The sequence below is a fragment of the Vulpes vulpes genome, chromosome 7 (assembly GCF_048418805.1).
Source record: "Vulpes vulpes isolate BD-2025 chromosome 7, VulVul3, whole genome shotgun sequence".
NCBI classification, from domain to species: domain Eukaryota; kingdom Metazoa; phylum Chordata; class Mammalia; order Carnivora; family Canidae; genus Vulpes; species Vulpes vulpes.
The window spans coordinates 112,320,709-112,392,797 of record NC_132786.1 but is presented as its reverse complement, the minus strand read 5'-3'; the positions used below and the strand labels follow the sequence as shown (position 1 = coordinate 112,392,797).

The 72,089-nt window shown below is 39.2% G+C and overlaps 1 protein-coding gene and 1 pseudogene across 1 annotated transcript; one reads left to right on the top strand and one right to left on the bottom strand.

Moving 5' to 3' along the window:
• Window positions 1-34,645: 34,645 nt before the first annotated feature.
• On the top strand, window positions 34,646-68,612 carry HERPUD2 (HERPUD family member 2). Its single transcript, XM_025985813.2, has 8 exons — window positions 34,646-34,792; window positions 44,967-45,044; window positions 48,361-48,474; window positions 50,590-50,744; window positions 63,250-63,372; window positions 65,922-66,245; window positions 66,938-67,055; window positions 67,748-68,612. The coding sequence occupies exons 1-8, from the start codon at window positions 34,646-34,648 to the stop codon at window positions 67,907-67,909; spliced, it is 1,221 nt and encodes a 406-aa protein (XP_025841598.1). The 3' UTR covers window positions 67,910-68,612.
• LOC112909766 (large ribosomal subunit protein uL30-like) lies at window positions 58,801-60,070 on the bottom strand (annotated as a pseudogene).
• Window positions 68,613-72,089: the final 3,477 nt, after the last annotated feature.

Here is a 72,089-nt window from a genome sequence, read left to right as displayed (position 1 = left end):
TTAAGATTTATTTATTCATGAGAGACACTGAGAGAGGCAGAGACATAAGGCTGAAGGAGAAGCAGGTTCCCTGCGGGGAGCCCGATGTGGGACTCGATTCCAGGACCCAGGGATCATGACCCGAGCTGAAGGCAGACACTCAACCACTGAGCCACCCAGGTGCCCCTGTTGGGGATTTTTTTGGAAACATTTTTTAAGGTATAAAATATACTCTACAGAAACTTACAATTTTAAAATATTCAGTGTTTGAGGGCATTATACTAAGTGAAATAAGTCAGCTAGAGAAAGATTCTGTACAAGCTCACTTACACGTGGGGTCTAAAAAAACTCTTAGAACAGATTGGTGGTTGCCAGGGATGGGACCTGAGAGGGGTGGGGGGAAAAATGGAGCAAAGTGTCATAATTGACATATAGCATTGTGTAAGTTTAAAGTATACTTTTTCGAGGCCCTTTCCAGTTCATTATCTTTCTTTTTTTTTCTTTTTAAAGATTTTATTTATTTATTCATGATACACATAGAGAGAAAGAGAGGCAAAGACACAGGCAGAGGGAGAAGCAGGCTCCATACTGGGAGCCTGACGCGGGACTCGATCCCGGGACTCCAGAATCACACCCTGGGCCAAAGGCAGGCGCTGAGCCGCTGAGCCACCCAGGGATCCCCTCATTATCTTTCTTAAGTTTTAAAACAGCTCTGATTAAGTGACTAAACCAAAGTATCACCTTTCCTGGGGAAGAGGAAGAAGAATTGGGAAAACAGGAGAGAAAGAGGGAATGACAAGAATAAATAGAGGAAGCAAAAGGGAGAAAAGAAATGTAGAAGGAAGAAAAAGGAGGAAAAAGAAAGAAAACAAAGGGAGAAATAAAGAGGGTTGCGAAAAATTTGGTTCTGTAGGTTTTGAGGGGCTGTCAAGGTCATTTGTAAAGTTCCCTCAGAGGGGGAGGAACAACAGTCTTCCCCATCCTTTCAACGTTTAGATGAGCTTACCATTCAGCTCACACAGCTTCCATTGCCCGGAACTTGGGCAGAACAGCCTTTGATAGGCCCCCCAGGTCTGCAGACATAGCAGGAGGTCTAACTCCAGCGCTAAGATTTAGACCTGTAAGTATTAGATCCCCACCCCCACTCCTTACTCAAGTGCATGGTTGGAGAAGGTCTTCCTGAACTGGGCAATTCCATCTTGCCCACCATTTCCTGCTCTAGGACTGGGCTTCTGCAGTGTATGTCCTGATAGAGGACCACAGACGACTGGAGAGCATGACTGGAACAGCTATCTTCAGCTCTCTTCCTTTCTTCTTGAGGCTATGCCCACAAAGAATATACCCTTCTAGGCCTTTTATAGTTTGAAAGTACAGAAGGAAAATTCTGATTGATTAAATCAATATTTACATGTATTATGGGAGAGGCATTGGGCATACAGATAGGTACTGGGGAAGATGTCTGAGGCTCTGCCTCCTTGAGGTTGACATTGCAGTGGGGGAGTCAGTAAAATGGTGTCATTTGCCCCTATTTTGTACCCCTCCAACCTCACCAAATATGGTCATATCTTCAAATACGCACTCTGACTCCTTGTTCCCTCCCGGACTCTCCTGGCACTAGCTGAAGAGGCTTTCCTTGTCCCCGATTGGTCTTCATATCCCTCAAACCCTAACCCCAGTTCCAAGGAGTTTTATCTTACACAACAATTAAGCAAGGAGTCAATGACAAATACTGCATTGGGTGCCATGCTTGTAGGTCAGAAATATGGGGTAAATAAAAAGGAAATCTCTGAAGGCCAGGAAATCAATAATCTGAAAGGCAGCTGTTGCATGTCCTTACTTTTAAAATAGTTTTATTTAAAAAAATAACCTTTATACGTTATTTTACTTTAACTCAACTCTCACTCAAGCAAAACAAAACAAAGCAAAAAAAGATTGCTCACTTTTAAACCAGGACAGGCTCGTTAGCAACAAGGACAGCCCTGCCAACTCCTGGGAGGACATTCATTCTCTGGGTTTCTGCTATGGCAGCCTCTTTACCTTGCTCTCCTTCTAGTTCCGAGTTCCCCAGGTTTACATGGGAAGCAGGACTCATCATTCTCCTTGGTATGGGATCAGGAATTGGCTGTAAAATTCCAGTATTTCTGGGTGCTGGAAGGTGTCTGCTCCATCTTCATCACTTGAACCTGCCTCAAAATTTTCTAGGAGATTCAATAGCTGTACTATTGAAAAGTGCCTGGGATCTGCTAGGGTGGGTTGCCTATCCATTGCCCATCGACCCCTGGCTCTTACTGAGGGAGTGCTGATTTTTTTCAGATGTAATCATCTCCCACACAGGGACTCTATCTAAGGATAATGGTAAAACGACCCCAGTGATTCATGTAGGGAAGTGCTTGTGACTTGATCCTGGTCAATAAAAATAAGTGGGTGAAGCAAGTGGTAGAAAGATCCACAAATGTTTCCTTACTCTTACTTACAATGAAACTTAAGATAATTCTATAGTATGGTGTGATAGCAGCCAGTTGCTAATGAGGCTTGGGTAAGGACAGAATTAGCATGTTGTAGGTGGTAGGGTAGAAAGATGGAAAGAACGTGGGTCCTTGATTGATGATTGGAGCTATTGAATCCAAGTGATCATGGCACCACCCTACTCGAGACTTTTCATTACATAGCCTACCAGATTTTCCTTATTGCTTAAGTCAGTTGGGTCAGCATTATCTGTTACCTATACCTGAAGTCTTCCTGATTCACTTGCTTAGGTCCATTAATATGAACACCAAAGAATCTCAGCTGGTGGTCATAGGTTAGTTTCTGTTTGACCATTCTTTGATTTCAGAAGAAGGAAAGGACAGGATAAGGAATGCATGCCATGGACTTATTTATTTATTTAAGATAAAATTTTTTTGAGATAATGGTAGAGCCACATGCAGTTGGAAAAACTAATACAGAGAGGCCTGGTGTACCCTTCAGCCAGTTTTCCCCAGTTGCAACATCTTACAAAGCTATAATACAGTATCACGACCAGAAAATTGACATTGATACAATCCACTGATCTTACTCAGATTTCACCAGTTTTGCATGTACTTGCTCATGGGTGAGCCTATTTTGTTCTATGCAATTTTACCCCGTGTGTAGGCTTGTGTACTCGCCATCATAGTCAAGCTGTAGAACAGCTGGGGTTTACTTTTTAAAGCAACCTCTAAACTCTTTAACACTTTTGGCGTTTCTCACAATGCTTTTCAAACAGTGTTTGTTGGAGGCCTTGAAGTCCTACCCCCTCTACCTCACTTTAGTTGGAGCAGGTCCACGAACATGTATTTTATATTCTGAGCTTCATTATAAGCCTTCATCTGGCGAATAAGTTCTTAGCTCAAAAACAAACAACAAAAAATGACACTGGTAATCTATAGTAAATATACCTTTGATACTCAAATAATCTTACTTAGAGCATTACACTTTTTCAAGGCCCTTTCCAGTTATCCTCTTTAAGTATTAAAACAGCTCTGATTAAAAAAATAATAAAATAAATAAATAAATAAATAAATAAATAAAACAGCTCTGATTAAGTGACTGAACCAATGAACAGGGGATCCCTGGGTGGCTCAGTGGTTTGGCGCCTGCCTTTGGCCCAGGGCACGATCCTGGAGTCCCAGGATCGAGTTCCGCATCGGGCTCCAGGCATGGGGCCTGCTTCTCCCTCTGCCTGTGTCTCTGCCTCTCTCTCTCTATCATAAATAAATAAATATTAAAAAAAACAATGAATACATGAAACAAACATGGATGTGATCAATGTTTGTGGGAGTCTTAATGCAGGCAGGCTCCACAGGAGCTGAGCTGCTAGAGAAGGAACCCTGGGCTTCCATGGCCCCAACTCTTCACTCCTCTACTGAGAAGCTAGCGCTGACCCCCTGCAGTATATCCCAACTCCCTCCTTTGGCCAGATCCCACCAGAACTGAAAATTAAATCCTTTGTGTCAAAGGACAGGATTCATTCTGGAACAGGTGATTTCAGCACTGTGCTGCGTAGTTTTACAGAAGGTGAGAAGCATTGTTCTGTAAGAGGGATGCTTCCGTGCTCATCACCTGTCATGGAACAAGGTTCTGATGAATTTCGCGAAATCTCACAGGCTTTACTGGGGAAATTTATAAAGCAAGAATGAACAAGAAAACAGAAGAGATGGGCCACAATTCTCTGCTGGACGCACCCTGGGTGGACCTTCCAGGAAGGGAACTTGTTCCCTTGCTTCTCACTTTATAGGGCAAGAGTGAGAATGACCTAGACGATGAGGGGATAATCTAACTTCTTGGGTATCACCAAGTCTGAGGTTAGATACTCAGTTGTCTGGGAAAACCAGTTGCCCAGCACCTGAGGACCTTGGTTCTATGGAAGGGAGAAACTGGTTCTGTTGGAAGGTTGGATGCAATCAATCCCTTCTGTGGGAAGTGAGGAGCCCAGGTCCCAACAGGCTTGTCCAAGCAACCCAGAATGAGGACAGCTTTTGACAATCCTGCTTGTGGCACCGAAAGTCTTATCCATCTTTATTTCCCCAGCACTTAACTCAGAGCCTGGCAAATGATGGCTACATGAGCAAGGCCTGATGGGTTAATGAATAAATACACTTTTGTGCCAGTTGAAAACAACTAATTTTGTTCTTGCTGATGAAATGAGAGCAGGGCAAATAAGAAAGAAACATTTCTTGAATCTGTGAAAGTCCAAAAGCATGCTCTGCCTCTGCTTTGGTTAAAACCTCTTTGAAGAATCCCTAACTTTATGAGAAGGCCGCCTGGCTGCAGCAAGGTCTACTTCTACTGAATTTCTATCATTTCCTTGCAGTTCTGGCAAATAAGACCGTGGGATCTGGATCTGAGTGTCTGGGATCTGAGGCGCTCAGTAAAGGAAGTCTCCACAGGCGGCAGCAGCTCTGGAATTTCCCACAGCCACTCCTCCAACAAGCTTTGTAAATCTTCAGTACTTTGATTGAATCAGATGCACAGCACAATGGGAAGTAAGCCACTGTTTGTGAAATATTTTTGAAAACAATTTGAGCATTTACATCTCTAAGACAGTTTTCTGTAGGACAATGTATTCTAATCTCTTTCCCACTGAAAACCTCTTTTAATGTGCTTTCCCCCACAGAACCCCTGCCTTCAATAGAAGCAAACAAACACATTTGTTAAATAACAATGAATTTATCTTTCCAAAAGGAAATCAAGGAATCAAGTTTTTTTTTTGTTTTTTGTTTTTTTTTGTTTTGTTTTTCTTCCTAACTAAAAGTCATCCTTGAGGCTTTGAGTAAACAATTACTTTCAAGCTTCCTGAAAAACTGAAAGTAGCTGCAGGAATTTTACCCAGGCCCCTCGGACTGCGGTTTTTACGTTCTGAAACTGCTAAGCTTCTAGGTTCCACACTAGCCTTCCAGGATGGCACCAGGCGGAGAGCACAGAATTAACACAAGCCTGTGGCTTGTAGGCCTTTGGCTATCAGCTTGTCCTCGAGACTGGGAATGAGGTCTCCACCATGGCAGTTATTCCTGCCCCAAGTTCTGTCTAGGTGTCCTGCTGGCGGCGGGGGGGAGGGGGGGGGGCGGGGAGGGTGTGAGATTTTTGTCTGCCAAGCAGGCAGAGGCCAGACTTTCGCCCAGGCTTTCTGTGAATGTGATACATCTAGAATGTTCAACCAGTAAACTGGAATAGCCAAATCCTTTTGCCTAAGGAGCTGTCCCTTTGAGATGTAGCATAAGTCACTTGTCTTCCTAGATGAACCTCTTCTGTGGTCTAAAGTTGTTACTTTAGGATGGGGGAAAAATTCTCAAGAGCGAGCATAATAAAGCAGTGAGCAACACAATTTGCTCAAAGGAAAAAAAATAGTTTTTATTACCTTCATAAATTGTCATAGTACTTTTTTTGGGTGGAGGGGGGAGATTGGAATAAATAGGGGCTTGGAAATCTGACCTTGGCTGGTGTTAGGATAGAGAGAATCTGGTGCTTCTTAATTTCCCATTTAGGTTCTCAGTGTTCCAGGAAGCAGTTTGCTCAAGTTTCTCTTCTCCATTTAGCTCCCCTGAATGCCCAGCTTCGGTGCCTGGGCATTGCTGCCAAGGATCCTGCTGGTGCATTCAGCTGCCATTCAAGGAAACAGCCCTCCACACCGCCTCGCACTTGCAAGTCTGTCTTACAGCATAAAACAGGTGGAAGGACATTCTGCCTTTAGAGTTCTCCTGGCATGTCTCGCTACTTCTATTGCCCAATGCCAAGAATGACAAAAATCTTTTGTGTATGTTTGGGGGTGGGAAAGACCAGATAGTACCGTGAATAGCAGTTAACTTGCTGTTTGGGCAAGATTCCCAGGGCAGCTGTTGTAACTCAGGCGGCAGTAACTCTAACACTTGGCTCCATTGCTAGGATGGATTGATAGAAACTTTGGACAAATCGTTTAAAAAATTATGCCCCCTCTGCCAAAAAATAAAAAAATAAAAAATTATGCTCCTGTGATATGCCGAATACATCACCGATCAACTCAGAAGCTGGGTATTTGTTAGTATCATAATAAGGACATACAAGGACCATGTTGATCAAGCAGGATTGTGTTTATACTTCCATTTCTATTCTAAATATTTTCTGCCTTCAGTAAAGTCATTGGCATCTGTTGGTAAAAATTTGAACTGACCCAAGATTTGCAATCTGTAGCTACAGCTGAGACAGGATTACCTTTTCTTATATGCTGACGATCTTAATTATACTAACAAGTTAGCTAACTTCACAACGCAATTATAAGTTTTAGTTTGTGAATTTGCCAATCCTTTGTTCTTAGCCAAAGACTTTAACCTACATTTAATTTTTAGTCTTGATGCATACATGTACACGTGCATAAACATTCTTTTATTTTTTGTGTGGAGAAAAAGATGATGCTAGTATTCAAACGGTAGGGAGTTACACTAAATTATACTTTATTGTAAGATAAAAATGTGACTAATTGAAATAAATAATTTCTGAAAAATGAATTCTCAACATAAATCTATATGAATCTCAACATTGTCAAATTAAATCTCTTCAAGATTCCCTTGACCTCATTAATGAGCATCAGTTTTAAAAATAGTTGCATGGTGGCGTGCATGGGTGGCTCAGCCTGACTCTTGATTTTTGGCTTGGGTCAGGATCTCAGGGTCGTGAGATCGAGCTGGACCTCTGGCTCTGTGCAGGGCATGGAGCCTGCTTAAAATTTTCTCTCTGCCTCTCCCTCTGCCCCTCCCCCACCACTTGCAAATGTGTGTGCTCTCTCTCTAAAGATTAAAAAAAAAAAGATAGTTGCATGGTTTTGCCTCCATTATTTCCTTTTTGTTGAACACATCCAGACCAATAATAAGGGATACAACTGCCCCCATTTCAGAATGGGTTTAGCAAGGGCATTATCGATACAGTTAATGATCCTGTATCTCCAGCAAAGCACAGAATTCAAATTGACCTTGGCCTAAACTGACTTAGATTTTAATTTGGTTATTTGATCACAGCTGGAAAATTGGACACATCAGAACAGCCATCCGGCCTGCCCTGTGTCTGCTCATTCCTGGCCACTCTATTAGGTCTCTTCTACTTTCTCAGACTTGCCTCAACCTCCCTGATCAGAGCCTCAGTTGTGGTACTGGCCCAGCTGGTTTGTCCTGCCCCGCAGCTGCCATTCACCTGTGCCAGGCTCTCTCTCATTCCTGGGGCCTGATCAGTCCAGCAGCCTCTGCCAGTTTTGCTGTCTGCTTCCTAAACCTGTGCCTCAGCAACTCCTGGGCTGGGCTCCTCTGCCATCACATTTTCTCTGACGCTCTTGATTTCAGCTGGTGTTGGCAGCTCTCGGCTCAGCTGCTGGCACTTACATGCACCCATGTACTGTTAAAGCCAACGCGCACAAAGTAGACTTCTGGCTGTACCACGCCGACTTTGGTCCTTCCCCCAACTGCTGGACATGGCACTGGCACCGGATCTAATCTTGGCTACAGTAATGGTAACGCCTCCCACTTCATGTTGCCTTCTGTGAGTGGGCCAGCCCAGCATGTCCCCAGGCCTGGCCCAGATTCACCTGGATGCTCTTGCTACCACCTGCTTATCCACCCTCCACGATGGCAATGCTTCTTGGACGGGCTGATAGTGTTGCCTCTGTCCACCTGCCTTGGGTTTAAGACAAAATATGCCTACAGATCAAGGCAGATGCGACTAAATGTAGGTGGGAAAAGTGAAACTTACTGTGCGGAAGGAGTTATGGGGAAGGAGGTGGGATGCGAGAATCTAAGTGGAGTTATTAGTAGGAGTAAGAACGAATAGCAGTGAGATGAAACACTGTGGGAGTGAGGGGGGATGAGAAGGAGACTGTGAGTCTGAAGAGACCTATACTTGACCATGAAACCCTACTGATTCAGAGCCCTGGCAATTGACTAGTAGCATGCCCTACACACTTAATGGACACACTTCAGTAAACCAATCCTCTTTAATTAATAAATGTCCTAGAAGATTTAATGAGAGTAAAATTAAGAAATGAAAGTCCCTTATTCCTTAAATGTAATTTGTGAATTCTATGGCAGTAAGGCTGTTATTATGTAGAGCAGGAAAGGAAATATATATATATATTTAAGATTTTGTTTATTTATTCATGAGAGACACACAGAGAGAGGCAGAGACACAGGCAGAGGGAGAAGCAGGCTCCATGCAGGGAGCCCAATGTGGGACTCGATCAATCCTGGGACCCCAGGACCATGCCTGGGCCAAAGGCAGATGCTAAACTGCTGAGCCACCCAGGAATCCCCCAGGAAAGGAAATCTTAACAAGAGTTTTTAACATAAATTTATCATATTCCCAAGAGATGATATAATTGCTGTGTGAGGGCAAAAATCTTGGGGAAAAATGGACTGAAACATTACATGATGAGGATGGTTTTCCACAAAAGTAGGTGGTTTCTTTCTGAAACAAGGCCAAATAGGGCAATTCCCCGTAGCAATAAGTTTGGGTGCTCCTAAGCTAAAAGGGAGTGTGAAACAGGCTGTTCAAAGGTGAATCATTATAATCCATTATTCATAAATATGAATATTTTTTATTATTTTTGTTTTTAAAAAAGATTTTGAGAGTGAGCATGTGCTAGAAAGCATGAGCAGGGGGAGGGGCAGAGGGAGAAGCCGACTCCCCATTGATCAGGGGGCCCAACAAGGGCCTCTAATCCCAGGATTCTGGTATCATGACCTGTGCTGAAGGAGACGCTTAACCGACTGAGCCACCCAGGCACCATGAAAATCTATATTTTTTAAACAGAGTATTGGTGAACAAGTTATTAGATACTTGGCAATCATCAAGATTTATTTTCAGACTTTTAGCTCCTATGTTGTTTTTATTCCTGATCACACTTTTTAAATTGACTTCAAGGTATAAGGTGGTTTAAAAGGACTTTCTTTCTTTTTTAAAAAATATTTTATTTATTTATTCATGAGAAAGACACACAGAGAGAAAGAGAGAGAGAGAAAGAGAGAGAGAGAGGCAAAAACACAGGCAGAGGGAGAAGCAGGCTCCATGCAGGGAGCCCAATGTGGGACTCAATCCTGGGGCTCCAGGATCAGGCCCTGGGCTGAAGGCAGGCGCTAAACTGCTGAGCCACCCGGGCTGCCCCCCTCTTTTTTTTTTTTTTTTAAAGATTTATTTATTTATTCATGAGAAACACAGACTGAGAGGGAGAGGCGGAGACACACGCAGAGGGGGAAGCAGGCTCCTCGCAGGGAGCCCGACAGGGGACTGAATCCTGGATCCTGGGATCATGCCCTGAGCTGAAGGCAGGTGCCCAACCTCTGAGCCACCCACGTGTCCCTAAAAGGATTTTCTAATGTCACTTTTGAAATTGTGGACAGGAGTTGGTAAGAGTGGGAGGATGAGGTAGAGGAATGGTATTTTTGTGTTACTATAAAGTTTTCAGTGTTATAAGAGACTATATTTTTTATTACACTCAGCTATTTTCCAGACTGATATTTATGTCTGCTATTAGAAATGCAAAAATCCTCTTAAATGACTTATTTTTTTTCTGATAAAGGATTGAAGGAGGATTCTGCAGGTTTCGGTTTTAATAAAAGACCTTACTCTTGTATTTGAACGGTCCAGGAAGAGTAACTGAAACCGCCAAATAATCTGTAGTCCTTGCCTACACATATATAAGGAGTCCCTACCATGTGCTCTTGAACCTGCATGATCAGATCATGGAAGTGGATCTTAGTCCCCCAAGAGCAGGGGCATAATTGCGGCGGGAGCCTAGTAACAAGGACTCGGAAGTACTAAATAGATTACAGATTAAACAACATGTGTCATGAAGTCCAAATTGTAACTATACACCTACATACTAATTTAAATAGTTAAATATACTCTGTCCTAAAAAATGGGTATTCATACATTATGCAGTTTCCTTATCAAAGTACTATAATAAAATTTTATTTCAGACAGAAGATGAAATTCTAAAGTATAGGACTTAAAATTTAAGCCTTTATGATTTTTATTTAATTATTTCACAGATCACTGATATTAGCACCAACAGGATCTGGTCCAATTGATTCATTTTATAGGCCAGAAAAATGGGGCCCCAGGGGAGTTAGACAAAGCGCTGAAGACAGTAGTGTCAGGACAAGACTATAAGACCACTAACTCCTAGGAGCAGGACTCGGACTCCACTTTATCTTGCAGCCCAGCAGCTCAGTGATGCATTTATTGGTGTTCAAAACACATAGAAACACTTTTTGGGGTATTAATTACTTGAACAGCTCAGGTCATCTTTAGAAACTATTTGAAAAAGTCTGAAAACAGACCGTTTTTCTTCATCTACTTCTTTACGGTAAACAGATAAGATTAAAATCATGACGGTTTCAAAATTGTTTGCAATTCTTCATTCTCTCCACTAAATGGTAAACTTCTGTAAGGCCAAACTATTTAATGAATAAGCAAAGTCAGAGAGAACTGAGCTGCAGGTCTAAATTAAAACAAATGAAGATTTATGGTGAATGTAGTAAAAATGGATATATCATTTATCTATTTTTAATTCTAGCATAATTAACATACATTGAGTGTTATATTAGTTTCAAGTATACAATATAGTGATTTGACGCTTCTCCACATTACTCAGTGCTCATCACGGTAAGTCTTCCTTAATCCTCTTCATCTATTTTACCCATCTCCCCACCAAACTCCCCTATGGTAACCATCAGTTTATTTTTTTTGTAGTTAAGAGTTTGTTCTTTTGGTTTGTGTCTTTTTTAAAAATTTGCTTGTTTTGTTTCTTAAATTCCACATATGAATGAAATCATATGGCATCTGTCTTTCTCTATTTCACTTAGCATTATCCACATCTCAATCCATCCAGGCTGCTGCAAATGGCAAGATTTCATTTTTTATGGCTGAGTAATATTTTTAAAATGGATAAATCTTAAAAATACAATGTGAAGTAAAAAAAGCAAATTGCAGAAGGCTATATACAATATGGTAATATTTTTACGAAAAGGTTAAAATGTTCATTTGTATTTATTTAGGGACACATACATATGTTGTCAAACTATAAAAACATGCATGGGATGATAAACACAAAATTCATGGTAGTGCTTACTTGAAGGGAAAGACGATGGGCAGTGGGGCTGGGAGAGACAGTAACCTGGGATTTCTTCTGTATCTAAAATATTTTAGTTGTTTTTTTAAATTTTATTCATTTATTAATGAGATACATAGAGAGAGAGAGAGAGGCAGAGACACAGGCAGAGGGAGAAGCAGGCTCCATGCAAGGAGCCCAACACAGGACTCAATCCTGGGTCTCCAGGATCATGCCCTGGACTGGAGGTGGCGCTAAACCGCTGAGCCACCAGGGCTGCCCATATTTTAGTTGTTTTAAAAAATTCTTAGGAAAATGCTCAGGCAAATAAGAAAGATGTTAAAATTTGTCTTGGCTGTATAATGGGCATTTGGAAATTCATTCTATGATTCTTTATAATTTTCTGTATCCTGGAAACATCTCAGTATTAAAATAAAAAGAAAGAAGTAAAAATGGACTCAAGTTGCAGCAAGAGGAAACTAAGTATTTGCACAAATGCGTGAGACATCTAGGGATATTAACATACATTTCAATCTAAAAGTTTGTTGATACAAGTCTATTTACAGATAAAGAATGTTATAGATTTAGCCCCATTCAAGAGTTGTAATTCAGATATAAACTGGTGTCCCATGAGATCTAGCCACTGTAGAGTTTTATTCACAAAATATAGAAGTCTAATCCCAGAAGACTTGGGAAATACTGAAGCATCTGGGGTAGATGTGGTTGCTGCCATTTGGCTCCCACACTATGGAAATATGCTTGTTTTTGACTGAGGAGGTAGTACCGGGATTTGACCCACCCTTAGGATAAATGGCATGAATGGGCTTCTAGGGTTTTTTGTGCATTTACCTTCTTTGGGTAGGATGATAGCTGTGATTCACTCTCTTTCCCTGATCAGCAATCAGATTCCTTACTCTTTTCCCCTTCTGCAGAGAACTCTGAATTATGTGAGATTAAATCATTCCCACACTTGGGGTCCAAGATCCTGCATTACTTCTTCTTCCTTGTCTATTTGCATATGTTTAAAATCGTGTATTCTCTAAGTCATGACTGTATTTTTTTCCTGCTAAGGTGAGCTTACTGTTTAATTTCTCCTTTCTCCCTTGGAGTTTTGTCATCTACACCAAGTTCTGTTTTTAGTTACTCTATTTATAGCGTGCAGAATAAAAAATATGTTCTCTTTCTAATTTCACTGCTGTTGGAATTCAAATGCTTTTATTTTAAATCTGATTCCATCATTCATTAGTTTCCCCAAGCAGATTAGTAAATCTGTTATACAGCTAATTTATTAAATGACTGATTATTAACTCAAGTATTCATGTAATTATGTTCATATTTAGGGGCATCTGAAACTGAACCATTTATGTTAGATTTCTAGAATTCCTTTCCTCTGAAGGAATGATTCAGGGCTAAAGTAGAATTTTTAAAACAATGACTGTCATTCAAAAGTTATATGCTCAACCTAGCAAATGAAAAGGGACAGCAAAAAAAAGAGAAAGATGGGGATAGGAGATTGAAAAGGAACCAAGAACACAGAAGAAAGTGATAGGTTTGGGGTTGAAAAACATAGACTTAAAGAAAGCAGGAAGGAGAAGGAGCTTATCATAAATGCATGGAATGCAAATGTAATGGCATCTAGAAATAAAAATCGAGGTCAGGTTTCTAAATTCTGATTAGATCCAAGATGTAGATCTGTGATTCCAGGGAGATTCCAAAGAATCTTTAAGGATTCCTTATTCAGAGGCTAATGTTGCATCTCTGTGGTTTATTTCTGTCTCTATTCGTGAGTCTTTACCAGAACACAGTGACATCTCTTAGCAGGAGAAGCTACCTTGTTCCAAAAGAGGTTGTTTTCTCCCTTTCCAAAAGAAGACCGAGTTCCTGTCTAGTGGTAACTTTTCTTGTTTTTACTGGAATTATTTTATTATAGGACTCTGAAAATAATAGCTATGAAAGCTAAGCTGTCACAAATGAAGAATTTTTGGTCCTGATTTAAAACATTGGAGTAGGAAATGATGAAACATGAAAAAGTAAAATAAAGCTTCCCCCCCCTCCCTTCCTCGGCAAATCAAATGCCCATTTATCAAAGAACACAAGAAAATACTGCATACACGAGCAAAACTGTTTCTAAATAAAATGTCGAGAGTGTAAATGCTGCATCAGTTCCTAATTAAGCATTCTGTAAATAAAACCTTACTCTTCATCTTCGGTTTTATTGGAAACTTCCACCATTGGAGATAGTGAATGCAGTGAAACAGTAGAGCCACCCAGTGGCTAATGTGGTTAACCGCAGCAATAGTGCATTTCAAGGTTCATTCTGTTTCCTGTTCTACGAATGAATATATTTTCCTCATGAAAATATAACACTAAGTGACTCGAAGAAGAAATTTAATAACGTGATAGTAAATATGAAATCCATAACTTGAATATCACCCTCAAACTAGGTCTTCATATAAAAGACTGAAGAATTTGTAAGGAAGCAACTTTTTAAAATAAAAGTTACCTAGTTTCTTAAAAGAAGTAGTTTTTTAAACCACTGAAGTAGGTTCCTTTTTTAGTACCTCTTTTGATTTTCGAGAATATTCAAAATTAAAAGTTAAAACATGAAATTAACTTAAAGCCTGAGAATGTCTGACTCCACCCAAATTGTCAATAAACGAAATACATTAATATTTTAAAATATAAGGGCTTATTGAAAAGAACTGTTTGTCCTTATAAAATGTATAATTTTATTTAAAAATAGGAAAGGCCAAAATTGAGAATAATGCCAACAAGTCTTGCTGCTGAATCTAAAAGATAAGTGAGCTTTCAAAAGTTATGTTAAAAAATAACTTTTTTTTTCTTATCAAAATAGTAAAACAAGTTTATTTAGAAAAATTAGAAAACATGAATAGGCATAAAGAAGTAATATCTTCACCACAATTTCACTATTAATATTTTGGTTAATGCACTTCCAGAAATTGGTCTTCATATATGGATTATATAATTTTTAAAATTTATTCAAGAGGGACACTCAGAGAGAGGCAGAGACTTAGGCAAAGAGAGAAGCAGGCTCTCCTCAGGGAGCCTGATGTGGGACTCAATCCGAGGGCAGATGCTCAACCACTAAGCCACCCAGGTGTCCCTGGATTATATAATTTTTAAGTAAAAGAGATTTTACTGTTTTTGCAGTTTGTTTTTCACCTTATGCCACGGACCACTTCTATCTCAGTACATATTTACCTGTATGAAATTTTTAAAAAGCTGTCTAGGAAAAAAAAAAGCTGTATAGTATTCCAGCTATGGTTGTGCTATGCTTTAACCAAACCCTTAGTATGATCTAGAATCATTCTTACATCCTTTTTAAACTAAGAAAGAATTATTTAAAGTGAATAACCAAGTAGGTATATTTTACAACAGTTTTTATTTTTATTTATTTTTAAAAATATTTTATTTACTTATTCATGAGAGACACACAGAGAGAGAGGCAGAGACACAGGCAGAAGGAGAAGCAGGCTCCATGCAGGGAGCCCGACGCAGGACTCAATTCCAGGACTCCAGGATCATGCCCTGGGCTGAAGGTGGTGCTAAACCACTGAGCCACCGGGGTTGCCCTGCAACAGTTTTTAAATTGTGAAATAGAAGATAACAGAGAAAAAAATACATTCGACTTAAACATTTTAACAGTTATAAAGTAAACAACTGTGTATCTACCACCCAAGTAAAGAAATAGAACATTACTGGCCCTACCCCTTCCTGATTACAGCCCTCTTTTAAAATTTTGATATCCATTATTAAATTGCACCCCCAGAAATATGGAATTCATTTATGCTCCTGCTAGCAGGACATCAGGTGTCCACCTGAGAGAACAGTCATGAAGTAACTGCAATTTGTTGGTCTATGAATAGACCAATAGTAAAAACTCAGATGGGAATGACATCACATGTCACATTGGCCATGATATTTTCCTGTTTAAAGTGTCTTAACTTAAACATAATAGCAAATTCTACATTCTCAGGAAGAAATACATAAAGTAAAGCATATCTCCATGTCTGTTTTTAGATTTCTCTCATCCTTTACTGTCCTAGTACATTCCTAATTCCTTAAACTTAGTGGCTTAAACACTGAATACCTGGCAGCTCCTAGGGATCCCTCCAGTAGATGGTGATAATTTTCAGTGCTTTGTTATGTTCAGCAGAAATCAAACTGACTTGTGTTTTAAAATACAGGTTGTCTAATAGGGAGATTATGTGATCTTAAATGAGTTTTAGGTTTCCGTAACAATTAGCTGTGAACTCTTACTGTAGCTAATGTTTATAAAAATTTTATAGTCAAAATTATTTATTTTTATTTTTGTAGGGTGTGTCAAAACATGTAGTATTTGCTTTTTGAAATATGTTTGCCTAGAGTTGTAAAATTCTGTGACTCAGAAATTGTAAAGTCCTTTTTGCATTGTAAAAATTAATACTACCAGCATGTCAAAAGAAAAATGGTTTGCATTTGTAATATAAAGTAAAATTGTATTTACTGTATATTATGGAATTTTAAATTTGCACTTAAATAGAAGACTTTAAAGGTTAAAAAAACACTGTATGTTTGATACCTATACAGTATTTGGAAATGTAACTCAGTTTTGAATTTCAGCTCTCTTCTACTGTGATATTTCATACACACATCTTGGGCCTTTACTGACCTATGAGGGAAGCCCCACCCACCTAAGTAGGAGTCTACTACAAGTGCAACATCGTTTGGATATAGGCATGGGCTGTAGTTCAAAATATTTTCTCATTTTACGTGTCCTTTCCCTTGGGTTGGTAACTTCTTGATGTCAGACTAATATAGCGCTGGATGCTGAAGAGGCTTTAAGATGAGAAGGGCTCATTAGAGGAAAACAGCACAGCCTACTTTTATTGGTATGGGGCCTGGATCTCCAAACTATATGTATGAATGTATGTAGATGTATGGGGTGTATGTGTGTATGTATACATACATATATACCCCATATGCTTAGAATTTACTTCCCTTTGGTCAACCTGGATATATCAATCAAATAGGAAGTTAATCTTTTCCTATATAAAAGAATAGTCTGATACCTGTTTGGGCTGGCTTTGGTAATTAAAGTATAATAACAAATAGTGCCATGAAATAAATGAGTGAAATCTTTTTATGAAAATGTATTTTAAACATATGGTAGTGACAAAATATTGAAGTTAACACATTTTTAATTTCCCTTTCTGAATCTGGTGGATTAAACAAGTTGTTTTCAAGAGAAAGAAAAATGGGTATAATTAATTATTGATGTCTTGGTATAGAGACTTGATGTCTTTGGTGATTACCCTGTAATTACAGTAAGTGAATGACTCTAACAACTGAGCAGCTAAAAGTGATGTAATAGTTTTATTTGGAAATAAAACTATAAAATGCCAGGAATGATCTCTTTCTGTAACTATTTAAACTCATGATTAAAAACTTAAGATGTCAATTTAAAAATTCATGAAGGGTTTTATAGTTAAAAAATGATTTTGGAGTGGTAAGAACAGAAATTTTTGAAGATTACTATTTTAAGGTCCTAAGGCTCACCTGTAGCCAAGTGAAAAGGTTTCTAGATAATTTGGCCTTTCAGGTCAGAAAATGATACCCTTTTCCTTCTCCTTCTTTCTCTTTCCTTCCTCTTTTCCCTTCCCTTCCCCTTTCTTCTTTTCCTTCTCCTCTTTTTCTTGTCTTTCTCCGCCTCCCTCTTCTCGTCTTTCTTCTTCTTCTCCTCCTCTTCCTTCTTTATCATCATCATCAGCAGCAGCAATTCTCATTGAGGGCTTAAAATGTGGCAGCAGTCTGCATGCCTTATCTCTTTTAACCTTCACAGCACTCATGAGGTAGAAATTACTATCCTTATTTTATATTCAAAGGTACTATTACTCCCAGAGGTTAACTCACTTGCCCAAGATCATACAGGTAATAAATGATAGAGCCACATTTGAGCACAGGTTGATCTAACTGCAGAGCTTAAGCTCTTCACTACTCCTACCTTGTTGCACAGAGTGTCAGAGGAATGAATAGAGGGCACATATTGGCTAGCCTTGCCTTCTACATGTGTATTTTCTCTGGCGACTAGTTTAATGGACAGGATTCAAGGGTTTGAGATCCTGGGTCCCAGGTAGCTCTTACATCCTTTTCACCAAAGATAGACTAGTAATCTAAAGGGGGGAAAATGAATTCCTAGTAGAAGGAGAGTATTTGAAGGTGCTTCGATGTCCCCACTGTCCTGAAAATTCTGCCTTTCTTACTCCTTTCTGATTGTCCTCAATTGAAAACAAACCAACTTTAAGGAAGATAGGAATTTGAATCCCAGGTCTTAATTTGATTTTTGTTTTCAATTCCTGGTAACTGAAAGTAGGTTTTGATAGGAAACAGGTTAGAAAGGACATTAGGTCACTGGACAGTGGTGGATAGGTCTGAGAGAAAGGAGAAAGAAGGATGCAGTAAAGGGGAGATATGAGAGAAAGTAAAACTTACTTCACAATCAAGTTTACATTTACATTTATAGATTGAAAGAAGTGTAAAGACGATAAAGGTCATGCATATAATGGATGTATTGTTTTTGTCTACCAATAGCCCCTCTAAGAAAATCACCTCTCCAAATCCATAGGTACTAGGAGGGCTGTCATTTACAGTGTTTTGAGGTGTGCCACCCATGAACATGTGACCATGTTGGGCCAATAAGAGTGCTACACCTTCATGGACATAATGATTGATCTAGGGTAGGTATCAGAGCCAAGCAAGGATATTCAGAATCTTTCAATGAGATTTGATATATGGAAGTTATTAAGTCTTAAAGATGTAGGCTTCAGATCTCCTGTGAGAGAAAGCCCAAGAAGGAATGATACCAATACATTATTGGGTAAGCAAAAAATGGAAGAGAGAACTGAATCCAGACATGCCTTTTTGATAGTTAGTATCACTTGCAACAAAATAGACAAAGTGGCATATTTTCAGAAAATTTCAAAATGTTGATGACTACACATTTTATATATACAGTTGAACTAAAGCAAGTTAAAAATAAAATAATGCCAAATTCTTATTTTCATTTCAAATTTTATTTCAATTGATTTTAAAATATAATGGCCAGTGAATATCAAGAGTGACAAAATGTTCAGTTCCTTTGACTTAGCAATCATTCTCTTAGGAATATGTTTCAAGAATAAGAGCTAAGCATACCAAGATATTTATAGGAGCATTATTTTTAATAACGAACTATTGTGAAATCACCTATCACTTGAAAGAAACAACTAAGTAAAATTATGGCATGTTAAAATATTATATTTTGAAACTCCAGCACTAATAAATACGATTTTGTAAAATAAAAAAGTAATCAAATAGAGCTAAAAAGAATCTACAAAAATACTTTTAAGTGAAAAAAGGCATTTCTAAAATGGTGTATGTGTACTGTTATATCAGCCTTATAAAACTATACATATGCACAAATTCATTATAAATATGTATATATACATAATGAAAATTGGAAGACATAAAAAATGATAGTTGCTAACATAGTGAGATTATAAAAAATCAGGCTAAAATTTCTTATAAAGTTAAAAAAATAAGTTTTAAATATGAGAAAATCATAGCTGAAGTTTTTTTCTGTATTTCTATGAAATAGCAATTTAGAAATGATTTCTGTTAATAATAAGTCAAAATGGAACCATGTATACAAATGGAAGTTTCTAAAGGAATTTTGGAAAAACTAGAGAACCAATATATGACTGGTGGGGAGCAAAGATCATGTCTCACATCAATCTGAGAAAAAGTACCAAATTATGCAGAATGCTCTTTTCCTTCTTTAAGCTTATTTATTTTCATTGGTTCCTTGGCTTCCTCATAAATGCGGGTGATTTATAGAGAGTGCTTCAAACTTTTCCCTTCCTGAAGTGTTACTCTATTATAAGCCTTACTTTGGGGTAAGAGTGAATTGAAGATGGTTGCGTTAACCAAAGAATGACTTTCGTAGACACAAAAGAAAAAGCCTACGAGTATATAATAATTATAGGAGATTCCAGTTACATATAAAATAACAAATAATAGATTAAAATATTGAGTTTGGCAGGGGAGTTAGCAGAAAAATGCTTGTGGTCTGGCCAATCATTAAATCACAGAGAGAAGAATTAGGTATAATGCTGAAATTTCTGTAGTTGTTTTCTCTGGGCAGACAGCAAGTTTATAGTTAATCAGGGATGCTGCTTTTAGTACCTCAGATTCTCAGCAGATGTATGAAGAGTCATGTCTGTGCATCACTTCGGAGCTTTGTGACAATTCTGTAGTCTTTTTGCTAATCTCATGGTAGATCTCTTTACTGGCCCAGATATCTATCCTTCTACCAGACACTCCACTGTCTATTATTTTTTTTAAAGATTTTATTTATTTATTCATGAGAGAGAGTGCACGAGAGAGGCAGAGACACAGGCAGAGGGAGAAGCAGGCTCCATGCAGGGAGCCCAACGTGGGACTCGATCCCCGGTCTCCAGGATCACACCCTGGGCTGAAGGCAGCTCCAAACTGCTGGGCCACCCAGGCTGCCCTCCACTGTCTATTGTTGCACATATGAAAGAGCACTTGGATAGTTACACAAAAATCCTACAGAATCAGAATCTAGAAGTGGTATTAAATAGGAACAAACCCTGTCGCTCAGCGGTTTAGCGCTGCCTTCAGCCCAGGGCCTGATCCTGGAGTCCAAGGATTGAGTCCCACGTCGGGCTCCCAGCATGGGGCCTGCTTCTCCCTCTGCCTGTGTCTCTGCCTCTCTCTCTCTGTGTCTCTAATAAATAAATAAATAAATAAATAAATAAATAAATAAATAAATAAAATCTTTAAAAAAATAAATAGGAACAAATAGTAAATGCCATAAAATTAATGGACTTTTGTAGCAACGGCTCTATCAATTACTAACTGGGTGACTTTGGGCAAATTACTCAGCTTCTTTACAGTGCTTCTCCCTTCTCTGTAAAATGAGTGTTATCATTTTAGTCGATAATATTTATTGTTATTACACAATAGGGACTGTGCTGAGCAACAGTGATAAAAAATGGTTATAGCATAGTATCTATCTAGCTTCAGGGAGCTCATAATCTAGGGAAAGAGACACACTTATCAAGAGATAACCATCACATGGTAAATGTGATAGTAGATGTCACATGAAGCACAGAGAAAGCATCTGAGAATGGGGCAAGTCTGAAAATGGGGGCCCAGGGTTTATCTTGAGGTGATTCAAAGAGATCACTATACAAAAGCCCCTACCACACTCCACATTCATAATAGGCACTCTGCTAACGTTAAGTTGCTTTATTGTCATAAATGATTTTAGTTACAAACTCTTGCACCACAACTGAGCATTTTGCACTGGGCAACATCAAAGTTGTGAAACATAAATTCCTTCAGGGAGATAAAAATCCTGCACTCTGGATAGAGGGAACATTCCTCAACATCTTAAAAGCCATCTACGAAAAGCTCACAGCAAATATCATTCTCAATGGGGAAGCACTGGGAGCCTTTCCCCTAAGATCAGGAACAAGACAGGGATGTCCACTCTCACCACTGCTATTCAACGTACTACTGGAAGTCCTCGCCTCAGCAATCAGACAACAAAAAGAAATAAAAGGCATTCAAATTGGCAAAGAAGTCAAACTCTCCCTCTTCGCCGATGACATGATACTCTACATAGAAAACCCAAAAGCCTCCACCCCAAGATTGCTAGAACTCATACAGCAATTTGGCAGTGTGGCAGGATACAAAATCAATGCCCAGAAGTCAGTGGCATTTCTATACACTAACAATGAGACTGAAGAAAGAGAAATTAAGGAGTCAATCCCATTTATAATTGCACCCAAAAGCATGAGATACCTAGGAATCAACCTAACCAAAGAGGTAAAGGATCTATACCCTAAAAACTATAGAACACTTCTGAAAGAAATTGAGGAAGACACAAAGAGATGGAAAAATACTCCATGCTCATGGATTGGAGGAATTAATATTGTGAAAATGTCAATGTTACCCAGGGCAATTTACACATTTAATGCAATCCCTATCAAAATACCATGGACTTTCTTCAGAGAGTTGGAACAAATTATTTTAAGATTTGTGTGGAATCAGAAAAGACCCCGAATAGCCAGGGGAATTTTAAAAAAGAAAACCATAGCTGGGGGCATCACAATGCCAGATTTCAGGTTGTACTACAAAGCTGTGGTCATCAAGACAGTGTGGTACTGGCACAAAAACAGACACATAGATCAATGGAACAGAATAGAGAACCCAAAAGTGGACCCTCAACTTTATGGTCAACTAATATTTGACAAAGGAGGAAAGACTATCCACTGGAAAAAAGTCTCTTCAATAAATGGTGCTGGGAAAATTGGACATGCACATGCAGAAGAATGAAACTAGACCACTCTCTTGCACCATACACAAAGATAAACTCAAAATGGATAAAAATCTTAATGTGAGACAAGATTCCATCAAAATCCTAGAGGAGAACACAGGCAACACCCTTGTTGAACTTGGCCACAGTAACTTCTTGCAAGATTCATCCATGAAGGCAAGAGAAACAAAAGCAAAAATGAACTATTGGGACTTCATCAAGATAAGAAGCTTTTGCACAGCAAAGGATACAGTCAACAAAACTCAAAGACAACCTACAGAATGGGAGAAGACATTTGCAAATGACGTATCAGATAAAGGGCTAGTTTCCAAGATCTATAAAGAACTTATTAAACTCAACACCAAAGAAACAAACAACCCAATCATGAAATGGGCAAAAGACATGAAGAGAAATCTCACAGAGGAAGACACAGACATGGCCAACACGCACATGAGGAAATGCTCCGCATCACTTGCCATCAGGGAAATACAAATCAAAACCACAATGAGATACCACCTCATACCAGTGAGAATGGGGAAAATTAGCAAAGCAGGAAACCATAAATGTTGGAGAGGATGTGGAGAAAGGGGAACCCTCCTGTACTGTTGGGGGGAATGTGAACTGGTGCAGCCACTCTGGAAAACTGTGTGGAGGTTCCTCAAAGAGTTAAAAATAGACCTGCCCTACGACCCAGCAATTGCACTGCTGGGGATTTACCCCAAAGATTCAGATGCAATGAAATGCTGGGACACCTGCACCCCGATGTTTATAGCAGCAATGTCCACAATAGCCAAACTGTGGGAGGGGCCTCGGTGTCCATCGAAAGATGAATGGATGAAGAAGATGTGGTCTGTGTATACAATGGAATATTCCTCAGCCATTAGAAACGACAAATACCCACCATATGCTTCGACGTGGATGGAACTGGAGGGTATTATGCTGAGTGAAATAAGTCAATCGGAGAAGGACAAACATTCCTTCTCCGATCCAAACATATATGGTCTCATTCATTTGGGGAATATAAAAAATAGTGAAAGGGAATAAAGGAGAAGGGAGAAAAAAATGAGTGGGAAATATCAGAAAGGGAGACAGAACATGAAAGACTCCTAACTCTGGGAAACGAACTAGGGGTGGTGGAAGGGGAGGAGGGCAGGGGGTGGGGCTGACTGGGTGACGGGCACTGAGAGGGGCACTTGATGGGATGAGCCCTGGGTGTTATTTTATATGTTGGCAAATTGAACACCAATAAAAAATAAATTTATAAAAACAAATCCTGCACTCTAAGAATGAGTGTTACAAAGACTATACTCAAGAAGCTGTCCTATTACTCTCTAAAGCCTGGAATTTATTAAATTTTCTAGGTTAAAGCTGGCTTGCTCTTTCAAAGACTCCACCTAGTTGATGAACCGTAGGGAGTAATGAAGAGAAATACACAAAGAAACTAAAAAGGGTAAAAAATATGAACTCAGCCAAGATTTTTCTTAAAAACTATGGCCTTTCCCCGGCCACTGTTTTTTTTAGGATTTATTTATTTGTTTATTTATTTATATTCATGAGACACACACACACACACACACACACACACAGAGGCAGAGACACAGGCAGAGGGAGAAGCAGTCTCCATGCAGGGAGCCTGACATGGGACTCGATCCCGGGTCTTCAGGATCACCCCCTGGGCTGAAGGTGGTGCTAAACTGCTGAGCCACCTGGGCTGCCCTATTTATTTATTTTAGAGAGAGAGAGAGAGAGAGAGAGAGAGAGAGAGAGAGAGTGTATGTGAGCAGGGGAGAGAGAGGGATGAAGAGGGGTAAGGGGCAGAGGGAGAGGGAGATAAGTAGACTCCCTGCTGAGCCTAAGAGCAGAACCAGAACCAAAAATCACGAGTCAGATGCTTACTGACTGAGTCATCCAGGCACCCCTCCCCTGACCACTTTCATAACTATTTAAAAACTATTATACATGTTTTTGGAATTTCTTTTCTTTTCTTTTCTTTTTTTTTTTTCTTTCTTTCTTTATTTTTTTTTGGAACTACTTTTCAAGATAAGATTAAAAGTACAAAATCTTTGGAATGTGAAAACAATAGAATGAATGAATGAGTGAATGAGTGAGTAAATCAAATGGGTTTCTAGTGTACAGTGTTTGAAATACTTGACTTAAGTGCCATTCTGTCTTTTCTTTATTCTTGTCAGTCAAACCAATCAATTATTCTGCTGATACCACATCTGGCCTCAGAATCTTAATACAATTAACTAGGAAGCCACTACCAACAGAATGAAATTGCCGTATTTCCTGAAAGTAAAATGCGAGGGATGGTAGAGAGTGTGAAGAAAGAGGCTGAGGTTGTCCTTAGAATGGCACAGTGAAAAATAGGCACTAATAAGGGGTGTAGGCATGCACACCTGCTAGGGTGGGGTCCCTCTTCTTGGTTCCCTGGTGGCTAAACTGGGAGACTCTCAGTTGGGTCTGGGGAAAGGCGGTCGATGGGGTTTGGTGAGGGGGAAAATCTGGGGGAAATGTGAGGAAAAGTTGGAAAAGGTAGAGGAAAGGAAAGATCATGTCAAATTGCTGTTTGTCTTTTGCAAGTTGCCCCCAGCCCCACTTTGATATAACAGATTACATGCGTTCCCTCCCTTTCCTCTTCTTTTTGGCCGAGGCATGAACTGGGGTGCAGAAGGGCCTGAGGCTCTCCCCCTACCTATTGTGTCTTATAGTCACTTGTGTGCTTATTTTTTCCTACTAAACTGCAGACTCCTTGAAGGCAAATATACCTTGCTCTTCTTTGTGTCCTCTCTAACAGTGACTAGCACAATCATAATTACGTAATGGGTAGACATTATTTTTGCGGTTGAGCTAAGAATCCACATGCCTCTCTGCAGATAATGGCCTCTGATTCAAAACATACTGTGTCCTAGAAAACACGCCCATCCTCTCAGGGTGCTGTGTCCCATCTGGCACTGTAACTAGGGAATTCGTCTCAGTGCATCCCTTTCAGCCATACTTGGTCTACAAATGAGAGCGACCACAGAGCTTTACAAGCATGTGGGTGCTCCCCTCACTAATGTGTTTCTCAATGTCTTAGTGTTTTCTGGGTCTGTTCATGGAATGTTAGAGGGGGTGAGAGGGTGTGTAGATAACACATGATACAGTTTAACATTCCTATCTCCCTAGGACCTTGGATTCCTTTATCTACATCATGCCAGGAAAGCTCTGGTATCTCAGTTTTATTAAATGTAGGTCATGGTTGAGTCTAGGTTTAAATCAATCAATCAATCGTGAGAGCCACCTTCAGTTTTATGAACTCACACATTTACTCTGGAATCTCTAGTAAGTACGCTCATACTGAATAATTTGTCCTGATTTAGTACTATATTTCACCCTCCTCAGTCTGACACTCTTAGAATATATTGCCATGCATAGTCCCAATTTCTGCTGACACAGGTTACCAAAGGCTTGCCATTATTTTGGTGTGTAAGCTATTTATTCCTGAGTCATAGTGTGTACCTGTCCCCATGAATCACCCTGAGATTTAACCCTAGTTGTAGGTCTAGCAGCAATAAGGGATGGTGATGGTGGGTCTTGAGGAGAATAAACATCGCCTTTTAAGGAATCTGACACTGATGAGATAATCACAGAGTTTTTAAGCAATAAGGCAAGTCTCCAGAGGATAGGTTACTTTCATTAACGGAGGAGACTTAGAGTGACTTGTAGTTTCAAGAATGTCAGCTTCATCTGGGTCTAAGCAGGTGTCCCCGTTTCAACTTCAGGATCCAAGTTTTTCCCATTCAATATCCTAACTTTTAAGTGAAAATTTTGATGAGATTGTGAATTCAATTATTGCTATAATTTAATGACTCTTAAAATGTTGCATTTGATTTTCATCATTATCCTTGTGTCTGCAAGAACTAAAAGATTCTTCTACAGCTATCATGGAAACATTCTGGTCTTTTTTTTTTTTTAACATTCTGGTCTTATACTGTGACTAGAACTGAGAGTTCAAAGACATGAATTTGTCATTTTCTTTCTATAAGTGCTAAGGTACACTCAGAAGACTCTGTTCCACACCATTGTCCTGATGGAGATCTTAACTGTCCTAATGGTCAAGTGCAGCAACACTTGAGCAATCCCTTGCTACAGTTGGCATGTCATCATCATCCACCACAAATGATAGTTTAATTGTAATGCCCTTATTTCATTTCCCACTGAAGAGAGCTCAGCCAAAGGGCATGACCAAAGTGATTCTTAAATTCTTTGTATGTTTATCTCCTGGGACCACTATTGATGTCAATCCTGTATATCAGGGTCCAATCAAGAGAGAAATCAAACAATATTTTGAACAGGGAAGGTTAAATATAAAAAAATATTCCTTATAAAAGGGAACTGGAAGGATAAAAAGACGGTTAGTAGGAGCAAAGTGAATTCTAAAGAATATAGGAAAATCAGATAAGGGATCATCTAATGCTCTTAGGCCTGAGATTGACCCTTGTTAAAGAAGTCCAGTGACTATGGATCATTTGAATTCAGAGGGGCTTGCTGAAGGTGCAAGGCTGCCTAAGGGGTGTGAGGGGCAGCTGTTTCTGGAGGGTGTTGTATTGGTGGTGTTCCACTGTGAAGCCACTTGTGAAGCTGTTCATGAGGGATGGCTGCAAGGTCGCCTGAGAGGGCTCCTGGAGAAGTTGCTCACAGAGGATGCTACATAGCACAAGCCTCCAGGCACTGTGGAAACCCAGAGCTGCAGAAGCCATGTATGCTGCATGAGCCTACCTAAAGAAGCATATGACACTACACAGGTAGATACCTCTTCTTTGTCCAGTGTCCCTGTAGTGCCCTCTACTGACAAAACTTAGTTTAATGACAGCTAGAGGAGAAATCTATATACAGGGTTTATCTGTATTATCACAAAGCAGGCAATGAAGAGTATTTTTGGGCTTGAGGCAAAATCTTGATAGTTGGCTCAATAACCCACTTTCTTTAACTGGAAAAACCTTACAGTGAGGATTGGATTTTATTGTAAGGGCATTACAATTAAACTATCAATAAAACTATTGGATTTTATTGGATTTCAGATGGCATTACAAATGGCCCCTTTGAGGAGCTGATAAAAACCATGGGCTCTCCCTCTGGATAAATGCACATGTGTACATTAAAAGTGCACAGTTCTGTAGATGATTCAAGGTATATCTCTGAACCCAGATTAAGAGATTAGGCCACAGGTAAGGCCTAATGACTATTCTCCAGGTTCAAGTTAATGATTATTCTTAACTTTACTTGAATGTAGAATAGCAAATGTAATATCCCCAAATTCGACTAGATTTGCTTTTTAGTAACAAAGATAAACATTTACAAACATTTGAGAAATATAGCCAATAGTGTTAAGGATAGTTCTAATTTTAGGAGGGGAAAATTAGTGAAAGGTCTCTGGGGAAAGAAAGAATATCAGAGGAAAGGCGAGCAGTTGTGAAACAACTGCAAGACTATTACTGGGATTTGGGCTTGGGTGGTTGTATATAGAAGAAATGGGGGTGTCTATTACGACCTGCTATGCTTTGGTGAGGTACATTGTGGTAGCTGGCTTCTAATATGAGACTGATGGTCCTTACCTCCTGGTATTCATGCTTGTATGTGCACTCCTCCCACATGGACTTAGGTCAGGGATAGTTTCTGTGACCAACAGAACACCATGGAAGTAACAGCGTGTAATTTCCAAGATAAAAGGTATTGCTGCTTCTGCCTTTGTCTTTTGGACCCCTCATTCTGGGGGAATCCTGCTGCCATGTTGTGAGGACACTCAAGCAGTCCTGTGGAGAGACCTATATGGGGGGGGGGAGTGAGACTTCACACAAATAACCAGTCCAGCTTGTCAGCCTTACAAGTGAGCCACTTTGGAAGAAGGAATTTTAGTCAGTCCAAACATGGCCTTCAGGTAACTGAATGCCAGCTGAAATCTTGGCTACAATTTCATGAGAGACTCAAACCAAACCCACCAAATAACCTGCTCTCAAAATTCTGTCCCACAGTTTTGGGTGTATATTGTTTTACAGCAATAGACCAATCCATACATTTAGGTAAAAATTCTCTAAATGGTAAAAAGTATAAGGTATTTGTCCCCCACCTCCCTCCCCTGCCTCGCTTCTCTGATCACCTAAAGAAATCATTGAGATGTCATTTGGCTACAATTTTCTCCAAGGACTGTCATAAGTAAGTCGCTAGATTGAATTATCAGAGAGAGACTTCAGTCTTAGGCAAATGGTCACTCTAAGTATTGACTGGATATATAGGTTATGAAAAGCAGAAATCCAACTGTAAATCAGTTTATGAAGATTTCTACTAATACACAAACTAACAGAAATACAGGTGTGTCCTTATGAAGACTACCCTAGGGAAATCATGTGTCTAAGTGCTTATTGCTGTCACCATAATTGATGAGGGTTATACAAACTACTGTGTCCAAAGGTGAGTTAGTATTCAGGGTGATCTGGTAACTGTTCTTTTTTTTTTTTTTAATTATTTTTTTATTTTTTATTTATTTATGATAGTCACAGAGAGACCGAGAGAGAGGCAGAGACATAGGCAGAGGGAGAAACAGGTTCCATGCACCGGGAGCCCGATGTGGGATTCGATCCCGGGTCTCCAGGATCGCGCCCTGGGCCAAAGGCAAGCGCCAAACCACTGCGCCACCCAGGGATCCCTGGTAACTGTTCTTAAGGATTGTTAAGGATCTGGGCCTATTTCATCTGGAGAAATCACAGAGAGCATTTAACAGTTATCAATTTGAAGAGCTGGGATGTGGTGTAAGAGTAAATATATTTTAGATTTATCAAGAAGAGAAAAGTTGCCTCATGACAAATTATAGGAAGGCAGATTCTAATTCACTTATACTAACTATGGCTACTTAACAACAGGTTTTGCTGTAGTGAAAACAACAGTGTTCCTTCTCCTTGGAAGGGTTCAAGCCAAAGTTGGCTGACTGCCTTTCAGAGATGTGGTAATATTGGCAGTACTTGGAAAACTGATCTAGGTAACCTCTAAGATGTTGCTTTTTTAAAATTTATTTATTTATTTATGATAGTCACACACACAGAGAGAGAGAGGCAGAGACATAGGCAGAGGGAGAAGCAGGCTCCATGCACCGGGAGCCCGACGTGGGACTCGATCCCAGGTCCCCAGGATCGCGCCCTGGGCCAAAGGCAGGCGCTAAACCGCTGCGCCACCCAGGGATCCCTAAGATGTTGCTTTTGAAAGCCTTCTCCTCCTGAATGTGTCTTGGTATGTATCTTTACCATGTAAGTATGAGAATATCTTTAAATAAGAAAGTTCAGTGGGAAAAGTCTGCATTATAGAGGAGTCAGAACTAGCTGAGTGACTTTGGGCAAGACACTTAGCATTTCTGAGCTTCACTGTTCTCACTACCTCTCAGGGCTGTTCTGAGAACTCATTAGATGACACATCCCTCAAATCACCCACTTGGCACTTAGTGCATGTGTGCTTTTCTTCCTTCCATTTTCTACAATATGGTTTATAATCAAACATCTGGGACCAATTAAGATTTTGAAAGTGTAGTGTTGAAACGAGCTAATTTTCCTAGGCTTCAAATGTAGGATTTCATTGTTTTTAAACAATGAACCTGATTAAGATTTGATTGGATACTTTGTGGCACAGTGTCTTAAAAAAAAAAAAGGCAAGTTTGGTATAAGTGGAAATAGAAGGAATCAGAAACCAGATGGCCAAAATCATTTTTGAAATTTGCAACTGCAAGATCATCACTTGACTAAAGTCTTTCCTCTCTAGATTTAAAAAAACCCCACAACAACAAAATACCCAAATATCACAAACTATATTATTCAACATCATAAAGAATTTTACCATCCTGGAAGATATTCCAAATTTCAGTTACGAAAAGTTCAGTAACAAGCACTTTATTTTCTTTAGGTTTTTAGAAGAAACTGGAATTTCACAGAATGAGTCAATATACCCTTTTCTAGCTATCCTCTTTCTCATCTCAAAGACGAAAAGAATTGGAAGTAAATAAATGTCCCACAAATACTGGAAATCAATTCATACTATTTACAAAGAATTTTCTTTAGATTTGTTTTATTTTGCTAACAAAACTACCTCATCATTCTGAACTACTGAATTAACTACTAGAATTATGTATACTGAATAGTTAATATTGTTCAAGTAGATTTAGTCCTAAGAACTACAAATCATTTATTATCTATTAGCATCACACTTGTAAGTATTCTCATTGGAGGTTATCTTTAAGCAATAAGTGGTACAGATGTGCAGCTGTTCTTTTGCATTTCCATTTATCTGCAACATGTACGATAATCTTTTTTTTAATTTTTTATTTATTTATCTTTTTTTATGATAGTCACAGAGAGAGAGAGAGAGAGAGAGAGAGGCAGAGACACAGACAGAGGGAGAAGCAGGCTCCATGCACCGGGAGCCCGACGTGGGACTCGATCCCGGGTCTCCAGGATCGCGCCCTGGGCCAAAGGCAGGCGCCAAACCGCTGCGCCACCCAGGGATCCCCCATGTACGATAATCTAAAGGGGCAGCTCAATGCTCATAGCAGCCTTTAAGTAACTGCAACCTTGCATCACCTAAATGCTAACAATTTTTTCTACCCCACATTCCAAGGTAAACACAATCAATATTTTGAGGACCACTCCTTCATATGCTGTTCTACACACACATATACTTAACAAAAATGGGATCACATTCCAGCATCATTTATTATGGCCAAATTCAGCAGCAGCACAAGCATTTCTAGGCACTTAAATCACGTGGCTGTGAAATTAAAAAAAAATCATTTTTGTTTATATCATCTTTATACCCATATATTTCAATCTGTTCAATGTTCATTACCTTTTTAAATGCTTTTGTCCATATTAGTGAACTTCAGTTTTAAATAGTGAGATACGGGACGCCTGGGTGGCTCAGCGGTTGAGCACCTGCCTTCGGCTCAGGGCGTGATCCCGGGATCCGGGATCGAGTCCTGCATCGGGCTCCCTGCGAGGAGCCTGTTTCTCCCTCTGTCTGTGTCTCTGCCTCTCTCTCTGTCTGTGGCTCTCATGAATAAATAAATAAATCTTTCAAAAAATAAGGCAGCCCCGGTGGTGCAGCGGCTTAGCGCCGCCTGCAGCCCAGGGTGTGATCCTGGAGACCCTCGATTGAGTCCCACGTCAGGCTCTCTTCATAGTGCCTGCTTCTCCCTCTGCCTGTGTCTCTGCCCCCTCCCCACCTCTCTCTGCATCTCTATGAATAAATAAATAAAATCTTTAAAAAAAATAGTGAGATGCACATTCTGCCTTAATAATTATTAATAATTATCTCACTAAAAATGCATATTTCATAGTGCCAAGTGAGATGACCACATTACTCAGTCTGAGTCACAGGCATAAGTGACAAGAATTGCCTGGTTAGGTGGTGGTGGCTAACAGGAGGTTGTGAAACCTGCTGGCTCAAACAGGTAGTGGACAAAAAAGAAGTCTTCGGACGGACAGCTTGGGACTTACATGGTCCCACAATGATGCCATAAAGGATCTAGCCTCTTTCAATTGTTCTGCTCTGCCATCCCTGGAATGCAAGCCTCTGTTCTGCTTGTTGCTTCACGACTGAACTACGGCTGCTGCACCTCTGGCATCATATTCCTCAAGCAAGGACAGGCTGAGCTCCGGCCTGCAGACCATGCCCATCTAAGAGCTTTCGTGAGGGGATCCCTGGGTGGCGCAGCGGTTTGGCGGGCGAGATCCTGGAGACCCGGAATCAAATCCCACATCGGGCTCCCGGTGCATGGAGCCTGCTTCTCCCTCTGCCTGTGTCTCTGCCTCTCTCTCTCTCTCTCTGTGACTATCATAAATAATAAAAAAAAAAATTAAAAAAAAATAAGAGCTCTCGTGAGAGAGCCAGTGGCAACTTCATCTTTTGTCTCATTGGCTAGACCTGCGTCAAACGGCTACCCCTAGATATAAAGGGGTCTGAAAAAGTATTTTTAGCTAGAATTAAGTTAAAGTTCCACTAGGATGACTAAGTACGAGGTAGAAAGAGACCAGGGTCTGCTGCAGAAAACCTGAGTCATAGCACGCTGTCCTCAATAGGCGACAAAAAATGATGCTCTTATTGCCGAAGAGCGTTCAGAGGCTACGGCTAGGATGTGATGGGTACTCCAACGGAGGAAGTGAACGAAGTCAGGGTCAAAGGGGTCCTATCATACTGCTGCATTAGCTATAGAGAGGAAGAATTTCCCCTAGGTCACTAACTCTATGGTAGCTAACCTTCAGACTTCTGAAGTGCAGAGGGAAAAAGACCAGCTCTTTGTATTTTCCGCTTGCCTTCTCCTGTAGGTGCAAGCCCGTGAAAATGCTCGCCCGACTTTAACTGGCTCTACTGACCCGGGGACCCATGCAGCGTCGGGCCGTGGCCATAACCTTCGCGTTCTACGCCGAAAAGCCAGAGCCATCCCTCTTCATCTCGGGAAGTACGAAACACACAGTAGGGGCTCGGTAAACACGTGCCAACTTCTGGGAGGGCCGAGAGGGAAGAGATGGCAAGCAACATCCGAGGGGCTGTCACATGCCTCAACTGTACCCCACGGCTTGCATTCGGAGCTCATCGACACGCAGTTAGGCAGCCTTGGCCGCTCAGAGAACTAAACTGAGGCTCGGAAAGGGCAGCCAGGGCCACGCGGAAAGCAGCGGCCGCCCGGAGGTCTCTCGGAGAGCCTCTGCCCCCTGCGCAGTGCACCCCGCGGCCTCTCCGCCGGAGCCGGGGCCCGTACGGTGCCTTGCGGGCAGTCTACGCAAGACCTCCGGAGCGGACGTCTGATCCCGCATCTGGAAGGTCACTAACTCCTGCAGAGACGGCTCCTAGGGTGGAGGAACGCTTCTCTCATCTTCGGGGTGCGGGCGAGACAGGGTGTGCCAGCGCCAGCTCGGCTAGCGGGGAGGCCTGGGCGCGGCTGCGGGGCGGGACCGAGCGACGGGGTCAGGCCGTCAGGCCGGCGCGCTCCGGCACCGCAGAGCGGCTGCGAGGGGACTCGGACCTCGGCCCGCGGTGCCCTAACCCTGGCGGGTGGGCGGGGCGGGCGGTGCCCTACCCTGGGCAGGCGGGAGGGGCCAGCGGTGCCCTACTCTGGGCGGGTGGGCAGGACCCGCGGTGCCCTACCCCGGGCGGTGCACTAACCCGCGCAGGTGGGAGGGGCCGGCGGTGCCCTACCCTGGGCAGGTGGTGCCCTAACCCTGGCGGGCGGTGCCCTAACCCTGGCGGGTGGGGGGGGCGGGTGGTGCCCTACCCCGGGCGGTGCACTAACCCGGGCAGGTGGGAGAGGTCGGCGGTGCCCTACCCTGGGCGGGCGGTGCCCTAACCCTGGCGGGCGGGGCGGGCGGTGCACTAACCCGGGCAGGTGGGAGGGGCCAGCGGTGCGGACGGTGCTGTACCCTGGGCGGGTGGTGCCCTAACCCTGGCGGGCGGTGCCCTAACCGGGGCAGGTGGGAGGGGCCGGCGGTGCCCAACCCCGGGCGGGCGGTGCCCTAACCCTGGCGGGCGGGGCGGGCGGTGCACTAACCTGGGCAGGCGGGAGGGGCCGGCGGTGCCCTACCCTGGCAGGCGGTGCCCTAACTCTGGCGGGTGGTGCCCGCGGTGCCCTACGCCGGGCGGGCGGTGCCCTAACCCGGGCAGGTGGGAGGGGCCGGCGGTGCCCTACCCCGGGCGGGAGGTGCCCTAAGCCGGGCAGGTGGGCGGTGCCCTACCCCGGGCGGTGCCCTACCCCGGGCGGGCGGCTCCCGCGGGACCGCGAGGACCCGGCGTCTGGGCGGGCCCCGCGTGACGCACTTCCGCCCGCTCCTTCCGGCTTACGGGGGCCCCAGACCTTCGTCAAAACAACAACAGAGTCGGCGCGCTCGCGCGGGCGCCGGGGCCCCGAGTCCCCGCCCTCCTGCCACCTGCGGCCGCCGCCGCCGCGCTCCGCGCCGGGTCCTGCGCCGCGCCGCCCTGTCCTGGCCGAGGGGTCGGGCGGAGAGCCGGCCGCGCCCTTTGGCCAACTTCTCCGGCGGCCACCGCGCCGCCTCGCGAGACCGGGGCCGCCGCCGCCGCCGCGCAGCAGGAAGGGAGCGGCCCCGCGGAGGACGCCCGGCGGGACTGTGCGGCCGGCGGCCCAGGCGGGCGCGGAGGGCGGCGGCGGCGGCGGCGGGCCCCGCGGCCTCGGCCCAGGTACCGCTGCCCCGCGGGGCGCCCCGAGCGGCGCGGCCCCCTCGCTGGCCGCCCGGCAGCGCCGTCGCGTAGGGGCCTTGTTGCGTTTCAGCCGGGGGTCGCGGCAGGGGCGGGGCGGTGGCTCCCTCCCTCCTCATTGCTCGCTCTCTCGCGCTCTCTCTCTCTCTTCCTCCCTCCCGGCCTCTCTCCGCAGCCCGGAGCCCGGCGGAGCCCGGAGCCCGGCGGAGCCCGGAGCCCGGCGGAGCCCGGACCTGGCGGGGACAGCTGCACCCACGGCCGGGCGCCCCGCCCCCGCCCCCGCCGCCGCCGCCGCCGCCGCCCGTCATCCTTGGTACCGGCGATGGCCTTTGTATCGCCCGATGCGCCTGTGACCGCCTGGAACACGGACTGTTAACACCCGCTTGCTGCCGTCCCCGACCGGTCGAGCCGCCAGTTACCACCTCGGCCCCTTTGGGCTCCTCCTCTGGACTCCGTTCGCTCTGGGGGGCACCATGGACCAAAATGGGATGGAGATTCCCGTGACCCTCATCATTAAGGCGCCGAATCAGAAATACAGTGACCAGACTATTAGCTGCTTCTTGAACTGGACCGTGGGGAAACTAAAAACGCATCTGTCCAACGTGTACCCGAGCAAACCAGTAAGTGTCTAACAGCTGGGCACAGCTGCTCGGGCCGGCAACCTCTTGGTGCCATGCGCTCCCGTCGCTCTGCCCCTCCCCTCCCCTCCCCTCTGGAGTCAGGCCCCCAGCCAGACTGCGGAGTATTTTGAGTTCCGAGGTGTGTGTGTGTGTGTGTCCTAACCATCGTTAACATCTTCCTCATGAGGTTCAGTTAATTAGTAAGAGTTCTTGTACAGAAATATCAAGGGACGTAAGAATTGACAGGCATGAAAAAGGGCCGTTTTCTTTGGATTTAAGGCATTGGCCTAATATAGGAGTGACAGATGGATCCTTAAAAAAAAAAAAAAAAAAGATAAACACTGCAACCTGTATTAAAGCTTTTATTGCTTTAGTTAGGCGTTGAGACTTTTAGAAGAACTACAGAAATAGGGCAAAAACAGGTTTAGAAAAACAACTCTTACTTGCCCTTATTTGTTAGCACTTTTGATACAAGTGTTTTTATTTTAATTTTTTAAAAAGATTTTATTTACTTATTCATGAGAAACACACACACACACACACACACACACACACACACAGAGGTAGAGACACAGGCAGAGGGAGAAGCAGGCTCCATGCAGGGAGTCCCGATGTGGGACTCGATCCAGGGTCTCCAGGATCACGCCCTGGGCCAAGGGCAGGTGCTCAACCGCTGAGCCACCCAGGCGTCCCTACAAGTGTTTTTAGTAGGGGAAATAAAAACCCTGAGGTATTTAAGTACTTAGAACAAAGTAGACGGAATCCTCATTTTTTTCAGATCTTTTGTTTGAGAGTTAAGACTTACACAGGGGGTAACACATTTGTTTTAATATTTTCTGCTTTATGGAAGATTCCCTATTACATATTTGTTTTACACATTTTCAAAGGGGAAAATTGCTTTTCAGAATAGTCAGTCTTGAAAGTCATAGATTTCCATGGTACTGCTAATAACATAGCCAGATTACCATTCCTAAGTATAGAAGTATATACTTACATATATAAGTGTAATTATGTGTATATATGCACACCAAGGTATATGCTCAAGCATGTGCTTATGTGAGGTCTTTATATTGTATGATTAAATCAAAAGGGACTTGGTTTACACTACGATAGATCCAAGAGTTATCACTTTTCTAAAACTTTCTCTTTTTCAAAAAGTGTCTAAGAGAAGAGTGTGAAACCCATTTGACTTCTCTGCACACAGGAGAAGCCAGCTTTTGGCAGGAGTTCTGTCCTTGTTCTAATCTCTAGTGCCCATGTGGATCATTTGCCTGCTGGAGGATAGATGAATTGCAAAATTTTCTGCATCCTGCCCCCCTAACCCACCTGCTGCTTATACACACACTTTCAGGTTTAACTGTAGCAAACCTGCTTGTTTCTTCTCTTCCAGCAAGTCCTCTCTAAGTGAATTGTAATACTGAAGTTTATTTCCAGGTTAATGAGAGTGGGTGGACCCTCGGGGTGAGGACTATGTGTTTGTTGTCTTAGAACTTCACTGAGGACTTCCAGTGGTTACTAGATTTGACAGGCTTGCATTCAAATTTATTTATGAGAACTGATTTGAAGTGTCTTAGTCGTGGAACACATCAACTGTTGAATGATACCCCACAGGTAGTCCTCAGCCTAGAAATTGGAGTACTAAAAGTTCACTTTGTAAGATGGTTATTTAGAACAGAGAACATTTTATAATACAGGCAATATTATAATAATATATCATGAGGGAAGTGTGGGTTCTTATGACCAGCCATAAAGACTGCTTAACACTGATTCTGTGTTTAGGTGTCTCAAGGGCTATTTGATGTTTAACAGAAAATATTTCTTATTCTTGATTCTTTGCACATCTGCCGGCTGAAAGTGAGTGATTTGGAAGCAGAGTACGGTTCCAGTGCCTTGTAGAAGCAGGTGTTCCTCAGTAAGGAGTAGAAAGTTGATGGTCTGGTTAGTACTGCTCCCATTAGGTCTTATGGGCCAAAGGTGGATAGAGGGCCTTGGTCCCTGTGGGCAGTGGCTTCTAGAAAAGTAAACAGGAACTGCTGGAGGGAGCAGAATGGAGGTTTGAAGTTGTCCTTTTAGGATCTCTAAAAGAGTAGGTCAAAAGTGTGCTGCCGTTGACAGAATTCTAGCTAAACTCTGCAAGAGTGTGTAAAATCTGGTCAGATACAGACTTAATCCCAGATAATCTCCACATGGATATTTAAAATTCAGTTCTCCATTTGTCAGTAAACCCACAGCAAATATGCCTTTTCTCACCAGAACATACTCTCTTGGACTTCATTTACTGAATTAGGATTTTATTGACTTGGCATTTGGGTGTCTATATGCTAAGCATGAAGGTGATGATGATTTCCTTTGCTCTTATGAAGCTCACGTCTAGTGGGGGATACAGACATGTAAGTTAAGAGCTGTAATATGTGACTGGTGTTACACAAGAGGGATGTACTGAATGCTATAGGAGCAGAGGGAGGAAATGGTCAACTCTGAAGTGGAGATAAGGGAATGTGTAGCTGTTCTAAGAAATGGTTCACAGGGACATTTTTCTTAAAGAGCTGATAACAGTTTTAAGCAGACAAGATGATAGCTGTTTTTTTTTTTAAACATATTATTTCAGAGTTAATTTTGCTCTGATGATTCTAAATTAATATTGCACTGTGTAAAAATATTATAGATCCATAATGGGCTGTGAAGGGGAGAGTGTTTTCCAGTTTCCAGTATTTCCTAGGAAATAGGGCAGTTGCCACATTTATGAAAAACTTTACAGTGCCATCAATAAAAACCGCAGATGTGGATTTGAACTCTATTGGAGTTTTAACTTTTTTAAAAAATATTTTATTTATTTATTTATTTTTTTTCGAGAGAGAGGCAGAGACATATACAGAGGGAGAAGCAAGCTTCATGCAGGAAGCCTGATGTGGGACTCGATCCCAGGTCTCCAGGATCATGCCCTGGACTGAAGGTGGTGCTAAAACTCTGAGACACCCGAGCTGCCCCGGAGTTTTAACTTTGAATGGTGTTGATAATTGGTGTAGGACTTGGTGTAAGAACTGGAAAGTGCATCAGTTCATGTTGATAGTGTATATAGGTAATTGTGAATCATGTTCTAATATGACATTTGTCATCACTTTATGGCTTTAGAGTTTCAGATCCTGAAATTGGCCTGTAGTGTGAAATAATTATTCTCTAATTTGGGGCATGAAGATATCTGTCAAGAATGCCACTTTTACTAGAGTAGTTTCAGACTGATCTAGTTTAGGCTTATTTGCTAGAGATATAAATATCAAAATAGTTGAACTTAATGTTATTCAGTAGAATGGACTATCCTACAGAAAACTTAAAATGTAAGGATCTCTTAAGTCTGAGTAGGCATCTTTCTCATTATCTCTTCTTTTTCACTCTTGTTCTCATACACAAACAATAACCAAGATGGACTCAACTCACCCTGAATTCAGTTTTGAGGGCAAACCTTTCTGGGGATTTTATGCCTTGGTTCTCCATTTTTCAGTCTTGAGGTCAAAATGCCTCGGTTCTGGGTAGGTTTCCTTTGTCTTGGTGCTTTAAGTTGTTAAACTAAAGCAGTCAATTTCATTACTTATATCTGCTCGCTCTCCTGGTCAGCTAGGGAGGTTGGTTCTGCTTTTTCAGATTGTTCCTCTGCACCGTGATCTGTTAGAATTAAAGAAATAGGAATAGAACCAGTTGTGTAGGTTGTATTCTGAGCATATAACATCTCATAACCAAATTGCCCACAGTTCAAATGGAAGTTTTAATTTCATTAGCAGTGGAAATAGCTTGTAATAATAATATAACTTAAGATTTATATCTGCCTCGCTTTTGTAATTCCCTATTACCTTACTCAGGCAGGTCATTTTTAATACTTACTCATTTAACTGTCTCAGAACTGTTGACCTAAAGGAGCTTATAATCCATACACATAAATAATTTTTGTTTTATAAGACTTGTCTTTAAAATTTTAGTGCTCATGTTTAAGAGAGTTTCATGGTCCCTAGCAATATCATTCATATTTTTAAAACTCTTTGAATAAAGGATATTATTAAATTGAATGTGAAGATTGTTGAAAAGTTAAGTTTTGAATGAGTGCTGACTAAATTTATTTAACTCCTTTGTAGCCTCTTCCTAATGTATTCTTTGGGAAAATAACAGTACTATATTTTGTTTAATCATGCATCCGTCTTTTTAAAATCAGATTTTTCTAGAACTTTAAGTTTCTCACGTCTACATAACAAACTGATTTCATGATCTCACTTGCTTTTATTTAACTGTCATATTTGGTGCTCAGATTTTAAACTTCCATTTACTAAGTGACTGCCATGTATATTAGGCATCCTACTAAGAACTTTATGTGTTTTATCACGTTTATTCCCTACAGACACCTTATGATGTAAGTTTTATTTATTAGTTGTATTTTATGGATAAGGAAACAGGCTTGGTGATAGAACTCCTTAAGTAGTAGAATTGGAACTTGAACCCACGTTGGTCTGACTTTCAAGCCTCAGTGCTTAACCATTATAATTCACATTGTATATGATGGTTATATGTAATAAGATGAAAAAAAAAAAAAAGGCATTTAGGGACCTGGCCAAATTAGCTAGATATTTGCAAACTGAGAAGAGGTGAACTATAAAAGGAGGGGTATGTGTTCAGATGGTTTATCATATAAAGGTTGTAGATGAATGGATAACTTAGCCTTAATAGTGTTTTAATGCATGTTATCTTAGTGTGTGCTATTTCTGTTTATTTTGATAAATTTTAGGGAAGATACGGGAACCTAATATCTTGAGACCTCAGAGCACATTGCTTTGCTTTATCTTCACATCCTCACTTGTTTGTATAAACTATAGCAGTCATGTATTTTGGCATTCTCTGTTGTATGTATACCTGATTTGTAAATGGTCTATGAGTAGAAACTGCTACACAGGGAATGTCTCTTTGGAGTTATAGAGAAAATTATATTTTTAAAGCTCCTGTATGCTGGTTTTGTTTACTATTGTTCCAAGGAGATAAGGGGTAGAGGCAGTTTGGGTAAACCATGCTTCTGTTTACAGTGCTTCTGAATTCTCTGGGGCTTTAAATGGAGTGAATTTAGGGGAGTGAGAAGAAGATATGTTACAGTACAAATTGAGAAAAAGATATGTTACAGTACAAATTCATAGAATTCATTTTCCACAGAAATATATTGTGCACCTTCTGGGAACCACCTCTTTAAAGCTATTAGACACTTGTGACTGAACTATATGTAGGTACTGAAATACCAGTAATTACCGCTTTGAAAGGATTTGGGTTCTAGTTCTTTGAACAAACATATAAGTTGAAGATTTTTTACTAAGCTATTTGATTATGTTGATGTCATATACTAAGGACATGATTTTTTTAAAGCCATGCATAATGAAAGACTTGTTTAGTTCTTCATATACAAAATTTCACCTTTTAATACCAACGAGGTGACTTTCTAGAAATATGAAAATGTTGTTGGCTTTGTAAACTCATCTATCAGACACCTGTGAATGTTTAAAAAAAATTTTTTTTTAAATTTTTATTTATTTATGATAGTCACAGAGAGAGAGAGAGAGAGGCAGAGACACAGGCGGAGGAAGAAGCAGGCTCCATGCACCGGGAGCCCGACGTGGGATTCGATCCCGGGTCTCCAGGATCGCGCCCTGGGCCAAAGGCAGGCGCCAAACCGCTGCGCCACCCAGGGATCCCACCTGTGAATGTTTTAAATGCATTAGGGATACATAGTGTTTAATCTGTTTTTGATATCTGATTAAACATTAAAAAGTCAGATACTGGGCAGCCCGGGTGGCCCAGTGGTTTAGCACCGCCTTCAGCCCAGGGCCTGATCCTGGAGTCTCAGGATCGAGTTCCACGTCGGGCTCCCTTCATGGAGCCTGCTTCTCCCTCTGCCTGTGTCTCTGCCTCTCTGTGTCTCTCATGAATAAATAAAATCTTAAAAAAAAAAAAAGTCAGATACTTTAGAAAGTATATGTAAATCTTTTAGAAAGAAAAAGATCTCCCCAGTTAATAATCTATTTTTGCATGTTATACTTGGTAGTGAGCTTTCCTCACCTTAGTTTTTAGCAATGTCTGTTACGTGGGTGGCAAAATTTTTTGGGCCAGCTAGTTAAGCAGGTATTTATTTGGAGTGGCATAGTTCTGTCTCTGGGCTCCTCAGTACCATTAGGATGTTTCTAACTTGGTAATTTAGCTGTCTCTGCTCTACCATAAAATGCCAGGTACCAGCGGTGGAGGCAGTGAAAGTAGCTTTTATCTGGTAGGATTTGCTGACTCTTGGATGTAGGGTGTGAGCAACAGGAAGAATGGTGGTGGTGTTAACATAGATGGTCAAGTATATATGTATCTGTGTAGCCAGAATCTTAGCAGTAGACTTTTAATTGACAACTTAGTACTTTGTTTTAGATTTACCAATCCCGAATTCTGGATTTTTATATTGAAAGAGAGAAAAATGAACTTTTATTGTGTTAAGCTACTGAGATTATGGAGTTTGTCATAGCAGGTAGCACTACTTTTCCTTAACTAATACAGAAATGGATTTTCAGTTAAGGTAGACGATGCTTTTATTAGCAGGCCTGGATAAATAAAATTGTGTCACTTTTTATAAGTGAAATTGAATTTGAATTGAGATCTCAAAATCTGTATTTTTCCTAATACTGTAGTTTATAATCCCAAAAGGCTAATTGAAAGTTCAGTCAGTTGATTACTGAATTGTTTGTTATTATGCCTAACACTGGTTTTCCAGATATTTAAATTAATTCATTGATATATAAAGTGAAGAGGCCGTTTCTTTAGTGACCGAAAAATTTTCAAATCTTCTCACCTAAGTTAGGCACTGTGTTTTTCAATCACAGTAAAATTAAAGGATTCTTTTCTTCTTTCAAAATTTCTTATTTATTTATTTATAAAGATTTTATTTATTTATTCATGAGAGATGCAGAGAGAGAGAGAGAGGCAGAGAGATAGGGCGAGGGAGCAGCAGGCTCTCCCTGGGGAGCATGTTGTGGGACTCGATCGCAGGACCTGGGAATCACGCCCTGAGCCAAAAGCAGATGCTCAGCCACTGAGCCACCCAGGTGCCTCACTTCTTTCAAAATTTCTGATCACTTGAAGGCATTTGGATATTTTAAGAAACAATTTTTTAATTGAGATATAATTCACATTCTGTAAAACTTGCTCTTTAACATATACAACTCAGTGGATTTTAGTAATCCACTGCAGAAAGTTGTGCAGTTATTTTGAGTGTCTAATTTCAGAACATTTTTGTTACCTCAAAAAAGAAAACTTATACTCACTAGTCACTCTCCTTTGTTGGTAACTACTGATCTACCTTTTGTCTGTATAGTTGCCTATTCTGGAAATTTCATATAAATGAAATCATAGCATATGTGGTCTTTTTTTTGTGTGGCTCCTTTCACTTAGCATAATGTTTACAAGGTTCATTCATATTTAGCATGTATCAGTTCATTACTTTTTATGTCCAACTAGTATTTATTACATGTCATAAATACAACATATTTAAAGAGTTTATATTTAATAGAGTTTTTCGTTCGTTAATTGATGGACATTTGGGTTGTTTCTACTTTTTGGCTATTATGACTAATGTTAGGGACATTCTTATGCAAGTTATTTTATGGATATGTTTTCAATTCTCTTTGGTATATACCTGGGGATGGAATTGTATACCCTGAGTCATCAGGTAACTTTTTTTCTTTTTTAATTTTTAAAGATGTATTTTAAAGAGAGCATATGAGCCAGGGGGAAGGGCAGAGGGGGAAGGAGAGAGAATTTCAGGCAGATTCTGTGCTGAGTGTGGATCCCCTCTAGGGGCTCTATCTCAGGACTCTCAGATCGCGACCTGAGCCAAAACCAAGAGTCTGCTGCTTAACTGACTCAGCCATCTAGGCGCCCTTCATTGGGTAATAATTCTTTTTTAACCGAGGAAATGTCAAAATTTTTCACAAGGGCTGTTCCATTTTACATTCCTATCAGCAGTGTGTGAGGGTTCCAGTTTCTCCACATCCCCATCCATACTTGTTTTTGCTTCCTGTACTTTGTGGGACGTGCCATGTAATTTTGTTATATTTTGTTATTGTATTCTGCTTTTTTGAAAATTGATGTTCTTGAGCCGCCCAGGTGGCTCAGCGGTTGAGCATCTCCTTTTGGCTCAGAGGGTGATCCTGGGTCCAGGGATTGAGTCCCACGTTGGGCTCCCCTGCAGGGAGCCTGCTTCTCCCTCTGCCTGTGTCTCTGCCTCTCTTTCTGTGTCTCTCATAAATAAATAAAATCTTTAAAATAAAAAAAGAAAATTGATGTTCTCTTGTTGTGGGAAGATACAAATTTATTTGAAGTTGACCCAATTGACTATTTTGTTGACTGTGGCAATGTTCAGTTATTTGAAAAAAAAAAAAAAACCCCAAAACCTGTTCCAGACACATACTGTTTTTACGGTGAAAATAGATGGTGTGTGATATTTGTTTTAAAACTCTCTTTCCCCTCAAAAAGGCAGTGGGGGATAGATGAAACAAGAATAGTACAATATTGATAATTGTTGGAATTGAATATTTGGGAGTTCTTGAAGATGGTACCTCGGAGTTCATTTTCTCTCTACCTTGTGTATGTTTGAGAATTTTCATAATAAAGTAAAAAAAAAAAATCATAAGACTGATGTCCTTTATGTGGAATGTTGATATGACATAGAAGTATCTATTAAATGCTTGTACTGATGGAAAAATGATAGTTTATGATGTAGTATTTATCAAAATTTTTTAGCTTCCAACTGAATTAATAATAAGTATGTTATGGAAGCTTATAAAGCATTATAGAATTCATTTTGTCGAAGGATTAAATCAATTATTATCTACTTGGCTTTTAACTTATGTTATATAGTTAACTATTCATCACACACTCAATATTTACATGTATTGTTTGAAGTTTCAAGATTTGCGAGATATATTTTTAAAAAATCACCTCCTGTGTTGACTTGGTTATTATATATGGGAATTTGAACTTATGCATTTTAGGAATTCCACACTCAAAAATACTTCCAGGAGAATCTAGATTATGCCTAACAGCTAAGTATCTTGGAAAGACAGCTATACCTTTCCTTTCGTCTTTGGTTACTTAAGATTCTCTGAACCAGATCTTATTCAGTATGACAGTTTCTAGTATAATTATTTTTAATATAAAACCCTTTTTAGTAGCCACACGGAATACATATATTCTGTTTGAAAATTGTTACAGTTGTTGCTTGGATTTGGCATATTTAGCAGTTTGTTGATACAGCTAATATTTGTTTTTTTTTTTAATATTTAATTGTTTTAATAGAATTCATGGAACATCTGCCTGTTTTCCAGTTATGAAATAGGAGGTCTTATGGGGACCATACATAAATGCTTTGATTTTAAATACTTTACTGCTTAGCAGTGTGAGCACTTAGCAGATTTATCATGTACAAAATAGGGCAGAAGTAACCAGAATGTATTTCCTATTCTTGATTGCATATAGAGATGGCAGCTGAATCTCCGTGCACTTGAGTTGATTTTTCTTAATCTTGTGTTTTTGAAAAATGTATGGAGGTATTTGTGAGAGTGGCAGGAATAATAAAAACTAGAACAGTTATGTAAAACTATAAATCCAAATGGATCTCGAACCAAAACCATTAAGTTATTCTGCATGATGTTAGTAAAGAAGAAAATAAATCTTGTGTATTTTCTTAGATTAAAAATACTGGCAAAACAATTCAAAATAACTATGGTGACCTTGAAATTTTATCCCATTGTTGACTATTACTACTAGAAGGCCAGCGACCTTCTCATTTATATAGTCTTGAAGGTTTTTAATGATAGTCATACATGGATTGCAATATGGTTGAGAAGGCAAACTTCCAGTTTACCATTTTTCTTTGTTTTTTTTTTTAAATGGTAATTGTCTGTGTTTTATTATATCCTCAATAGATAGACTACCATATGCTGAGCTCTTAATGTTTTAAGTAGAATTTGGAAAAAAAAATCTTAAATTATGTCAGTTTTCTGCTCATCTGTGCCTAAAGGGAGTTTTACTTTACTTATATTTAGGCATGTTATTCCCAACTTCAAATTTGTGTAATCAGAAAAAGTTGAATTCTTTTCTTTGTCCCATTTCTTAGTTGACGAAGGATCAGAGATTGGTGTATTCGGGCAGACTGCTTCCCGATCATCTGCAGCTGAAAGACATTCTCAGAAAAGTAAGCTTTTCTACCACTATTTGATATCAGATACATTCAGAGTGTGAGAGGAGATATGTTCTGAAGTGTTATTGCTATCCAGGTGGTTCAGTTTTTAGATACTTAAAATCAACCCTTTTGGGTAGCATAACAGGGTAAACATGAACTAGAAAATAACATAATAATAGATTCTAATTAGTTTAGGTAATAGTTTTGTATAGCTATCTGATGGCTAAATATGAAATAGGATTATGTGTACTGGTATTTGACATCTTGTATCAGAAAGCAGTATTGATTGATCAGTAGAGCAGGAGTAGGGCGTTCAAGTAGTAGTGAAGGATTTACACTAATAATCTTCTCTCTCTTAAATCCCCTTTTGACCAAACTACATGATGTTTTAATACAAGTTGCTTGAGTTAGGAGTTTAATTTCAGGACAGGAAATGAATGGAAGTCCAATTGGTTGATCAGTTGGTGACCTTTGAATGTTGGTGCTTAGAGCTAAAATATATTTCTTTTTTTAAAAAATATACTTCAATGTAGTTTTTTGAGAATCAGCTGGAATGTTAGTTATTTTAAGGGCAGCTTTTAGCTCATGTTCATTTGTGGAATTATACTCCTAGAGCTTCCCTGCATTTGAGATGTTACTTTTTGTTTGTGAATGTAGCAGAATCAAATACATAGCTTTTATGTTTCACCTTAACTCTTTGACTTAACTCTTAATGTTCTTTTGGATATCTCTAATCTGATTTAGAAGATCTATATCCTCTCCTCTATGTTTATGATCACCTGTGGGAAACTTAAAAAAAAATCTTATACTGGTATATTTCTTCTGTTTAGATAGTTGAAATTTTAGCTTTGCCAGTGTGACTTCTTGTTATTATTTTCATTTTAATCAGGTAGTTTTAGGTTGCCAAAGTGGTATAACAGCCTCTTTTCCCTAGCCCCCTCAAAAATAGTGGTATTGCAGCAGATTTCCCCTCCCCCCCCCTTTTAGACAGACTTGATTTTTTTTAAGGAAGCCCTTAAGCCCAATATGGGGCTTGAATTCATGACCCCAAGATCCAGAGTCATATGCTTTACCTACTGAGCCAGCCAGGTGCCCTGATAGACTGGAATTTTTGGAGCAGTTTTAGGTTCATAGCACAATTGAACAGAAGGTATAGAGATTTCCCATATATTTTCCATATACCTCCTGCCTCTACACATGCCTAGGCTACCCCACTAACAAAATTCCACATCAGAGTGTATACTTGTTACAGTCGGCATCGTACGCAGAATACTACACTAATGCAGCATTATCATCAAAAGTCCACAGTTTACATTAGGGTTCACTCTTGGTGTGGTACAATTTATGGGTTTTTGCAAATGTGTAATGACATGTATCCAGCCTTATAATATCCTGAAGAATAGTTTCACTACCCTAGAAATCCTTTGGGTTCCACCTGTTCACCTTTCCCCGTGTTTATACTTAAAAACATTTCTGCTCTATGCTCTTTGAAATATACATTTATTTATTATTTTAATCCGAGGATGGCTAGACTATGCATGTGAATACTTTTTATTTTTATTTTATTATTATTTTTTTTATAATACATTTATTTTTTATTGGTGTTCAATTTACCAACATACAGAATAACACCCAGTGCTCATCCCGTCAAGTGCCCCCCTCAGTGCCCGTCACCCATTCACCCCCACCCCTCGCCCTCCTCCCCTTCCACCACCCCTAGTTCGTTTCCCAGAGTTAGGAGTCTTTATGTTCTGTCTCCCTTTCTGATATTTCCCACACATTTCTTCTCCCTTCCCTTATATTCCTTTAAAAGATTTTAGCTTTCAGAAATGATTTCTGACGAGAACAGTTAAAATAAAAGTGCTTCAGTTAAAGGACTGTTGTGTCCCTTATTTAAAACATTTTGAACAATATGTTTATATTTTGAATAGACCTTTAAAGCATTTTTGTTAAAGTCAGTGTACCCTTTTACTTTTTTTCAGGTAGATGCTGCCATTAGCTTTACCTGTTTAGTTAGTTATAAATTGTTTTGTAGAAACATTCCCAAAGGTGAATGAGAACTAGTTAATTATGATTAATATGACCTTTGAAACTAGGTTTCTAAGGATACACATCTTATCTTTGGATGCTTTTTAGTAGTCTGTATTCTGAAGCTAAGAGGATATTAAATCAGATGTGCTTTCTACCTCCCTTGATAGACATAGTTCATGTCATGCTGTCTCTGGGAATGCCTTTCCCCTAGCATTCTAATGCGATTAACTCCTTTCTCCAAATTTCTCAAGCAATTGTAATTTTTGCTTCTCTGTTTTGTGCAAAAGACTTTATCTACTCTCTAATTGTGTTTTAATGTGCTATTCTGAACTTTTAATAAATGAGCCTCTTTAGGCGAGGGGCTGACTCTGACCCTTTTTTTGGATTTACCTCAGAGTTAAGCACAATTCTAGGTTTATGGGAGGCAGTTGATAAATTCTTAGTTTCTGGTAGCTTTATTTCTTTCTCACAACTGGGCATCTTTGTTTTCTTACTGTCCCCTTTTCTTTATCATTCTGTTTTCTTTCCTTACTTTCTTTAAAAGTTGCTGAGGCATCCTTTATTCTACTCTGCCCTCTTTTATTTTCTCTCCTTTCTCCATCTTCCATACTAGCTTTATGCCTGACTATAAATAAACTCATGAAATCGCTAAGCTTAAATGCCAATCTTAATCCTTACTGGAATATTTTTCTTCAGTCTTTGTTGTAGGTTTATGGAAACACATGGAATATGTACTGAATGTAGTCAAACATACACTTTAATTGTACGTGTATAATTGTTATAGGTAAAACTAGTTTTTGAATTAAAAAAAAACTATACATCACCTTGTTAAAATAAAGGCAAATGAGAGTAGTTGCAGTTGAGTTTATTATGGCTGTAGTCTCAAGTAATGGAAATATTTTCACTACTTGAAGTTTGTAGGCCTAAACTTCAATGTGACTATTAGTTTTGATATTAAGATGCTAGATGTCTTTATGTTGAAGTAATAGATTGCATTGATACAACTACACAGCCCTGCTTGCTTCAAGACTCTTTGATATACAAAGTAATTATTTTTTCATATAGTAGGTACTGAGTATTTAGACGATTTTCTAAGCATGGGGAATATGTTGAATTCAGAAGGGCCCCAAATACTAAAAAGGTAAATGTACCTTCACATGGCAAGAATTTATTGTATAAAATGGCTATGCTAGAAAGGAACTTAAAATTTGAGCTAAATATTTCAGCTTAGCTACCAACTTTTTGAACTATACATTTTCCAGTACTACCCTTTAAATGTAATCTTCTTTAATTTTAGCAAGATGAGTATCATATGGTTCATCTAGTATGTACTTCTCGGACTCCTCCCAGTTCTCCAAAATCCAGCACCACTAGAGAAAGTCTTGAAGCACTGGCGTCCAGCAGCAATTCTGTGAGTTGTTTTGGGAGGAGTAAATGTTAAAGTTTTCTGATTATCCTATTAAGTGAAAACAATTGGAGCTTGTGGGTTGTGAGATTGTGTTTTGAACAACTTGAGTTAGGCTGTTTAAACTTTGTTTTTAGAGAACCAGTGCATAGTGTTGTCCCTGGAAGCTTGTTCCCCATGAGTTTTTTGCTGTAAGGATGGAAGATCCAATATTCAGTAGTTTAATTACTAAAATACCCAGGAAACAGACTGATGATAGGGTTACATAATTTAAAATCCAGGGACAGTAAAGTTTCAAAAATATTAAAAGTACTCGATATACTGTGTTTTATTCAAGGTGATTTAAATTATTTAAATTTGGAGTATGCTAGATCTTCCTGAAGTAGATTACTTGGTCAAGAAGTTTGTTTTTTCAAATGACCAGATTTGGGCATACATTTCAACTTCAGGAGGAAAAATTACTTAACCTACTCAGTTCTTTCAAACTTGAGTATTCATTTTTTCCTTCTTATTTTTCCATCTACCTAAAATTGTTTTGGGAATATTTTAAATAGTTGAACTTTTCAACTTAGATATACTCTGTAAGTTTTAAAGACAAATTCTTTATGTTAAATTGTTTTTGATTTCTCATTAAGGTTTTATATGACACCTTTGGTGGTGAGAGAAAAGGATTGGATGAGTGGAAGGTTGCTTTAAACCTCTTGGGCAAGGAACTTACTTAAATACTGCCAAATATACTTTCCTTCTTGTGAAGAAATTAGCGAAAACTTTAGGGAGGAGATGGATGGCAGAGGTGATAACTAATTGAAGGATCTTTCAAGTAGTTACTAGTCAACTGCTTCTTTAAGAATTAGATCCTTTAGTTACTATGTTTAATTAGTACGGCCTTAGTGGTATGTTCTAGCAGTAGCTATGGGAATTTAGCTTTTGTTAAACTGAAGTATAGTTTGTCAGTAAACCCAAGGGTCTTTCTATGTTTCCTTACCTTTCATAAGAAGGGAGAAAATATTGGCATTGGCACAGAGTTCAGGAGATGGTCTTTGGACACAGTTGTGTTGCTTCAGTTTTTGTTAAGAAAGACCTCTTCTGACTTGTCTCATGGTTTCTCAGCCATGATTTCATGTCGTTAGTATATATATATTCAGTTTTTTCAAGCTGTGTTAATGAAAATATGAAAAATATCAAGGGAAAATTAAGTTGAATTCCCCTTCATTTTTTATGGCAGAGAAATTTCAGTGGGATTTGAGACTGTCTTAAAAATCTAGTCATGCAAGAGTTATCTAACATTAAGGTCAAAAGAAATTAGTTCTAGCAAAATTAGACTGTGCTGCCAAATGGCTATGCCTTTCTTCTGTTAATTTTCTTTTTAAATGAATACCATTTTATGCCGGTCAACTTAATGAGATCTTGACAAAAAAGAGGCCTTTACCAGTTTGTGTCCCTAAGGATTAGATTTCTCAGTCTGATTAGGTAGACACCTACTTGGTGTCTACTTTATGCAGACTAATCTTTAAAGAAAGCTTTGTTAGTTTTGCAAAAAGACCAGTGTCCTTGGGACCTTTTATATGGCAGGATTTAGGAAGATAGACATACAAAAAGACATCCAGTCAATAGGAAGGCAGTACAGGTAAAATCTGAATCTAAAGAAGTTGGAAGGATGTTAAAATTATATTGTGTCCAGCTATTTAAAGTGGGATAACTGTAATTTATATCAAATGTAATTATGATTTAAATTTATGTAAAACATGTGATGAACTATTTTCATACAGCAACGAATTGGGGTGATCTTCAAGGGGTTATATTACTTAAAGTTATTGAATCTGTGAGTTAGTGACATCATCGGAACATGAGAATTTTTTTTTTTTTTTTTGGAACATGAGAATTTTAAGATCTTGATTGGTATCTTGTTCATACCCGCATTTGTTGGTTTTCTGAGCTCTTAATCTCATCAGAATTAAAATATCAGCCTATTACACTGGGCACAAGATCCAGATCAGTATATTTCTAAGATTCACTTTTCACAGAGGGATCTCATAAATGCATTTTAAACAATGTGTCTCTAATCTCATGATTGCGATGAATTAAGTCTCCTAGAAGAAATAATTACATTTTTGTTTGTAGAGTTCAGATCAGTCAGGATCAACAACTCCATCATCCAGTCAAGAAACTTTGTCTTTAGCTGCCAGTTCTTCCTCAGAGGGATTGAGGCAACGTACCCTTCCACAAGCACAAACCGACCCAGCACAGAGTCATCAGTTCCCATATGTAATGCAAGGGTGAGTGAAACCATAGTTTTGGGCATCTTAAAAATCTGTTACTCTTGACTTTCATGGGGGCCCTCCACAGTAATCAAAGTACATTAGAAATTTATTCATATTCTTCCTTATACATTTTAAGGGTTAGGGGATTAATCTTTTGAAAGCTGGCCGTACATCAGAATCGACTAGGGCAGTGCTTTTTGGTGTTTAATGCTTGTGCTAATCACCTGGGGATCTTGTTAAGCTGCAAGTCTGATTTAGCAGGTCTGATGGGCCTGAAGTTCTGCATTTCCCACAAGCTCCCAGGTGATGCTGATGCTTCTGATGCTTTCACCGTGCATTGAATAGCAAGGATCTAGGTGACTAAAAAAATTCTTTTTTACTCAGTTTCACTATCAATCTACTCAAATTAGCCTTTGGGAAGCAGAAGAGTGAGTGAATGTGTTCTTGGAAGACTGTAAGACCGAGTGATCTGTTTTTAAAAAGTTCCACAGGTGTTTCTGATCAGCCAGGCTTGGTGACAGCGGAGGTAGGGTAAAACTGTGATATATTATAAAGATATGGTAACCATTGCATGTTATCTAGAGTCTTTGTTAGGGGACTTTACTCAAGAAACTTGCTATGGCTATGTTATATTTAGCAATTATAGCAGGCCTCTTGGATTAGGCAGTTCTAGGGGGAAATGCAGCCAACAGCCACAGCATTCTTCAGACACCTCAAAGAGTAGGATCCTGGAGAAACGGTTTGGACCTGCCTTATGTAAACCAGGGTATTTAACTGGGGTCCTATTATTTGTTACTTTTGAAGTAAAGGAAACATGAGTAACAGGTAGTGAGATCGTTTTGTATTGCATATCATGTTATGGTCTTGCAGGGTGTGTGGCAGTGCTCCAAGTCTGTGTTGTGCTAGAAATAAGGAAATGGCTAGGACCTCAGAATGGTAGTGTAAGTGACATAATCAAGGAGTAGCTGTTGACTACCATGTTACACAGGGTAGAATAAACATTCAGGTTCTTTTTACTTAGAACTTTAGACATAATTCAATTCTTTTTCTTTTATATTGAATTATATTGATATATTTGATATAAAATATTTGATATAAAAATATCAGAAATATTTGATATAAAACGTTATGTAAACTTAAGGTGTACACTAAAACTCAATTCTTAATGCTGAAAAACAAAACTGAGTATATAGCAAAATAGAAGAAGACTCGTCTCCTATTTCTTGAATGTGAAGCTTTTTCTCTAAAAGTAAATTTTTAGGTAAGATTGCTGGTAGGTTTTTATGAAGCACCTATGAAACTGTTTTGGTTTTTAGAAAACGATTACTCTAAGCCAAAACATAGGTATTTGTAAAAAGTAACGTTCACAGGATTTATGTTATGGAATGGTAGCTTAAGATATATATATATATTTTTTAAATTATTTTTTTTTATTTTTTATTTATTTATGATAGTCACAGAGAGAGAGAGAGAGAGAGGCAGAGACACAGGCAGAGGGAGAAGCAGGCTCCACGCACCGGGAGCCCGATGTGGGATTCGATCCCGGGTCTCCAGGATCGCGCCCCGGGCCAAAGGCAGGCGCTAAACCGCTGCGCCACCCAGGGTTCCCCAGTATTTTTTATCTTATGACAGTAATTCATTTCCTCTCGCTTTTTGCAGAGTAAGACATTTTCAGTTCCTCTCAATTTATATAGTGATTTTACTTATTTGGTAGTAGTGCTGAAAAAATGGGAGTATTATGCCTATAATAAATCTGGAAGAATTTATAATGATAAGTTAATAATGACAATAAGATTTTTAACTCCTCATACTTATAGTGAATATATTTTATAATAAAACAAAGCTTATAAGTTGCAGGTCTTCAGAATAAGACCATAGATATCTTGGGAAAAGGTAAATAATTTTTCTAATAATTTCCATTGAGGAAGTCAACAGAAGATGAAAGCATTCAGCTCTTAGGAATGTATTAAACAAACAGATCAGAAAAATTTGAATTAGTGTCTATTTTGTCAAATGCTAAGTATTAAAATGATGAACAATAAAATCTTTAAAGAAATGATAGCTTTTCTTAGGGAATCTATTACTAGATGAATAATGTTTGTTTTTAAGTCAGGGAGGCAGTATATCTTGGGGGTGTACAGACTCTGGAGCTAGCTTACCTTGCTTTGGGTCTATCTACTGACTAGCTTGGGCAAGTCTTTTCCCCACTTTGCTTCAGTTTGCTCATTATCTGGAGAGAATAGTACTTATCATACAGGATTCTAGTACTTATCATACAGGATTCTAGTGTGGATTAAAAGAGTACATGTATGTAAGGTGTGTATGTTAGCAATTACTTGCAAATTCATTCATACTTAATAAGTGAATGTTGGACATTCATTCAGCAGACAGATTTGAATATATGAATGCCAGTACTAGGTGCTGGAAAATAAGTATATTTGGGAAGAGCACTTTGTGATATACAAAGCAATTTACTGAGAGTTAATATTCAGTTCAATAAGGAATATAATTTAACTTAATCTTATAGTTATAATTTTTTACTAATGAAGACTTTAAATTCATCTTTAAGTAGATTTTGTTTAACATAGGCTTTAGCCTTAAATATGCAAGAGCAATAATTTAGTAAGCTTGATGAACTCACCAACAGAATTCCTTTTTCAAAATTCAGTACAGCTTACATTTAACTAGTCACATATTTTTTACCATGTAGGTGAGTCTTCTCAGTCTTTAGTGAGCTTATTAAAATTGCCAAATCCTGGTCCCTTCTCCCTGGAATTTTTTTTTTAATAAATCATTTAAAAATTTTTTTTAAAAATTTTTATTTATTTATGATAGTCACACAGATAGAGAGAAAGGCAGAGACATAGGCAGAGGGAGAAGCAGGCTCCATGCACTGGGAGCCCGACGTGGGATTCGATCCCGGGTCTCCAGAATCGCGCCCTGGGCCAAAGGCAGGCGCCAAACCGCTGTGCCACCCAGGGATCTCCTCCCTGGAATTTTGAATCACCAAGTTTGGGGTTGTGCTCAGGAATTTGCCAACTTAATACTCTGGGAATGTCACTTTGAGAAATCGTAATGCAAGTGATTATTGCCATATCTAAGTCTTGAGGAAATATGAGAAGACCAATAAGCAGAACATGTACATCACCACGTTGGCTGTGCATTTATAATGTCATTTATAAATCCTGACTGACTGTTTTGGACTCAAGTCTATTGTGCTGTCACATTTATTTAGTTTAACTCCAAAAATCGCTGGTTTATAGAATAGAATACCCACTGTTTTGTGTACCAGCTTTTCCCCCTGAAATATTAACAGCTTTGTTTTATAATTAACAAAACCGAAAACTTACTCATTGTACCCTTCCATATTGTTTGAGTTTTTTTAAAAGTAAAAATGGCTGGGGCATCTCTGTGGCTCAGTTGGTTAAGCATCTGACTCTTGATTTTGGCTCAGGTCATGATCTCAGGGTTGTGAGATCAAGCTCTGCATTGGGCTCTGTGCTGGGCCTGGAGCCTGCTTAAGATTCTTTCTCTCCCTCTGCCTGCCCCCTCCCAAAAAAGTAAAAATTGCTTATAGCTCACCATCTAGAGATAACTATTGCTAATGTTTTTGTAATATCCTTTCACTTTTCTAAGTAAACTTTTTAAATAAAAAATCATACTATTATATTTCATAAGCCTTTCTTAAAAACATAGTTTAGCCAGGACATATTTCCAATTCAAATATAAATCTACCACATTTAAAGTCTTGAGACAGGGCAGCCCGGATGGTTCAGTGGTTTAGTGCTGCCTTCGGCCCAGGGTGTGACCCTGGAGACCCAGGATCAAGTCCCACGTCGGGCTCCCTGCATGGAGCCTGCTTCTCCCTCTGCCTGTGTCTCTGCCTCTCTCTCTCTCTCTCTGTGTCTCTCATGAATAAATAAATAAAAATCTTAAAAAAAAAAGTTTTGAGACATGTAGCACTCTGGGTGAATTCTTATATTCACACCAATATCTTTTAGACTTTTGTTCAACGTTTATTTAAGGTGATTTAGCTCTGGAGTAGAGTTGGGGGTGGGGATAAAGAATGGGGATAGAGATCATTAGAGGCAGTTCCCAAACAGCCAAATAAAAGCCCTTCAGCTAGCCAGGAAACTCAGAGATTGAGTAGTAGTATTTGAACATGAACATGCTTACAAGGTCCTTAATCCCTCTCCTACCACCTCAAACAGCTGATGGAAATACTCCTTCCACAGGAGGAGAAGAGATACAAAGAGTACAAGTTTCTCCAGTTGTTCATGTTCCAGGAATGCCTTAGTTGAACATCCTACTTGGCTACCCCTTAGTCATCTTCTGTACCCACTTCTTGTTTGAAACAGCCTTTGCTCAGCACTTTGCTAATCATATTCTTATTCTTATTAGGCACCGCCCAATTCAAAGACTGTTCTTTCCAGGGAGACTACTTTGCACCCAGAACATCTTATCTTCCCAGGTTTATCTCTGTCTGTCTCAGCATCTGGTGTCCATTTCTTTAAAAAAGTCTATGATATTTCATTATGTGGATGTCAATTTGCTCTACTGATGAAGAATGTCTTTTGTTGGTTTTACTGCATAATGACCTCAAAATCCCAGTGGCTTACCACAATATACTTCTTTTTTCTTGTTCATGAGTCTTGGTAGTCACTTGGGACAGCTCTGCTCTAGGCTGTAGGTTGAGTTCTGGTCTGTTTCATGTTTCTCATTCTCTGGACTAGACACCTTCTCCTTATGACAAATGACAGGAATACAAGAGGGGAAGCTAACCCCTGAGCACATTTAAAACCTCTGCATGTATCACATTCACTAACATTCCATTAGCTAAAACAAATCCCTTGGCCATGGTCAGTAGCACTGAGGTATTGCCAAGTTACCAGTGGTGTGCTGGTAAATGCTTTACCAACTGGCTTTTCCAGGGGGGCAGGAATAAAGCTTATTTGTAGCATTTGCTGATTTCAAGATACCTAGGGTTGGCTCACAAAATTCCTGAACGTGAGCAGTTAGCTTTGTGAGTCAATATCAGCTGGAATAAGTGAATTTGCCACTGTATGCCAGACAGTATGCATGTATAATCCTGTTATAGAACAGTGAAGAGCTGGGGCAATATTCTATCATAAATGTTTGAGTTGTTTAGTTTCTTCCCACTAAACCTCACTGCAATAAATATTCTTAAATACTTACATATTAGCAGTTATTCTTTTAGGATAAGTTGTAAGAGGAGAATTCTTGGGTCAAAGTGTATCTTAACACTTTTCACACTCTTAAGACTATTGCAAAATTGCAGTAAAGTTGTACTAGTTTGTTCTTCCAATAACAGTTGTTAGAGTCTGATACCCCATGTGCTTGCCAGTGCAATAAATTAGAATGTTCCTATTTTAATTTGAGTCCTGATAAAGAGACATTCTTTTTGTTTTATGAAATCCTTGTTTTTTGGTGTGTTGCTATTTTCCAAAATTCTTATGTGACAGCTCTTTAAAAGAACATTAATAATACTTCTAAAGCACTAAGCAAAAGTTAGGCATTGTGTTAAGCACTTATATATGCTATGTAATTCAGTGCTATACATTGACTTTTATATCCACTCTAGTCCAGGTACTATTTTCTCCCATTTTATAGATAAGAAGGAGGCGTAAAGGCCATGTAGCTTGCCTAAGTTCACAGAAGTGGTCAGCAGCAGAACTAGAATTAAAATCCATATCTGACTTAAAAGTCTGTGTTCTTAATGGTCTTGGGGAAGTGACTCCCTATTTTGTCTATTATTTGTTTTAGTAGGTTGCTGTTTGTATTTTGACTTCATTTATAATGGTTTTTGTCTCCCTTCCAGCCTCCCATTTAAAACTGTTTTCTAAAAAAAACAAACAAGCAAACAAAAAAAACCTGTTTTCTAGTCAGATCTGCTGGTCAGATTTTAAGTATTGGCAAACTGAGTAAGCAGATCTGTTTCTATGAGGACCTTGTGACTTTCTTCAGTAAAAATTTACCTTACAGTTTGCTATATGCTGGGCATTGAAGACAGGAAAATGAATTATGCACTTGCCCTCAATGGAAGTAGGTCAGATAGCACATCAGCAGATGGTAATCTGTTTGTCTATCAGAGTCTTGAAAAAAGTTCTGCAGGAACCTGGAGAGGGAAGTGACTGACTGTCTCTGCTTGGAGGGATGGGGAGGGCTTCGTATGTGGTAATGTTTGAGCTGATTTTAAGGGAAGTTCAGCAGGTAGAACAAAGCCTTCTTGAGAGTGGAGAGGCTTGAGAAGGCATATTCTGGGAGCGAGGTGGGGATTCCATGCAGTTGCTGCATCTTATGGAGTGGTAAAGGAAGGGGGCTGACTTCACAGGGTTTATTTTAAAGAATCTGTTTCTGATTTTTGAAGTTTCCAGTTCCTTTTATCTTCTCTCCTTTGTACTTCTTAACTTTAGAAAGCGTACTAATGAGTATCTTTTGGTATAGCTTTCAAGTATATGTTTGTGAATGGTAGTCTTTCAGATTCTTGGTTTTTGTCATGGTCTCTGTTGTACTCAACCATTTCCATGTCCTATGAATCTCCTTCACCCCCTTTTTCCATTGTTTAGCGTTTATTGAATAGTATTAACTGGTATAGTCTGTGTCAGGGGAAAAAAAAAGCTGTCAGAACCTGTGCCATCATATGATTTCCTGCCACCGGTATGTAACAGCCGACTTTCCCAAGGCCAGAGGGAGAGACCAGGTTATCCTCTTACTTTGCTTTCCTTGCATAAAGAATATGACTTTTTATTTGGAGACAAACATATTTCACATTCTAAATAGTTACATTTTCCCCATGTTTCTGCTACTTTATTTGGCTCTTTGCAAAAAAAAGGACTACTTAATTATTTTGAATTATAAAAGTAATATATGTATACTAAGAGTTTTTGGGGAAAAAGAACAGTAAAGGAAGGGGGAAAAGTACTCCCCTGTTTAATCATCTGAAGACAACTATTTGTTAAATGTAGTGTTTCCTTTTTTTTGCAAATGGTTTTCTTTAATATAGTTGTAATTTTTACTGTGTTAACATTACACTTCATTTAATGTTGAAAATTAAATGAAACAAGTTTCTAGATAAAATAGTTGCTTATAATCAGCTCTTTATTTCAGAGTTTTCTTGCTATGCATATGTAGTTGTTCAACAGATATTTATTGTGCTAAGCCCTGGAGATACAATAACAGGGTTTAGCACAATGAAACCTATTTCCTTTTCTTAGGAGCACAGAATCTGATCAGAGAGGTAGGAAAGTGAACAGATCATTTCTTTTTTTAGTTATTTTCTAAGAGGTGATACATGCAAATGGAACCATTTTAAAAGTGACCAAAGTATGCAGCAGTTTCATTCTTGTGTGTCCTAGTTATCCATGACAAATACTGTGTGTGTGTGTGTGTGTGTGTGTGCATGCACATATGTGGGTACATGGACGTGTGTATTTAACACAAATAGTAGTGTACATCCTATACACACTGACCTACATTTTGTTATTTCACTAAATGTAGTAACATCGTCCCCTGTTAATACACAAGACCCTGTCTTGTTCTTTATTAAGTGCATAATATTCCATTATATAGATTACTATAATTTTTTTTAAAGATTTATTTATTTATTTATTCATGAAAGACACAGAGAGGCAGAGTCACAGGCAGAGGGAAAAGCAGGCTCCATGCAGGGAGCCTGATGTGGGATTTGATCCTGGGTCTCCAGGATCACCCCCTGGGCTAAAAGGCAGGTGCTAAACTGCTGAGCCACCCAGGCATCCCAGATTACTATAGTTTAATGAATCACTCCCTGCTGACATGTGTATGTGTGTAGGGTAAACAATATTTTTATTGTTATATTATAACAATTATATTATTATGTTAAAAATATTGTAAGTCAATATTTTTATTCAGTTTTTAATTTTTAAAAATTTGATTATACTTTTTAAACATTCACCAAGTACAGAAAATATTATAAAGAACTCCCTTTTACCTAACACCCACTTCCTCAATTGTTAAACATGCTTCATCTATTCCCTCTTGTTCCTCTTTTTTTTCTTGGGCTGGAATTTTTTTTTTTTTCCATTTGAAAGTAGTCACTTATTAACTGACCAGATTACAAAAATAATCATGGTAGATACCTTAGTTCATCCTTCTAATAAGCCTATTGATCTGGTCTTCCCTGTTGCCAGCATCTCCACCTTCTACAAAATGGGTGGTCTTTTTCTTCATTCCGCCACGTGGAGAAGATAATTTGAAGGGCCATAAAAAGTTGTTGGCTTCTTTGAAACGTTTTCCAACGGTATAGATCTCGTGAATCAGATCCTCCATGCAGATGATGCCATATTTACCAAGAGACTGAGCAATCAATGTGTTATCTGTCAGGGCAATTCGCTTCTTGTTGATCTTGCCATAACCACGCTTGTAGATCAATTCATTCGCTGACTTCAGGTTTGGGTACCCCCATGGTTCCACAATCCTTAGCATGTTAACTGAAGCCTTGTTGAGCTTAACAAAGGTGCCATTGAAGATCTGGCGAAGGCGAAGAAGCTGCAACACCTTTCGAACCTTTGGGCTCACACCATTGATACCTCTGATCCTGATGACACATGCCAACTTGGGTTCTGCAGGCACGTAGAAGTTGCCGGCTTTTCTCGCCATCCTTGCCATGCGAATCTCAGTTCTGTACATCTGCCTGTATTCCTTGTGGTAGTGCTTAGCCTTTTCATAGATAAGCTTCCTCCTTGCCTTTCGAAGCATCTTTTGGGCAGATGCTTGATCTTCAACTCTGTGAAGTTCCTTCGCTTTTTCTTAAGGGTTTCCAGCACAGCAGGAACCTTCTTCTTCTTCTCTTCTGCACCCTCCATGGTTCCAGCTGGAAAAAGAGGCGGGCTGGAATATTTTAAAGCAAAACCCCTAGATACTCTGTAATTCCATCTGTAAGTACTGGCTGTGTGTAACAGATATGACAGATATGGACTATAAGAAAATCAAAATACTAGTAGAATACTCAAAAATTCTTTTTTTTTTTTTAAATTTATTTATGATAGTCACACAGAGAGAGAGAGAGAGAAGCAGAGACACAGGCAGAGGGAGAAGCAGGCTCCATGCACCGGGAGCCCGACGTGGGATTCGATCCCGGGTCTCCAGGATCGCGCCCTGGGCCAAAGGCAGGCACCAAACCGCTGCGCCACCCAGGGATCCCCTCAAAAATTCTTTAATAACATCAAACACTCAATTCATGTTTAGTTTTTCCTGATTATCTCAAATGTCTTTTTATAGTTGTTTTGATTGAGTCCATATTCAGAGAGGTTGACAGATTATGCTTCATAAAGCTCTTCTAATCTCTTACTCCCTCCACCCTTCTTTTTTTTTTTTTAACAGATTTTTAAAATTTTTAAAATTTTGTAGCTAGGAACAGCTATGTTTTTAACAATGTTACTAATATAAAATATTATTTGGGACGGAGATATGAAATTTTTTTCCATATTTTGTATTTCTTAATTCTCAGAAGTAGAATTATTTGGGCAGTTGGGTAAAAGTGAACATTTTTAAAGTAATTTAATTTGTAAAATTGTTTTTTAAAGCTGTATTCCATTTCATCCTGTTAGTAGTGAAAGAGTTGGGTTTCACTTGTATCCCCTGAGGGCCAATACTGGATATTGGCAGACAAAAAAGAAAATATAGTTTAGTTTGCATTTATTTGGTGTCCTAATGATTATTTCCCTTTCTTTGAATTCTTTATGTAGAAAATATATGAACTATTATTTATTGAAAACATTTTTTCCCAAGTTCTGTCTCTTAATTTTATGTCATCAAATATATGGATTCCTTTTTTTAATGCTTTCTTCTATTGCTTATAAGTTAGGAAAATCTCCTTCCCTCCAAAGGTTTGATAAATAATCAGTTGCAGTTTCTTCTAAGTTTTTTGTGGTTTAACTTTTAATACTTTCATTTTAGTCCATTTAATACTTATTTAAATATTTGGAATGAGATGAAGCTTTATTTATTTATTTTTTTAAGATTTTATTTATTCATGAGAGACACAGAGAGAGAGGCAGAGACAAAGGCAGAGGGAGAAGCAGGCTCCATGTAGGAAGCCCCATGTGGGACTTGATCCCGGGACTCCAGGATCATGCCCTGGGCCGAAGGCACTAAACCACTGAGCCACCCAGGGATCCCCATGAGATGAAGCTTTAAACTCCTTTCTCTTTACCATTAGTTTAGTAATCACTTTTCCCAGTACCAAATAATTCTCCGTTGTGTTGTTTAATGATGCATTCTCTGAAATACATGAAATTCTTATGTAATATGTAATATTGTAATGTAATACATAATATGTAATATGTTTTATATATATTAATAATAACTTAGTAGTTCAGTAACAAATAAATCCTTTATTTCTTGTTTTCTGTAGAGTACCAAGTACATAACATCTTTTCAGCCCAACTGAAAGTTGTAGTATACCAGCTTGGGCCTGGAGTGTATCTTAGCAATTGTATAGTCCAGTAGTTTTTAACTTATTGGAGACTAAGGGAGGAAGCATGTTGGAATCATCTAGGGGAATCATTTTGGAATCATCTAGTTTATTAGGTTTTTTTTTTTTTGTAACATTTTTGATAATCAAAAATGTTCTGTGGTTATGGTCTTAACCATAGTAGGGTGAGGTACAAACCTATAGTAATTTTTTTCTAAATGACTATTGGTGGCTCTTTCTTCCCTTAATTTTTAAAAACAGTGACAAAGCCTGGCTTTCCCATTTCACAATTAAGTCATGGACTTGTGTGGAGGTATATTTCTTCCTAGTGGTAGAGATTGGTAGAGCTCTACTTTCAGGGGGTTGTTTTTTTTTGTCTTAGTTGGGAATACTAAGAATATTTAAAGTATATATCTAAATACAGACTTGCATTGTTGCTTATACTTGATTTAGGTGGGTTTCAGATTTCTTATTAGATGGATCAGCTCACTGTTGGAGATGCCAAAATCTTTATACAAGTGTTTTATAATAATACTTCTTTGCTCCAGGGGTATGGCTTTTTTTTTTTTTTCCAGATTTGATCACTAATTGATACCTTTTAAAAGGAATAGCTGAGTTAAGTTTCTTTTCCTTTTCTTATATGAGACTTGTTTATCAAGAGTTGGGAGGAACTCTCATGGAGGCTTTTCTGCTTTTTCTGTTCTGCTTTTCTCTTATTTCAGTTTGTTGGAAAGCTTGGGAAGTAGGGGAGGAGGGCTGTATTCAGGAGGTACAAGGACTTTCTGAGGATGCGAGTGCAGTATGGCTCCCAGTAGTCTTCTAAAGATGAGGAAATTAAGGTAATATGAAGGGGAGTTGGCACCTAACCTTGTCTAAAGAATAGTCTGTTGATAAGTTTTAGCCTCCCAAGCTCTTCCAAGAAATTAGGTTTCTTTTTTTAAAAAATATTTTATTTATTTATTCATGAGAGACACAGAGAGAGAGGCAGAGACATAGGCAGAGGGAGAGGGAGAAGCAGGCTCCCCCAGGGGGAGCCTGATGCAGGACTTGATCCCAGAACCCTGGGATCACAACCTGAGCCAAAGGCAGATTCTCAACCACTGAGCCACCTAGGTGCCCGAAATTAGGTTTCTATAATCAGTTATTGCCAATTGTACACTAACAGTCTTTTGCATATCATATTAAAAGTTCATGAATTTGTTAACGATTCTTGTCTCATCTGGTTAGACAGCTTATACCAGCTAAAGATAAAATTCAAGTAATACGAAGAAAAGGAAAGTTAGCACACAGATTCTGCAAATACACACTTTCAAGTTGTATTCAGATTTAGGAATAGGGGACAGTAAAAATAAAAATAGCCAACATTTATTGAGTACAAACTAACAATCCTATGAGGGAGATTCTATTATTAGCCCCATTTTAGAGGTAAGGAAACTGAGGCATAGAGCCCTTAAATATGACCTTACACAAATTTTATTGAGTTAGTAGGCATTTAGCCTGCTTTAAAGATGCACATATAAATATGTTCTGCCAATCTTGTTTTTTTAACTAAAGAAATATTTTACAGATTTTTATAATGTTTTCTATTTTATAGCTAATATCTGCCATGTTGTTAATATAAATATTACTAACATAAAATATCATTTTGGTAGGTTCCCCATTCCTGAAAACATTTTGTTGTAAAGTTTGTTTTAGGGCTTTTGGTTCTTAAGGAGAATGTACTTAAAATAGAATTAAGAGTATTTTTGGCCTTTCCTGCTGAAATGAGAAGATAGCAAATATTCAGGTTTGCCACACATTTTGTTGGTGTTTGCTTTCTTACTAAGATTGGGCTGAAATGTTAGTTGTTTGATACACCTGGGGACTGAGTCATCTTATATAAGCCATAATATCTTATTTGAAGAATGTTGAAAATAAGTATTTTTCTTTTCAGTATGGTTTAATATATTTTGTCTATGGATGGCTTATATTTAAGAAATGAAAATTCTGAGAAATGCTTTCAACTTCTAGAGCATGGAAAGACATTTCTTTATCTCTTTATTGCAGAAATGTGGACAACCAGCTTCCTGGGCAAGCTATTCCAGCTGGATTCCCAGTGTATCCCGCTTTCAGCCCCCTGCAGATGCTGTGGTGGCAACAGATGTATGCTCATCAGTATTACATGCAATAGTAAGTTATTTGAGTTCATTATTTTTGCTTAGTGTGCTACTTGCTTTCTTTTTCATCCTAGGTAAGTTGACTTGGGACTTCATGTACGGATTCATTTTACTGGTTTTTAAAAATTATGAGAATGAGTTTGCCAGCATTTCAGCAGATACTTTCTTTTAAATTATTTGGCTAAAGAGAAGAGGTTCACATCCAGTTCACATCAGCTAAACTTCTCTCCTTCTCCCTCTTTCCCCTAATTACATTTATCAGTAGTGAGACGCTTTCTTTAATACAACATTTTATCTATGTAAGAAGAGAAAACTTAGGGGAGTTTCACTGGAAGGCCGCAAATCTACATGAAGAGAGAGGATGATGAATGAAAAAGGGAGTCCAATGCCAGGGAGGTTCATGTTGGCACAGGGCTAATATGCTTTCTGGACTGTCAGTATTTTAGTAAGTCTTTCTTCTAGTCAGCATGGATCTTAGCACTGAGCACAATTTCTCAGCCTTCATTCTTCTATGCATTCATTTAACATTTCCAGCTTCTTCTTAATGTTCTCTTATTTCTTTGATTTTGTTATCCTCTTCATTTTCTGTTTTTCTCTTTACTTATTTTGTGTCCTTGATGGCCTGTTTTCCCTTTCTTCTAAATGGTAACATTGCATGTTCAGTTAGATGGATATTTGTGTACTTGCTATGTACCTTATGACAGTCTGGTAAGGAAGAGAGGATCCAGTCCTGGCCAGTTCTCTTGGATTTCTTTTTTCTGCAGCCTTAGTTGTTAGTTCTCTGTGGGTGACCCCTATTCTTTATCTCCTGTGTTTCATCCGGATTGCTGGAAGATTTCCATAGGGACATTTGCCTTACCTCTAAATTCAGGACATCTGAGTTGACATCACCATCCTCTTAAATGTGTTCTCCTTCTTGACTTCGTCAGTGACACAGTCTCTTTTTATTTATCCTCTAGGCCCTTAACCTAAATCAGCTTTGACTCTGCCTTCAGTTGTCCCTGAACCCAACAATTTACCAAGATGAGTTAATATGTTGTTTCACTTTTGTTCTTCCCCCGTATCTTACTTTATCTATATTTTGCCCAGATCTTTTCTCATTTTGGACCTATTTTACTGCAATTGTTCTTTCTCCTTTTAGACTCTTTACTGTACTTCATTCTACTGCTGCCAGGTTAGTGTGCCTAACACTGAATTGAGCCAGTATCTGATATATCCCTCCGAAGTATCTGATGATTCCCTTATCTATGGTGTGAAGTTTGTATCCTTATCCTTACTCCAGATCTTACCCCATAAAGCTGATGTGCTTTATGAACCTCATATCCTAATGTTCTTTCCCATGATCCCTTGGCTGCAGACAGGCTATTTGTACCTTACCTGTTGCTGTGATAATAGTTATTATTCCAGTGACTGCTTTGTGCTTAGTACTGTACTGTAGATGCTTTATACCCCTTATCTCATTTATATAACCTCCTGAGAATTTGTGTAAGATGAGTGAAGCTTATTGTAGCTTGCTACTAAATCATGCAGTTTTATGTATTTATTTAATTCCTGAGCCTCAAGTTCCTTCCTTTAATGAAATAACTCACCAAGAATCAGAATATCTGTTAGGTAGGAAGTATTTTTGGTAACTAAAAAACCCTCTACAGATACAAGGTATTAGCATACTGACTTAAATAGGTTTTTGTAAAATTTCTGGCTTTATATTTTGCTATCTTGATTTTTAAACATTTTATTGTAGAAAAATTTTAGCACGTGAAGAGATAGAATAGTGAAATGAATCCTTGTGTACTCACCACCCAGCTTCAACATTTATCAAATCATGGCATTCTTGTTCTAGAACTTTCCCCTCCTTTGCTGGATAATTTAAAGCAAATCCTAGATACATTATCATCTTATTGGGAGCCTCTGGAAAATTTATTCTTTCAAGCAATCAAATTATAGGCAATCTTCAGGATCACAATTCCTCATAGGTTTACAAGTACCTATTCAAGTAGTTCCTAGATGGAGTTCCCAAAAGTCGGGATTGGGGTTGAGGGGTTGTTATCTGGGATCTAGTTAATATCTTAAAATACAAATACAAATCATTTATCACTGACAGTGGATACATAGGGTAATGATTAATGTACATTTTTAGACATATTTTTCAAAACATGGCTCTAAGGGAAAGGTGGTGGGTGCGGTAGTAGTCATCCCATGAAGAAAAACAAAAGGGGCCACTAGTGAAAAGATTTGGTAAAGGATTTGGTTATTACTTTATAAGGTACTTTAATGAAAGAGAGAAAAGATAGTAATTACCATGGCTTTCTTATCTCTTCCACCTCTCCCCTACCGTCTTAGACTGAAGCTGAGGTATTAGCATCCTTTCTTGAGCTACTCACTCCTATCATCAATCTTGGCTCCACTTTCCACTATGATTTGTACTTACCTAAGAAATGTGGTATAGGAGTTGTGATATTCCATGTTAGGTTTATGAAAATACATACAGCTCCCCAAGGAAGTTTTGCAAAATACAGTATGATAAAGTTTTTTTTTTAATATTAATTTTGGTGAATATTTCAGTCAAGCTGCAGTTTCAGCTCAGGCCACATCAAATGCCAACCCAGCGCAGCCTGCTGCTTCACAGCCTCTAAATCTGGCACATGTTCCTGGAGAAGAACCCCCACCAGCTCCAAACCTAGTGGCCCAAGAAAATCGACCCATGAATGAGAATGTTCAAATGAATGCACAGGGAGGTCCAGTGCTAAATGAAGAAGACTTCAATCGAGACTGGCTAGACTGGATGTACACGTTCTCACGAGCTGCAATTCTCCTTAGCATTGTATACTTCTATTCTTCTTTTAGTCGGTTTATCATGGTAATGGGAGCCATGCTACTGGTTTATTTGTGAGTGATGCTCATTAACTTTTTGTGATTTCTTTTAATTACTTTCTAAAACTGTTGAGCACAGAATTTGGCATATGGTAATCTGTCACGACTGTTGAGTGAAGGGATAGGAGTTTTGGACTCCAGATATCTAGCACCCAAAGTAAAGTAGGTTATATTGAGTAGGAATGTTTATCAGAACTGTCTACAGATTTTTCTTTTACCATCTTTCATAAAAATTAGACCTGGCATATCAATTATTTAGAACTTGAAGTGTCTGATGTACTTTTTAGTAATAGTTATCAATATCAATAGTAAGACCTATGGGAATAGGTCAGGCTTTTTTTTCCTAAGTAGGCTTTTTCTTGCCCCCCTTTTCCCTAAGAGGCAAAGAAATACGTAGTTGAATTTCATTTTGAAAAATACTGGAAAAGATGTTATGACTCTCAATGTGTTAGGACATTAAGATAGCTAAATTAGATATTAAGATATCTAGCATAGAGCCATTAAAGTCCATGATAAATTTTTAGAGATAAGCTGATTCCTATATTGCTGTCATTGCTTTGAGGGGGCGTAGTTCTTCGCTTGAAGTAGGAGATTTGGTCTTTTTATTTATTATAGTTGAAATAATTTTTCTATTGTAGGACACTAATGTTTTAGTGTTACAAATAAAAACAATTGCGACTTCTTTTTTTCTTTATTTTACTGAACAGACACCAAGCTGGATGGTTTCCTTTTAGGCAAGAAGGAGGTCAGCAACAGGCTCCCAACAATAATGCCGAAGTTAACAATGATGGGCAAAATGCAAACAACCTAGAACTTGAAGAAATGGTATGCTAATGAGGGTTTTGTATACTTCAAATATAGATGTTCCTCAGCACTTGTAAGAAAGCAACATGATAAAAGAATCTTGAGGTGTTCCACAAGTTTTTGTGGAATGGCACATGAAGAAATATTAACATATAAATTGTGTGATTTTATCTGGGAGAACTTAAGATTATAATACTGAGTCAGTCATATATTAGAATTAAGCAGGGGTGCCTCAGTGGCTCAGTTGGTTAAGTATCCGACTGTGGATTTTGGCTCAGGGCATGATCTCAGTGTCATGACATCCATTCTTGTCTTGGGCTCTGCACTCAGCAGGGAGCTTGCTTACTATTCTCTCTCTCTCTCCCTCACCATCCGCTTTTTCCCTCTTCTTTCTCTCTCAAAAAGAACCCAAACAAAAAACCCCCAAGAAGACTTAAGAACTAACATTATTCTTCCTGAAAACAGCCTAGAAAGTAAATTATGCACACATTGAGAATTTATTGTATTAAATTGGCAGTTATCCACTTGAACATGAACACTGAGGAATTTATCAATTTTGGATTTAATAAAGCTTTACAATGACCAGATATGTACCATTTCCTTATTACATGCTCATATTCCTTTTCTGTAGGGAAGAATTTAATTCTTTCTTTCATGAGTTAATGCTAGCTGTTCAAATCCCCGAGGATTATGTTTCTTGTTTTGTTTGAAAGGAGCGTCTTATGGATGATGGTCTTGAAGAAGAGAGTGGAGAAGATGCAGGTGAAGACGCCAGTGCAGTTCAAAGGCCTGGATTAATGGCGTCAGCTTGGTCTTTTATCACCACCTTCTTTACTTCACTGATACCAGAAGGGCCTCCCCAGGTTGCCAATTAGACCTGAAAAACTGTGCCAGCTACAAAGGAGGGTCTGACTTTAGGAAAGTGTTTTAAATAACAGTGCAATTTCAAAAAAATTTATTACTTTCTTTTCATCATCATGTACAGAGGTGTTTTTTCTTTAAGCTTCTCATGCATATGAATATTTTAAGCACAAATGGACTACTAAATGTGTGATTTCTTTTTTAAGATCCTAACAGAACATAGTATAACAATATTGGTCTTCCAGGTTTTGTTAATTTCAGTTATGTATATTATATCAAGGCAGACCTATTTTGTGTGTCTTATCTCTTTAAAGAGCTGCTTCACATATAAATGTCTATAGCCAATAGCCCAGCCCTTCAGTGTATAATTTGAATAAATATATCTATTTTCTGTGAATTATCCTGAAAGTTTTAAACAGAAGGACCTCATAGTTTTTAATAAAGAATATTATTTACATAAGATGTGCTAGCAGCATCTTGCCCAGCCATAAAGCAATAAACTTCTCAATAATGTTAATTTTGACATTTGGATAAATAATGGAAACTTTCTATTTTAAGGGCATGTATCCCATCAATTGGAATTAGTACCTTAAAAAAAAGGCAGCTCTTCAATGGAATTAATAGTGATATAAATGTTTGATACAGGCAGTACTTTTATAAAATATGCTGGAAATTGCTCCCTGTAATTTTTTTAAATAAAAAGTCAATTATGGTAAACTGTCTTATGGGGTATTTGTTCAGACCCTTCAGTAATGTACTCATTACATGTAAGAATCTATGTAAATTTCAATAGTTGTTGGGAAAGGTTGCAAGTCTTCGAGGTCATTTTCACCTCTTTGTGCTCCAGATGGATATCTTTGTTCTCAGTTTGAAACCTTGATAATCTACTTAAAAATTCCTGTGTGGAAGCCAAGTCAGTATTTTATAAGAAAGGAGTAGTTAGTTGAAACTGAACAAATGGGGTTGTTCATGCAAGAACTTTATCTCACGTGAAATGTGTTATAAAGTTATAGTAGTACTGGTCTGGTAATACATGATTAGATAATAGAACAAAATAGAAGATTAAGAAAACATTCATACGTGATTTTCTAAGTTATCTACTTATAATGGTAAATTATTATAAGTGACACTTCAAGGGATAGCTGGTTAACTTTTTGAAAAGTAAAATTAGTTTTCTATTTAGAGATATGAATCAAGATATTCAGTATGAGCAGCTGAACATAACAGACACAAACAGAAAATACAGATGAATACTTACATACTGTCGGGGTGACAAAATATCTTTGGGGCAGAATCCCTAAAAGAAAATGTTGCTATGTCTGTTATATTGCGATATACATAATTAAAGGCAAATAATTAGGGGAAAAATTAAAAAGACAGTAGTAAGTCTTAAATTTAGTTAAGACAATATCCCAGTAGGAAATGGGCAAGGATACTCTCGAGTTATCTTGGGCTGGGTGGCTTACACAACGAACATTTATTTATTTGTCACAGCCTCACAAGTCCTATGAGGCTGAGATGTCTAAGACCAAGGTGCAGGCGGACTGTGGGTCTGCTGAAGGCCCTCTTCCTGCTTGCAGATGGCCAGCTTGCTGCATTCTCACACAGCAGAGAACAGCAGAAGCAAGCTCTCTCTCCTGTCTTTTCTTACAGGGGCACCGATCCTGTTCAGGAGAGCTCTGCCCTCCTGCTTAATTACCTCCCAAAGGCATACATCACATTGGGGGGTGCAACTTCAACATGAATTGTAGGGGGCACAAACATTATGTCTCTAATAGATAAAAACACGGGCAATAAATATGAGAACAGATGTAATGAGTCCAAAGTTCAAACTATCAAATTGTTAAGATCATAATAGTGTGGGTTAAAAAAAAAAAAGCTAGGTGAAGCTATAGGGGAATATAAAATGGTACCTAGCCTTTCCAGCAAGTATGAGATTTTCAAAATGCACAGAATCATTGTCATCCTGTTGTTCCTGGAATGAAGATAATATTCTTAACATGTTTATAAAGTTCTGAAATGTTGGGTCCTTGCACCCTCTCAATCTGTGCTCACCATTAATGCCTGTTTTAGCTAGGCTGGTCTTCCAATACCAGTATTCTCTCTTTCCAGCCCCAAGAATTTTAAATTTGTTTTTTTTTGCTTGGAACACAGTCTCTTCCTGTTTATTTCTTTTTGTTTGTTTTTGCCTTGTTCACACTTACTTAATCATTCATGAGATCTTTGCTAATGGCCAGTTCTGTGGAGAAGCTTTTCCTTGGAGCACTGTTCTTTCAAATGACACCATTGCAGTTCACATTTATTTATTTGTCTTTCCCACAAGATAGGAGGGCTATGACTCTGGGAATATATTTATGCTCATTATTGTATCTCCAGTCCTAGAAGATTGCCCAGAAGTTAGTTTGATACTGAATGAGTGATTGAAAATTTGCATACCCTTTGAATCAGCAAAAGTTTGAGAGTATGGTGCATATGTGAGATTTAGCTTTTTAAGATATTCTTTGCATTGTTTTAACAGGAAAGAATTAGAACTGATAGATGTTCAACAGGGTGAGCTATGGTACATTTGTATACTGTTTGGATCACGTTCAGGGATGGCTTTTTTCAGGGCTTATGGAGTCAGTGCATCCAGAGGGAAGGTCTTGATTTTAACCTAGGAGCTAAATAAATAAATAGTTAAAGCTGCAAGAAATGCTTCATTGGTCACATCAAACCAGAATGGGTAGGTAAGGTATGAATGCAGAGATAATTATGAGACAGATTAGTCTTTTTATCTTCTGTTGGGAGCCAGAGGTGTGAGAACTGGAGCCATAGAATTCATAGAGGGGAACAGGGTTATAGGTGACACCCCCATGTGGAGGAAATGAGCAGGTTTTTGTGTCTAGCCGCAGAATGGGGCCTGAGGAGAAAACTGCCAGTCATAGACTTGCCCTCAGAAGGCACATGGCTAAGAATCCTAAGAACACTGGAATGTGTTGTTAGAACTTAGTTATTTTCCCTACATTATTAATTCCCTTATGTTAGGCTCACTTTTGGTAAGTCTTTGTAAAAAACTACAGCCCACTGTCAGCTGTGTTTTAGACAATTAAGGGAGGAGTTGTGTCTATACTGGGCCAGATGGTGCCTAAGGGGCAATGGTAGCTTAGAGATGGTTTCCAGGTGGCAAGACAGCAGCATAGAAGCCCAGACACTGGTCTCTAGGTCAAATGCTGACTAGCAACAGCCAGGATGGATTTGTGGGATATAAGCACTTCCTAGAACTTCTGTTCCTTACACATCACAATAAAGACTAGACTTTGTACAGCCAAGCAATATGGGTGAGGTGGGTCGGATTACGTTAGGTGGGTAAAAGGAAAGGGTGATCCTCAGGGCTGGAAAGCTGGAGACATTCTTGCCATAGTTTGGTGGCACTGTTTAGTGCCACCATCCACCATTATTCTAACTGGTTTCTCTGGCTCCAACATCACTACTGAAATTTGGCTTTTCAAATGAGGGGAGGAAAGGCTGTGTTTGGATCTTCATTTGTATAGTCTCAGCAACTGTTTTTGCTTCACTGTGGAAAGACTAAGGTGTGCCGATTTATAGATCAGCTTTCTGTAAGTCTGGTGTAAATCAGACCATCAGGCCTGTCGTATCTGGAGTGGCGTTGCTGGGTCTACAAAACTGCACCGGGTTCCGGAATGCGGTGCTCCCCACAACGGAGTCTTTACTGGGAGTCCTGGTATGGCTGAACTCACTCCCGACCTGGATCGAGTGCTCTAACTGTAACCTGGGAAAGTGAAATAAACTGACCGCATGGTGAGTACAAAGCATGCTTCTGGTATTTTATATCTGACATAAATAGTTTGGATGTTTCAATACATCAACGATTAAAAGTACTTCAAACAGTTTTTTGAAATTTTTTCTATGGTAGGAACATTGAACCTGAGATCCACTCTCTTGACAGGTTTTTTTTTTTTTTCTTAACAGGTTTTTAAGTGTATAATACAGTAGCATTTAAAAAATTTCAGACATTTAAAAGACAAATTATGCTTCTTGAATTTAAGTGTTGTGAAGCAATGTAAGCCTTTTATTAAAATACGATGGAATCTTTGAAATAAAGGTTTTTCTTATAAAGAGAACCCAGGATAACTAGTTACGGTTCTTGTTCCTTAGCACCTGGAGCTTCTCTGTGTCCAGGAGTCATAGTAGGTA

Coding starts and splice junctions, on each gene's coding strand:
- HERPUD2 (XM_025985813.2), top strand. CDS start 34,646: ATGGACCAAAATGGGATGGAGATTCCCGTGACCCTCATCATTAAGGCG. Junction 45,045..48,360: donor TGAAAGACATTCTCAGAAAA/GTAAGCTTTTCT, acceptor CTTTAATTTTAG/CAAGATGAGTATCATATGGT. Junction 66,246..66,937: donor GCCATGCTACTGGTTTATTT/GTGAGTGATGCT, acceptor TTTACTGAACAG/ACACCAAGCTGGATGGTTTC.